Here is a 72,089-nt window from a genome sequence, read left to right as displayed (position 1 = left end):
ACCCTTATCCCACTTGCAGCAAAAATGTTCAAGAACAAGTGGCAGACTGATTTTCTTAAGAGTGAATCATTGGAAAAACGAGTTGTGTGTTGGTATAGAATCGTCGTGATATTCTCTGCATGAGGCAAAGTTCCACTGCACAACTACAGGGCTCCACGGGAAAATGTGGCACACTAACATAAAGGTCAGTATGGAGTTACGGGGTTCCGCCATTAATTTCCTAGACAACAACTTGCAGATAGAAAGTAGCAACCATAAAATTACCGAAAAGACTCCTTGACTGATACATTCATCGCAGCTTCCTCGTAAACTTTCTACAGCCTACAAACAAGCAGTATTCCACTACATGATCCACCATTACCTCTTTCTATTCCCATATCCCAAGGAAACTATGAGCAAGCACTCAATGCAATAAAAATAATGAATTTCATTCCAACATAATTAACAAACTTCTCAATAAAAAATCGGAGAAGCAAGACAGATCGCTATTGTACAACGTAGATAGAAAAAGAAATGGTGCAATTTACTTTTTATAGGTAAAACTTCAAATAGGACAAGCTACATTTTAAAGGCAAATGGTTTCTATGTGCTTCTCTATGTCCGACAGACAGCAGGTATATGTTTCTTCAGTTCAAAAGCTAAACAACTAGCCATCATAGACATGGCCTTTGCAAGATCATCTGCCGAAGTTTCGGTCTCGATATATCGGACAGACTCCGCACTAGGCTCAGAAGACTGGAGATTTAGGAAGGCAGACTCAGCCTTTGCTGAACATTGCTTCGATGAAAAACACAAATACATAACAGATGTCGAAGTTGTACACATCGAGGAAAAGGGTACAAAACTGACTCAGTTATAAATATTAGAAATTAAGAAACAGATGCATGTATCCCACATTTATTATTGAATCAGCAGGTTCAGTTCAATTATTCACCCCTTTTAGAAAGGTTACATCCGCTATATATAAGAGGAGAAACTTGGAGTCTTCATTCATGAGTATATAAAGATAAAATTCCATTCCTGCGCATAGCTCTACTCCATTGTATGTTTAATCATAGTTATTACAAATGTTGTCCTAATTAATCCCGTAAAGCCGTATGTAACTGTGCCAAAAGTGTCAACAGAGATAACTTTTATACTTTAAGCAATAATCGACAGCTTAAGACCTGTTTATCCTTGCTTGGTTCTCATTTTTGGGATCAGTTATGTACTATGAAATGGGCATACAACCGAGAACATGGGTCGTACAGCAATAATGAAGTTTGCAAAACAAGACTGAAAAAAATATTTCATTTAGTCAGTACAATAAACGGTGTAATTTTTCCTGCTATAGCTATTACTGTTTTCATTATTTTTACCATATGTATTTCTTAGTGTTTGATTCCATGCTAGACGTAAAACCTCAAATAACATGTGTGTTATTATCATTCACATCGACATCACCACCCATTTACAGCCGTCTGAGATCTATCGCTAGATAATGGACTGCTCTACACTTTTCGTGCACCTCGTTCTTCAGCTGTACACAAACACGTCACTCCTGGATGTTTTCTAATGTCATTACCCATCTTCCATTAGGTGGTCATAATGAATGTGAACCAAAATAGGAAAAACGTTAGACATAAGAGAGGGACTTAGCGCCCTAATCTTACCAGGATAAATAAACAAATCTGAGAGCCCCTACTCACACGAAACTTAGAAATTAGTATCCCACCAGTTAATAGTATGTGGAAAAGGAAACAACTGGGTAACAGCTTAATTCAATATAAATAATTAGTGTGAGCTATGCAGAGCTAAAGTATATCTGAGCACAGCTCCAGTTCAGATTTTGTCAGAAAACACGAATAAATTGGAACCATTCTAACCTACTGCCAAGTGCATTATTGGTTGTGCGAAATACCGCATGAAATTTGCCTTCATTTTGAGTTTGAACGAGTTGTATCTTCTATGGTGTATGAAGAACTGTTCCACGTACTTTATTAGTGACGGGATCTGTCGCTAAACGGTTTTTTATGTACTTATTTTCTTACATTCTCTGTTCTGGCCTTAAGGTTTCCTCTAGGTGCTCGTGATTTTAGTGACTATAGGTTAGTCCAGATGGCTCAGGACAGTGAGAAATATGCACGATGGAATTTCCCGTGAAGAAATAACATGTACCGTGTCAGGCATTCTGCATATGGTAGAAGCATGTCTCTCCTTCTGGTGTGGGAACCTACTGGATAACAACATTCATTACATCTTTAGGGGGCAATGCAGTGTTTCATTGTGTAGCTGGTAATGTATTTCCTCTTCTGTGCCATTCTCTTCATTTCAGAGTAACACATCAAATGCTCTCAGTGACTTGTTATATACAGGTGTAAAAGATAACTGTTTCCAACGTACCACAACGATGTAGGTGAAGTCGAAACGAACCATTTGATATGGGACACTTGTGGTCTATGAAGCCGAGAAACAGCCTCAAATCGCCATACAACAGCCACCCAAATTGAAGGGCATGTGCGCCACACGAGATTGTGGCTAAAAAGTCCATCAAATTAAAAAAGCCCCAGTTATTCCACTTACAAAATAAAACGCTGACGTTTGTGTAAATTTAACTTTAAAACATTGAAAATTTTAACAGAATAACTCGTTTTGTTTGCCTGGCCTTTTTATTACAAAAACCTGTGCTTCTGAGGATTAGTATTATATTGAACTGTAAACGCAATTAATTTTTGAATAATTTTTAAAAAGTTTTCTTTCATTACCCTTAAGGAAATGTTTAAATTAGTAATGTTGACCAAATAGCCAACTAAGTTTGAGACAAGATAGCGAGAGGATGTTGCAAATATCCCGCAGCGCGCTAGCGATGTAGCTTGGGCGGCCTTTGTAGGCCAATATGAGGCTGTTTCCCAGCTGGATAGACCACAAGTGTCCTACTATATCAAACTGTTCGCCCCGGCGTCTGCTACATCATGGTGGTCTGTCAACAGTTATCGTTTATACCCTGTACATTCCACAATCTGTTCTCTGCCCTTACAATGTTTTCTCCTTTGTGACGCTCTCTAGCAACACGTAAGCTAGTTTTTGCCTCAACACACGTCCTGTCATCCTAGCACTTCTTGTAGTTAGTATTTTCCACATTTCTTTGAAAGAATAACCTAATAGCTAAATGCATTTCATTTGTGTTCATTTTAATTTAATGATAAATACCGTCCACATGTAGTAAATATCTTCTTCTTCTCCTGCACTTCAAGGTTTAGGCACTGGTATCTGTCACATCTTCTTTCTTCACTGTCACATCGCTCCGGGTCTTCCTATGTCCCTCCTTCTTCTTTGCTGGTGAAACATGGTCTGACACGTGACTCTCTCTACATTCTTTTTCTGTCGGTGATGTTTCCATAACGTTTTATTTGCTTCAATCTTTTCATTGATATTATAGATATCTAGATGACTCCTAATATCTTCATTTCTTTTGTGGTCTTCTCTGATAGCAACTTTCACTTTTCTGAGAAATCTCATTTCTGCTGTTTGTAGTTTACTTTTATAACTTTCACTAGGGATTCATGACTCACTTCCATACACCGACTGGAGGCGTAGCTATGAGTTTAGAAAATTAATTTTTTTTTGCTTCTGTATTTTGTTTTGGAATGTTTTATCATTCCACATGCTGAATGAGATTTGTTAGCCCTTTTTCTTTGTCCTCATTCATATCATAGCTTGTTTTGAATCCCAAAAAGAAAGTGAGGCTCTAGTGCAATATTATCTGTTATTACTTTTGAGTAAAGAGGTATTTCCCATCATCAAGCATGATTTTAGTTTTCGTTATTGATATACTGAAGTTATTTTCTCTTCTCCCTAACTGATGTAACTTATACACTGATTTTTGCAGCCCATCTTCGCCTTCTTCCAAAATTGTTGCATCATCTGCATAAATAAGGATATTAACATATTTATTTATATCAATCTGCATGCCGGTATTTGCTTTCTGTCTCCAGTTATTAACCAAATCATTTATATACACATTAGATAAGCCTTGTTCAAGTGACGGCCGGAGTGGCCGAGCGGTTCTAGGAGCTACAGTCTGGAACCGCGCGACCGTTACGGTCGCAGGTTCGAATCCTGCCTCGGGCATGGGTGTGTGTGATGCCCTTAGGTTAGTTATGTTTAAGTAGTTCTCAGTTCCAGGGGACTGATGACCTCAGAAGTTGAGTCCCATAGTGCTCAGAGCCATTTGAACCTTGTTTAAGTCCCTCATTGGTAGCAATTTCCTCAATTTTACTATTGTCAACTTTTATTATTATTTTGGTGTCCTTGTATAAGCTTTTTATAGTTTCAATAAGGCGTGTGGGAACTGTAGTCGTTATCTGCCACAGTTTGTTTCTGTTCACACTTTCAAAAGCTTTTTCGAAGTCAGTAAAAGGTACTTGCCCATGTGGCTCTAAACTGACTGATAAATATACTATGACTACATAAACAGCCTTTCCCGAATCCACTTTCTTCTTCTAATAGGAGTAGCTCTGTTATGGTTTTTATATGATTGTTAATTATTTCTGCAGATATCTTATAGACAGAGCTTAGGAGGCTAATTCCTCTATAGTTTTTACAGTTGTTTCTTTGATATTTAATAAAAATTGATATCACTTGCAAATTTTCGAAGTCTTTGGTATTTTTCATCAATTTCAAGGAACTTTAAATAGATGTAATAATCTAAAGGGACCGGCATATTTTAAAATTTCCACATTATTACCATCTGTCCCACATGTTTTCCTGATTTTCATGCTTTTTAAGACTACTTGCAGTTCTTCTATTGTTATGTAATGTAGTCCCTTCTTCCTTAAATTCCGAATCTTCTATTTATCAAATTTTTTATCAAATTCTTTCCACTGATCTTCGTTAATTACGTTTAGTTCTACAGTATCTTTCTTTGCTCTATTAAGTGATTCGTTAGCGTATAGGCAGAAGTTTGCCTTCCATGACTATCATGTTCTACTTTAATTATGAAATGATCCCACGACTTTTGGTGTGCTAACCTACTTGTTTGCTCTGTGCGGTTCCGTTTTTGCTTGTACTACTCTTCAGTTTCAGCTGCTTATTCTGCAGGAGTTTGCTGTGGGCTCTGCCTTTTTCTTCAACGACCCTAACCATAATTTCATTCCAAACACTTAATCCTTCCTTTTTACTTAACTTGTTGTTCTTTTCCAGTGCCTCCTTCTATGCATTGTTCACTCTATTGGCATTCTTTCTCTATATCCTGAACAGTTGCAGTGCCCAGCAAATACTTCTGTACTCGACTTTGAAACATTTTTTAAAATGCTGTTTTGTTCCAGAATGTTACAATAAAGATATCTTCACGCTTTGTCCGTCTTCTTGGCATAAGTTTCTTACACTTAGCTATCATTATGTTCTTCTTCTGTAGTGGTCAATCCAAGGATTGGTTTGTAACTGCTACAATGGCAGCTTGTCTCCATTCTGTGCGTCTTTCAGCTTTTCTCTTCATTTCTTTATAAGTGTTACGTCCTTCATCATTCACGATTTGTTCTATGTACCTCAGCCGTGGTCTTCCTCTTGGTCTTTTTCCCTCGACATCATTATATCATTCGCCGTCCGCGGTGGTCTAGCGGTCCAGGCGCTCAGTCAGGAACCGCGCGACTGCTACGGTCGCAGGTTCGAGTCCTGCCTCGGGCATGGATGTGTGTGATGTCCTTAGGTTAGTTAGGTTTAAGTAGTTCTAAGTTCTAGGGGACTGATGACCACAGATGTTAAGTCCCATAGTGCTCAGAGCCATTTGACCCATTATATCATTATAACTATTTTATCATTATAACTATTGCAATATCTAAATAGTGACGTGAACAGGAATTGTTTCCTCGGTGTGCGTGTAGTACGTCCTGAACCTGATTACCTATCCTCTCGCTGACGATAAGGTGGTGTGTTAAAGATCTATGACCCATAGCACACCATGTAATCTTACGTGTCTGGTCTTTTTCTGAAAGAATGTGTAACTGATGTTTAGTTGGTAAGTAAATATTAAATTCTTTATTAATTTCGTGTCATCTTGTCAATGTGATAGGATTCCATTTCTCTAGAAAGTAAATTCAACGGATCAAATCTTTAAATCTTTTCTTAACTATCTGACTCTTTATAAATGTTTGTTGTCTTCATGATTATAATAAGAAGAGTTTCTGTAAGAAAACTGTAATGCCTGTGGCTATTATTCTCGTAGTGGATTAATGAAACACAGTTCTGAACAGCTAAAAGAGACTGAAAAGTAAAGGTAAGCAACGGCGCCCGTGTTTTCTAATTGTTTAGCAGCTAATTATTACCTCGGTGCTGTATTTTTTTAAATGGTTCACAGACCCAGAACACCAACGGCAGTGACTGCTAAATGGTTTGACACATAACGAAAGTCAGATATTGAAAACATATATCAGACACACATATATGAGAGACAGAGTGATTAATTAAATACGTAGTGCATTTCGTGTTTATATTGCACGAGCATAAAATAAAAGTTGTTTTTATATGAGAAACAAGTTAGGTAAAATGGTTTGTGCTATCAGCGCACCTGCGAGCCCGAGTCCCCGCGAAAGGCCGGCGACCTGGTGAGCGGCGGCATGCGGTGGGCGGCGTTCCTGGAAGGTGCGCGCGCCTCTTCCGGTGCGACGGGACCTGCAACAGCGACAGAGTGGTAGGCGTGTCTGCTGAGTGGTGTACTGTGCCGCCGCTCTGCAGGTACACACAGCGCCACTAATTTTCAACATTTGTTTACATAAGTGACTGCAATACAGGGTGGTCCATTCACAGTGACCGGGCCAAATATCTCACAAAATAAGCATCAATCGAAAAAACTACAAAGAACGAAACTTGTCTAGCTTGAAGGGGCAAACCAGATGGCGCTATGGTTGGCCCGCTAGATGGCGCTGCCATAGGTCAAACGGATATCAACTACGTTTTTTTTAAAATAGGAACCCCCATATTTTATTACATATCAGTGTAGTACGTAAAGAAATATGAATGTTTTAGTTGGACCACATTTTTCGCTTTGTGATAGATGGCCCTGTAATAGTCACAAACGTCTAAGTACGTGGTATCACGTAACATTCCGCCAGTGCGGACGGTATTTGCTTCGTGACACATTACCCGTGTTAAAATGGACCGTTTACCAATTGTGGAAAAAGTCGATATCGTGTTGGCGTATGGCTATTGCGATCAAAAGGTCCAACGGGCGTGTGCTATGTATGCTGATCGGTATCCTGGACGACATCATCCTAGAGTCCGGACCGTTCACCGGATAGTTACGTTATTTAAGGAAACGGGAAGTGTTGTTCAGCCACATTTGAAACGTCATCCACGACCTGCAACAAATGATGGTGCCCAAGTAGGTGTTTTAGCTCCTGTCGCGGCTAATCCGCACCTCAGTAGCAGACAAACTGCGCGAGAATCGGGAATCTCAAAAACGTCGCTGTTGAGAATGCTACATCAACATCGATTGCACCCGTACCATATTTCTATGCACCAGGAATTGCATGGCGACGACTTCGAACGTCGTGTACAGCTCTGCCACTTGGCACAAGAGAAATTACGGGACGATGACAGATTTTTTTGCACGCGTTCTATTTAGCGACGAAACGTTATTCACCAACAGCGGTAACGTAAACTGGCTTAATATGCACTATTGGGCAACGGAAAATCCACGATGGCTGCGACAAGTGGAACATCAGCGACCTTGGCGGGTTAATGTGTGCTGCGGCATTATGGGAGGAAGGATAATTGGCCCCCATTTGATCGATGGCAATCTAAATGATGCAACGTATGCTGATTTCCTACGTAATGTTCTATCGATGATACTACAAGATGTTTCACTGCATGACAGAATGGCGATGTACTTCCAACATGATGGATGTCCGGCACATAGCTCGCGTGCGGTTGAAGCGGTATTGAATAGCATATTTCATGACAGGTGGATTGGTCGTCGAAGCACCATACCGTGGCCCGCACGTTCACCGGATCTGATGTACCCGGATTTCTTTCTGTGTGGAAAGTTGAAGGATATTTGCTATCGTGATCCAGCGACAACGCCTGACAACATGCGTCAGCGCTTTGTCAATGCATGTGCGAACATTACGGAAGGCGAACTACTCGCTTTTCGGAGGAATGTCGTTACACGTATTGCCAAATGCATTGAGATTGACGGACATCATTTTGAGCACTTATTGCATTAATGTAGTATTTACAGGTAATCATGCTGTAACAACATGCGTTCTCAGAAATGATAAGTTCACAAAGGTACATGTATCACATTGGAACAACCGAAGGAAAATATTCAAACGTATCTACGTTCTGTATTTTAATTTAAAAAACATACCTGTTAACAACTGTTCGTCTAAAATTGTGAGCCATACGTTTGTGACTATTACAGCGCCATCTATCACAAAGTGAAAAAAGTGGTCCAACTAAAACATTCATATTTCTTTACATACTAGACGAATATGTAATAAAAATGGGGGTTCCTATTTTAAAAAAACGCAGTTGATATCCGTTTGACCTATGACAGCGCCATCTAGAGGGGCAAACATTGCGCCATCTGCTTTCCCCCTACAAGCTAGACAAGTTTCGTTCTTTGTAGTTCTTTTCGTTTGACGCTTATTTCGTGAGATATTTGGCTCGGTCACGATCATTGGAGCACCCTGTATATTGTCGATGTGGACAAGTTTTACAATCGTAAAACACTTCAACAAGAGACTGAAGGCTTCTTCGGTGTTCTACATTCACTTACGCCACCCTGTTGTAATATTTCATTCCGTATCGGTTCCACAGTAGTCAACTGTTGGCTGTGTTCCGTGACGCAATAAACTACGCTGCATAACAAAATTGAAGTGTCACTTTCGAAACCCCGCCATTGTCTGCCTTTGCGACGCAGACGTTCGTAATCTGGCTCAGAGGGGCCCACAGCCTTCCTCTGTGATGGTTCAGAAGCGTGGCGCCGTCCGACCTCACTCTCCAGCTCAGCGGAGTTTCAAACAGCAGCGTGTCGCCACGTGCGAAAATAATGGCACAGCTCTTGCGTTCGCGTGAGGTGTGAGTTGGTTTAATAATATTATGTCAGCAGCAGAGTTCACCACAATTCTGCTCAGCGTCACCTCGGACATGTTACACCACGAGGAGGTCGCCACACCGCCTCTTTCCAACATCTCACTCCTCCCCTTGACGCCTCTGCCGCGACGGTGCGATGACCACGTTAAAATCACACTGTTTTCTGAATGAGATATTCACTCTGCAGCGGAGTGTGCACTGATATGAAACTACCTGGCAGATTAAAACTGTGTGCCGGACCGAGACTCGAACTCAGCACCTTTGCCTTTCGAGGGCAAGTGCCCTACCAACTGAACTACCCAAGCACGACTCACGCCCCGTCCTCACAGCTTTACTTCTGCCAGTATCTCGTCTCCTACCTTCCTAACTTTACAGAAGCTCTCCTGCCAACCCCGCAGAACTAGCACTCCTGAAAGAAAGGATATTGCGGAGACATGGCTTAGCCACAGCCAGTTTCATATCAGCGCACACTCCGCTGCAGAGTGAAAATCTCATTCTGGAAACATCCCCCAGGCTGTGGCTAAGCCATGTCTCCGCAATATCCTTTCTTTCAGGAGTGCTAGTACTGCAGGGTTCGCAGGAGAGCTTCTGTAAAGTTTGGAAGGTAGGAGACGAGATACTGGCAGAAGTAAAGCTGTGAGGACAGGGCGTGAGTCGTGCTTGGGTAGCTCAATTGGTAGAACACTTGCCCGCGAAAGGCAAAGGTCCCGAGCTCGAGTCTCGGTCCTGCACACAGTTTTAATCTGCCAGGAGGTTTCACATTGTTTTGTGCTGGGTAGCGAGGAAAACAGTCCGGAAACACCGCAATTCACAGTCGACACCAAAAGGTCACAGGTGGTGTGACAAAGGGCGTGAATAAAACCATTGCTTCCCTTCAGGTGCACATTTTCACACATTTCGCTACCGAAAACGACATTTTGCAGTGCGGTGTGCAGCAGGGCGATGTTCTTGGCGGCCCCGGACACTGACAACACCCCCCCCCCCCCCCGCCTCCCCTGAACGATTCAGCCCTTGTCTGTGGACATCGCGCCAGTCTGCAACCCCACTGAACATGGCCTGACCCCTTTGCAGTGTATCGTGACAGCAGTTTTCTCTCTGGTGTAAGCGGTGGCTCCATCAGGGATCGTTCAAAACCATACAACGAAAACTGACTACGATCCAAAGCCAGAAACGGTGTCTACGCTCTTTCATATCTCCTTTTTCGCACTTTGCTGTGACGTGTACACAGACGGGTACGGTACTGACGCAGACATGAATGAAACAGCAAAGGGACGCTCTAAAACTTCCTACTTCGCCAACGAACTTTGTGCTAACGCGCCCCTTTGTTGGGCACTTGAACAATGTCTCCGTACAGAGACACCAGTTCACCGATCCTAACCTGCCGGCGGCGCCGACCACCGTGGTGACAGTAGCGCCGACTCGCCGCATGCGAGGTATCAGATGTTTCGAAAGGGCTGCCTATCTCAACGGCGGGTAACTATCGGTGGACGGGCGTTTCTCTGTAGGGGCATTCTGAAAGTGTCCAACAAAGGTACGCAAGTAGCTCCGGAGACATTGCAGAATTGTTTTCCTCGGCCACCCGTAAGAAAGCCACGTGTTGAAACACTGGCCGTAGCAGTTCTGACCGCCGTCACAGAGGCTCCAAGAAGAGGGCGTGCGATGTTGGAAAGAGGTGTGCGACCACCTCCTCGTCGTGTGACGCGTCCGCGGCTACTTGAGCATAACTGCGGCGTAATTGGGTGCCAACGTGACGTCATTAATCCATCTCACACCCCACATGAACCTCTGGGCTCTGTTCATATTTTTGCGCTTTCGGTACCTTTCCGTTCAAATCGTTGCCGAGCCAGAGGGTGACGCTCTTGCACCGTTACAGAGCAATGCTGTAGGCCAATTGCGCCAAATTTATAACTTTTGCATCGCAGTAGGAGAAAATGACGGGCTATCAAAAAAGTAACCCTTTCATTTCGTTGCGCAGTGTATTTTGACACGAGTTTCTTCTTGTCGGGGACCTTACGGACTGTTGCGCTTTCCACAGTTCGAACACTGAAGATGCCCGTTTCGCACGCCGCCTTCCTGTACGTTCCTGGGTCACTGATCGACCTGCGTTCTCCTAATGTGGCTGTTTCGTCAACTATGATGTACTGGACACCAAATCTTGTTCTGACTCCCTAGTTTTCGACATGCCACAGATATGTGTCTCCATCTGCACGTCACAAATAATCCGTTTCCATGCCGTTTGTCATATTCTCGGTTAATATTGCGATATACCAAAATTCCGCGCTATATGTTGCACTTACTCCTACCGCAGTTTAATACATCTGTGCTGTCGTGTTCTTTCTTACTTTGGATGACCACAACGTAGAATTCAGACTTCTAATTGCTTCCTTGGAGAGGAGACTCTCTTCCACAAGTGAGTTTCACGTTTCCCATCTGCTGCCAGAACAAAGACAAGGTGCCGTTATTCTTCGTTGCTTCTCGTCGTTTGTCCCTCGATATGCAAATATACCGATGGCTCAACGGCTGCTACATATTTAAATTTTGTCATATTTTCTCTTTCTTCCCAAAGCAGTCTTTAGCTTGCGTAACATGAATGAAATATGTTCATCCTCATTTGCTGTCACAGTCTAATTCCCTACTTCCATTTTCATTCTTGAACACTCTGTTATTCACTTCCGTAATATTAGCTGAAGGCAAACGTTCAAAGGCTGGGGGAGTGACAACAATCCTGTGTTATTCCTTTGGCGTGTGGAGAAAAGTTTAGGAATATTCATCCCCGTTTGGCATTGTGTGCTGCATAAGAAAGCGTATGCCGTTATCTGTATGAAATAAAAGACACTATTATAAATATGCGTTCACAAGAAAATATATGTTATTACTAATTGTACAATTACCTAATAGTTAACCCAGTCGCCGCTATTATACATTTAAAATTGTGGCGTGCACTTTCTTGTGGAACTGAATGTATCTTCTAGACGAGAACAGCTGAAATAGCTAGCTCGGAATCTTGAAATAGATTTCCCGGCTCTTTTAAAAGAATTAAAGGTTGAAACTTCCTCCAGAGTAAAGTGTGTGTGTGTGTGTGTGTGTGTGTGTGTGTGTGTGTGTGTGTGTGTGTGTCGGACCTGGAACCTTGCTTTTCGCGGGTGCACAGTTTCAATCTACCGGAAAGTTTCGAAACAGCCCATACTCCGCTACATAGTGAAACTATTTACAGGTAATGGCCTATTCTTTTGTCCGGCTTTAGACCAACCGTGCGAGTGGTCCGACGTTATGGTAGTGCATCAGTGGGTTGTTTAGCTTGCTTTTCTCTGCCCTACCTGTATTAAGAAGGGCCACTGCTTCGTAGGACTCTTATTACTCTATGCCACTACACAAATACTGTAAAGACACAAACTACGGGAATAAGTATTGGAAACTTTGTCATATCAGTCTCGTGAATCCATCGGTTTCTTTATTATAAGACTGATAACTGATCGATTGATTCAGGCTAAAATTCTTTGACTTCCCAACATAAATTTGTACATAAAGTAACTGTACACATTTCGTAGGTGCAATGTATGGACCTAAATAAAAAGTAAAATGTTAAGTAAAGTTTTGTCTGAACTGATTTATTTCCGAGTTATGATACATAATGTCATTTGTGGTAGGCATTACATCACGGGCCAGTACAGGTTTTTGGCGTGTAGTGTTCGCCAGTATGTCAACAGGTGTTGCCATGCCGACGGTGCCCCTGCGCATTTCAGTCGTCAGGCAAGAGAGTATCTTAGTGCTGCTTATCACGATAAGTGCAAGACCAGTTGCTTGGGCCGCCAGATCTCTGGATCTCAACCCGTGGAGACCGTCCCATGGCGTTCGTGTATGGTGTTGCAGTTGAGAATATGGCACAACTACAGCAGCGAACTGAAAATATATGAGCGACTGTGCAGAATGAGATGGGCGGAGCTTGCGACATTCCGAGAGCGCTAAGAAGTCGAGCACGTCACTGTTTTCGACCACATAGACATAATTCTGAACATGTTATGGGCTAAACGCACAGTACATACTTGAGTTGAATTTCGGGTCCCTTCATGTCGCTGCTTTCCCAGAAGAATTAATTTTGTGTTGTTTCTGTTGCACTTCTGATCCCTACTCTACTGCATAGTTCCGGAATAAAATAATTTCAGACTAAACTCTATTTAACATTTTACTTCTATTTCGATGCATACATTACACCCACGAATTGTGTACAGTTACTTTTGGGTCACTGTACAATAAAAGCTGGTTCTGAAGTAGAGTGGATTTTGTATTTGGTTACAAAATATTATGACCTGTAGTTTCTTGACTGTTTCAATACCGAATATTTCATACATATGAACTCAAACATAAAATTACTCGTAATTAAAAATTTTAAAACCATAACCAAAGTATTAATATAAATTGGCACTCAAAACCATCCGAGCTACTTCCGTCCAGGCAAGACGTCAAAATACCTCGATTCAGGCACCTAGATTCCCACTTTTTTTTTTTTTTTTTGTCATCAGTCTACTGACTGGTTTGATGCGGCCCGCCACGAATTCCTTTCCTGTGCTAACCTCTTCATCTCAGAGTAGCACTTGCAACCTACGTCCTCAATTACTTGCTTGACGTATTCCAATCTCTGTCTTCCTCTACAGTTTTTGCCCTCTACAGCTCCCTCTAGTACCATGGAAGTCATTCCCTCATGTCTTAGCAGATGTCCTATCATCCTGTCCCTTCTCCTTATCAGTGTTTTCCACATATTCCTTTCCTCTCCGATTCTGCGTAGAACCTCCTCATTCCTTACCTTATCAGTCCACCTAATTTTCAACATTCGTCTATAGCACCACATCTCAAATGCTTCGATTCTCTTCTGTTCTGGTTTTCCCACAGTCCATGTTTCACTACCATACAATGCTGTACTCCAGACGTACATCCTCAGAAATTTCTTCCTCAAATTAAGGCCGGTATTTGATATTAGTAGACTTCTCTTGGCCAGAAATGCCTTTTTTGCCGTAGCGAGTCTGCTTTTGATGTCTTCCTTGCTGCGTCCGTCATTGCTTATTTTACTGCCTAGGTAGCAGAATTCCTTAACTTCATTGACTTCGTGACCACCAATCCTGATGTTAAGTTTCTCGCTGTTATCATTTCTACTACTTCTCATTACCTTCGTCTTTCTCCGATTTACTCTCAAACCATACTGTGTACTCATTAGACTGTTCATTCCGTTCAGCAGATCATTTAATTCTTCTTCACTTTCACTCAGGATAGCAATGTCATCAGCGAATCGTATCATTTATATCCTTTCACCTTGTATATTAATTCCACTCCTGAACCTTTCTTTTATTTCCATCATTGCTTCCTCGATGTACAGATTGAAGAGTAGGGGCGAAAGGCTACAGCCTTGTCTTACACCCTTCTTAATACGAGCACTTCGTTCTTGATCGTCCACTCTTATTATTCCCTCTTGGTTGTTGTACATATTGTATATGACCCGTCTCTCCCTATAGCTTACCCCTACTTTTTTCAGAATCTCGAACAGCTTGTACCATTTTATATTGTCGAACGCTTTTTCCAGATCGACAAATCCTATGAAAGTGTCTTGATTTTTCTTTAGCCTTGCTTCCATTATTAGCCGTAACGTCAGAATTGCCTCTCTCGTCCCTTTAGTTTTCCTAAAGCCAAACTGATCGTCACCTAGCGCATTCTCAATTTTCTTTTCCATTCTTCTGTATATTATTCTTGTAAGCAGCTTCGATGCATGGGCTGTTAACCTGATTGTGCTATAATTCTTGCACTTGTCAGCTCTTGCCGTCTTCGGAATTGTGTGGATGATGCTTTTCCAAAAGTCAGATGGTATGTCGCCAGACTCATATATTCTACACACCAACGTGAATAGTCGTTTTGTTGTCACTTCCCCCAATGATTTTAGAGATTCTGTTGGAATATTATCTATCCCTTCTGCCTTATTTGACCGTAAGTCCTCCAAAGCTCTTTTAAATTCCGATTCTAATACTGGATCCCCTATCTCTTCTAAATCGACTCCTGTTTCTTCTTCTATCACATCAGACAAATCTTCACCCTCATAGAGGCTTTCAATGTATTCTTTCCACCTATCTGCTCTCTCCTCTGCATTTAACAGTGGAATTCCCGTTGCACTCTTAATGTTACTAGCGTTGCTTTTAATGTCACCAAAGGTTGTTTTGACTTTCCTGTATGCTGAGTCTGTTCTTCCAACAATCATATCTTTTTCGATGTCTTCACATTTTTCCTGTAGCCATTTCGTCTTAGCTTCCCTGCACTTCCTATTTATTTCATTCCTCAGCGACTTGTATTTCTGTATTCCTGATTTCCCCGGAACATGTTTGTACTTCCTCCTTTCATCAATCAACTGAAGTATTTCTTCTGTTACCCATGGTTTCTTCGCAGCTACCTTCTTTGTACCTATGTTTTCCTTCCCAACCTCTGCGATGGCCCTTTTTAGAGATGTCCATTCCTCTTCAACTGTACTGCCTACTGCGCTATTCCTTATTGCTGTATCTTAGGCGTTAGAGAACTTCAAATGTATCTCGTCATTCCTTAGTTCTTCCGTATCCCACTTCTTTGCGTATTGATTCTTCCTGACTAATGTCTTTAACTTCAGCCTATTCTTCATCACTACTATATTGTGATCTGAGTCTATATATGCTCCTGGGTACGCCTTACAATCCAGTATCTGATTTCGGAATCCCTGTCTGACCATGATGTAATCTAATTGAAATCTTCCCGTATCTCCCGGCCTTTTCCAAGTATACCTCCTCCTCTTGTGATTCTTGAACAGGGTATTCGCTATTACTAGCTGAAACTTGTTACAGAACTCAATTAGTCTTTCTCCTCTTTCAATTCTTGTCCCAAGCCCATATTCTCCTGTAACCTTTTCTTCTACTTCTTCCCCTACAACTGCATTCCAGTCGCATATGACTATTAGATTTTCGTCCCCCTTTACATAGGATATTTTAATATCAATCAATTAAAATAAGGATGCGACAAAAATGACTGCTTTTCATATGCACTGCCCGAGGATAGCATAGAATCACATTTTCAGATCAAATGCTGCCGTTTGATATGGTTGACAATAACATTCCATTTCGTTTTTATCTTGATAATTTTATGGGAAATATTTTTTTGTAATTATAGCAGTATCACCCGCAAGTTAACCACTTATATACACAATTTGAATAAAAAAGAATCGTCACTTCTTTTGCTATTGTTACGCACTGAATTATACAGTTACCTGGTCTTGAACCCGAAGAAACAAAATTTTAAGTATTTCAAATGAGTGTTTCACTTTGTAGGGAAGTGTGCACTGATTTCGGAAATTCCCGTTCATATTAAGCAGTGATTGACGAAAATGTCGTGCCAGTATAACATATAACTCACTTGAGGCTCGAACAATGAGGTCGTGAAACATACTCGCAAAAAAAAACTGCTGTCGTGTTTGCTCATTATGTATTATAATTTTAGTTATATTGTTCCATGAAACAGAAGCAAAGTCACTGCTTTTCGGAATAATGTTCCCAGCTCTGTATTGTATAATATTTTGTAGGCCGCAGTGCCAGATATATACCATAATACGAAAGCCAAGGAGGCTGCTGCAGTGGTAATTCTACGACTGCAGCATTAGTGGCGATCCTATCTTTGGAATGACAACTTGCATAGATCTGTCCTTCTAGATAAGTGGCATCTGTACGTTCGGAGGCCGAGTTGCAACACCTCATGTCGTAGTTGGCATGGATACATTACAGACTTACCCTGTATTGTTGATACAACCAAGTAATTGAATAACTTACGTACGGTGTGGTCATAAACATTCTGAAAAGCTTGTAAGGTGTTGAAGGGTAGGTTGTGCTGAGAAATAATTGTCAAAACGTTGTTGGTACGTCGAGCCGCTTCCGAGTTAATTAACATTGAAATTACTCGTATTTAATGAGGTCTTTATGCGCGCAGATTCAAGCGACCCGCCAGATACGGAATCGCCAGTCTTGTTCTTCGTTCGATTTTCTAAAATCGAACGAGAAAGCGATACAAAAACGGACATGAGAACAACTGATACTAATAGTATCTGAGGCCGTTTGAAATTGCGTGCGCAACGGCCTGTTGGGGCTGAATTCAACGCTAATTAACTCGGAAACGTGCAACGTGTCGAATTTATCTTCTAACAATGATAATTCGGCACAACCTACCCTGCATGACTCTTACAAGTTTTTCAAACTGCTTCTGACCACCCTGTTAATGACTACTAGGAAACGATATTCTGATCATTGGCAAGCATCGTAAGATTAGTGCTTCCACGGAGACACATCTCCTAGTCATGCCGCGTGGTAAAGCAGAGGTAATATTTTTCGAATGTCTTATTCTCTTGCAGTTACTCCCAGATTCTTTATTCATGGTTTATCAACAAAATATTGTGCTATAGGTTCGTACACTTCCATTGCCAGTGACAATCTGAATGAAATTATGTTGGGTGCTAGGCTGCTGTATTACGAAAAAAAAGACGTTTCGACTTTCTGTGCAGCGGTCCCAGTCAGAGCGATTAACTGCTGGGTACTGACGATAGTCTTCCCCTATACATTGTCTTATTTTGGTTGTCAGGTGGACACCGACGTCACATTTGTGATGGCACTGGACAATTCGAAATTCAGATTTCTATGGAGAGGTGAGATGGGAAGACCGATTAGCAGCTCGCATGTCGGACTGTGTGACTGAGAGAACGCAAGCGATCTGTAGCTGAACACCGCCAGGACTGTGGTCGATCCGTTAATTTTCAAGAACCTCTCGTGCTCGCTAGGTAGCCGTGGGTGCAGCAGCGAAAAATGCGGGGGCTATCTAAATAATTAAATGACCCAGTAGCGTGAACAGGGAGGATGGCTACAAGTTGCCGGCAGCCTGTCCATCTGGCCGCGCGTGTTCGTCAGCCAGCAGCGCTTCATCACACAGGTTCAACAGTGCAACGGTGTAAACAAGCGGCCGTAAGAGAACTGCCGTGCGACATCAGCATCTCTGTGCAGGGAAACGCTACCCCTGGCTACAATCTGGTGATTTGCTACTGCCCACCAGTCACCTGCCGGAGTGACACAAGGAATAACCTACCGCACAGCCTCACAGCCATACCAATCTTGACTTTGATTGTCCGGTGGCATCCCAGAGGGTGACACCGGTATCCCTCTGACAACCGAATTAAGACAGTATGTAGGGGAAGAGCATCAGCAGAATTCAGTGTGGTATCGACGTTCGATGCCACACTTGTAAGTGGTTGCAGTTATCTACCGCGGTCCGTATTAGTATCGTTGGACCCGCGAGTCGCGACCAGCGCCGCTAGCGCCGCTCGGCGGCTTGTATCAAGTTTCTAGCGAGCTCTCGTCCACTCATGCTCGGGACGTCAAGTAGTAAAGTAGCATAGCCTTCAGCTGATAGGAAGCAACCTCTAACAAGGCGCTTAGTAACCTAAGTGAGGCCTCAATAGCTGTTTGTTTATAATTATATGTATGCAGCCAAGAAGAATCCTGTACAACCATTTAAGTACAATATATATTATTTTTTTACCAACGACTTTTAATTATCTTAGTCGTTGCAGATCCAGACCATGCAGCCAGCACCATATCTATGTTACTGACAAACCTGCTGTGATTTATATGTTTCTATTTGGCATTGGCCACCAGTCAACACTGGCGACGACTCGTTCGTCGTCATCATGACATTCAGCAGTTAGGTGACCTGAAGAGGACCGCTGCAAAGACGGTCGAGACTTAGGTATTTCACTTGTTTTTAGTGTGTCGTAATGACGCGGCCTGGTACCCAGAGTGATTTTATAAAAATGTTGCAATAGTTCGTTACTATTTCGATCAAGATAAAGACGCGTACAGCATAAGAGATGAAATAAAATGGTTTAGCACTTCAGCTTCTAATGCACCAGCCACTGTATATTTCAAACCGCTCTTCAAGCTGTTTGTTTTGCGAAACTCTGTTAGTGGACAGGTGTAACAGAAACACGAAGTTGTCACGTTGTCAGTGTAGGAGAGGTTTCCCATCTGCACAGCTGGGTCCGGAAGGGCGGAATACCTGGAGGAGGAGACTGCGTGGGCGACGGAGCGAGGTGTATGGGCAGCAGCTGCGGCCGCGCGCGCAGCTGCGACGGAGTCAGCACGCGGGGCGCCTGCGGGGGCGGCGACAGCTGCGGCGGCGGCGGGGGCGGCTGCTGCGGCTGCGGGGGCGGCCACGAGTGGTTCAGCCTTCCGGGAGGGTCCGAAGCCGCCAGCGGCCACAGACCGCCACCTGTGCAACAGCGACACCACGCACGGGCGGCTGGAGACTGCGTACAGTGTTTTCAGAGTTAAAGGTAAAAAAAACTTCTGTAATCTTACTCAGTTGTATGTTGCCGTACACGCAACCTGCGAGAGAAACTACTGCCGCATACACTGACGTGACAAAAGTCACGAGATACCTGCAGAAATACTGAGTACGCTGCCTCTATAGCAATCCATAATTGCGGAAGTGTTCCCGGTGCAGAATTCGGTGTACAAAGTGATCCCTCCCTGATCTCCCCTATATGTTCAATGGGACTCAAATTGGGCGATCTGGGTGGCCAAATCAGTCGCTCGAACTGTCCAGAATGTTCTTCGAACCAATAGCAAACAACTGTGGCCCGGTGACATGACATCGTCATTTGGGACATGATGTTGATGAATGGCTGCAAGTGGTCTCCAAGTAGCCGAACATAACCGTTTATAGTCAATGAGCGGTTCAGTTGGAGCAGAGGACCCAGTAAATTCCATTTAAACAGAATCCACACCATTATGCAGCCACCACCAGCTTGCCCTGTGTCTCGTTGAAGACTTGGGCCCATGGCTTCGTGGGATCTGCGCCACGCTCGAACCCTAACATCAGCTCTTACCAACTGAAATCTGGACTCATCTGACCAGGCCATGATATTCCAGTCGTCCAGTGCCCAACCGATACGTTCACGAGAGTACGAGAGGCTCTGCAGGCTATGTCATGCTGTTGGCAAAGGCAACCACGTCGGTCATCTGCTGCCATAGCCCACTAACGCCACATTTCGCCGCAACGATACTTACAGCTACGTTGGTCGTACGTCCCACATTGATTTTTGCGGTTATTTCACGCAGTTTTGCTTGTCTGTTAGCACTGACAACTCTATGCAATCGCTATAGCTCTCGGTCATTAAGTGAAGGCTTTTGGCCACTGCGTTGGCAGCAGTGAGAGGTAATACCTGAAATTTGGTATTGTCACGCTCTTGAGACTGTGGATCTCACAACATTCAATACCCTAGCGATTTTCGAAATGAAATGTCCCATGTGTGTAGCTCCAACTACGATTCTGCATTCAAAGTCTGTCAGTTCCCATCGTGCGGCCATAATCACGCCCGAAACCTTTTCATATGGACCACCTGAGTACAAATGACAACTCCGCCGATGCGCTTCCCATTCATATCTTGTGTACAGCCATCTGTATGTGTTCATATCGCTGTCCTATGACTTTTGTCACCTCAGTGTATACAGTGAATCCAAACTTCACCGACAAAATTTGGAAAGTTTTTAAGTATTTGATACGAGGGTTATTCGGAAAGTAAGGAACGATCGGCCACGAAATGGAAAATACAGTGAAAATCTGATGAAGCTTTGCACAGATGCGTTTTGCACTGTGTCTAGTATGCACGTCGACTGCTTCATGTCGCTCTTTTCAGTTCTGACTTCTCATGAGAACGTAAAGATGGCTAGAAATTAGCGTCTCCGGCCAAGTATGAGGGCCTGGCGAAAGATTTCGCCTGGAGCTATGCAATCCACGTAACAGAGCTGTCACACGGTTCATTCTACACGACAATTCTCGGCCGCACTCTGCAGGGGCAATGAAGATGCTCCTGCAGCGTTTCCGATGGGGAAGTGTTTGATCACCCACAATACAGCCCGTAATTGGCTACCCCTGAGGTTCGTCTCTGCTCAAATGAACCGCTGGCTATGAAGACAATATTTTGACGCAGACAACGAGCTGTAGTCCAGAGTAGAAAATTATTGATAAGCACTGGCGCCTGTCATCTATAACGAGGGAATTGAAAAGTTGGCACAACGCTACGACAGATGTCTAAGTGTGAGCGGCTACTGTGTAGAGAAGTAGCTGGCAGATGTAGCTAACCGTTGCGAATAAAACAGTTTTGATTTTCACTGTGGTTTCCATTTCGTGACCTGTCGTTCCTTACTTTCCGAATAGCCCTCGTATAAAGGACTCGTGCCTTTTGTGACTCCCCACACAGTGGTACATTGGCTGACCGACAAGTGAATCATGCAGAACGCATGGTCAGAAGTCACTGTAACATCGTAAGCACACGTACACAGCAGCGATAGGTGCGTAAATCATCCGAGTTGCAATTCTCTGTGAGAGGTAGAAGGGCAGTCAGAGTGCGTCAGTATTTAGTGCTTTTACAAGGCCTCTTGGGGTATATAAAGGGTGTGAACAGCGAAAGGTGTTGAACGATCACTGTGAAGGCCGCGAAGCCGCGTACTTGAAAGGGGCCTGATGTCTGCTATTGGCTAGGTGGTCGAATCGTGCAGCGTCCACATGTATGGGCGATGCTGGACTGCCTGGGAACGTGAGGGCAGACATACCGGTCGTCGAGGTTCTGTTGGGCCACGTCTGACCACCACAGGGCAGAACTGCAGTACTCTGCAGCGAACACTCCTTAGCCCGGTCTGGGAAGGGCTGCAGCCGGGCTAGCGAGCTGCCGGCATATGCGCAGGCTGCTGTCGACGCCGCGACAGGGACAGCTGCGACTGGAGTGCTGCCGTGACCGCGAAGGATCATACGCTGTCGGTGAACGGCGTCGCATTGAGTTCAGCGGCGGTTCGATGTTCTGCACTGCCGTGTGTGTCCACATCCAGCGAACGTGGAGGTGAGCTGGCGAGGGGTCCCTTTCTGAAGATGATGACCAGTGGATTCCTACTGTCGCGTACTTCCAACGTTTGGGTCAGTTTTGTAATCACTGAAATGACGTCACACGCACTCTCAACACATGAAGCTTCATTTCGTTGCCTCCTCCTTCTCGTACTTCACTTTTTTGTTAGGCAGTGTAATTTGATTATCATTTACACGGTAACTTCCCTCAATTACCTCTCAGCAGAAATACCTTCACAACAATGTAAAACTCTGTAGTTTTTCTGTCACCAAAACGTACTACTAAAAAAAAAAAAAAAAAATAAAGCACTGAGTAATGCAGCAGTCATACGAAACACGTAGAATTTGACAACAGTGTGTTCATTCTCTGCCGTAAGTGTAGGGCACAAGACGACAAATGGAGAACTGTTGCCTTGCAGCTATTGCTCAAAATTTCAGCCAATATTATCACGGCAGCGTGTATACTGTAGCATCGTACCACTGACTGTCTTAGAGACCTGGGAGTTGGGCGATCTACTTCCTTGGCGGCAATCCTGGTAGCTAAACCCATGTGAATATCGACTGGACTTAGCTAGGCCCTTCGCACACCGCCAGAAGAATAAGCCCATTGGTGTCACGTCTGGTGACGAAACTTCCCATGAAACAGGAGCACCACGACAAATGCGTTATTCTAGAAACAAAATACAATTATTCTGTAACTCTGGTTCAAAACATGCAGATAAAATATCTCATAAATTCCAAAATTATGTCAGAGAAGTTAGTGCTGCAATTTGCACAAATACTGATGCATATTACTCTACTAGTCAATACGTGTGAGATTATAGTTAAGCCCACTAATGAAGCTTTATTGAAGAAGGCGCTGATGCGAACACTTGGATGACTGAAGAAGGGATCATTATCATATTTACATGTTAGATAATAACAGAGTGGACAAAACTCTGATGTCAAGAGGTAAAGGAAAACTCTTTAATGTGTAATTTCTCCGAGTGTGGATCCACAGCCATTTTAACCATTGTAGGCTGTCAGATTTTTTCCTTTAATGCGCAATGCGTATAAAATGACATTACAGTCTAGGTTCGGCCTTATCAACTGTGTGATACCGGCGATGCGTTTGTCACACCTCAAAATGTTTGTTGCGCGTTATGGGGCGACAGACCCGTTCCCACTTATACAGGGTGGTCTATTGATCGTGACCAGGCCAAATATCTCACGTAATAAGCGTCAAACGAAAAAACTACAAAGAACGAAACTTGTCTAGCTTGAAGGGTGTGGTGTGCGTACTGTTAAGACCTTCGGTACACACACTATCAGATTATTTGACTTGTCACTCTAACGAAGTAGGCGAGTGTCAGCAATACGTCTAGTGGTCTTATCTTGGCATGTTTATCTTTTGCCGTTAGGTCAGACGATAAAAATGCCACTTGCACGCTTAAAGTAGCAGATTGACAGTGACCAACTTTAAACAGAACTTGATTAATTTTCACACACATTTATTAAAAGAATAAAAATCATAGATCTTACGTAACTTGATTCTGGATGCTGTTTACAATTGACAATCTGAAGTTCCTTTGGTTTTGGTACGTTAATCTTATTCTCACATATCTCTGATACTTGACAAAGTGTCTATACATTTCTCTTCATGGCTGAGTATAGGAATATGGTAATCTTATTAGGCACAGACTGAAACTTGACTACAGATTAAGGCAGACTAAGGCAGACTGACTAATCGGAGGTCTGTACTCTCGTTGTAATACCTCGCGCGTTCGGGTATCACTGCGTGATTGTGAGCCGCGAGGAGAAAAGATTCTACGTTAGCAGTAATCTCATTAGCTGCGTGACATATTAATATTCGGATCGGCGGAAGCAGAATTTGGTCCGTCTCTAAGACAGCGCCATCTCGTAGTGCGGAGACGGACGAGCGCTGCGCCTGCGCTGTTGTGCTTAGCGGGGCGCGCTCTATTGGGAAAGTTGTGTACGCGCTGACTACGCGGAACTATGTACACAACAAAGGGGGAAACCAGATGGCGCTATGGTTGGCCCACTAGATGGCGCTGCCATAGGTCAAACGGATATCAACCGCGTTTTTTTAAAATAGGAACCCCCATTTTTTATTACATATTCGTGTAGTACGTAAAGAGATATGAATGTTTTAGTTGGACCACTTGTTTCGCTTTGTGATGGATGGCGCTGTAATAGTCACAAACGTATGGCTCACAATTTTAGACGAACAGTTGTTAACAGGTAGGTTTTTTTAAATTAAAATACAGAACGTAGGTACGTTTGAACATTTTATTTCGGTTGTTCCAATGTGATACATGTACCTTTGTGAGGTTATCATTTCTGAGAACGCATGCTCTTACAGCGTGATTACCTGTAAATACCACATTAATGCAATAAATGCTCAAAATGATGTCCGTCAACCTCAATGCATTTGGCAATACATATAACGACATTCCTCTCAACAGCGAGTAGTTCGACTTTCGTAATGTTCACACATGCATTGACAAAGCGCTGACGCATATTGTGCCGGCCGACGTGGCCGTGCGGTTCTAGGCGCTTCAGGTTCGAATCCTGCCTCGGGCATGGATGTGTGTGTTGTCCTTAGGTTAGTAAGGTTTAAGTAGTTCTAAGTTCTAGGGGACTGATGACCTCAGAAGTTAAGTCCCATAGTGCTCAGAGCCATTTGAACCATTTGAACCAATGCAAGTTGTCAGGCGTTGTCGGTGGATCACGATAGCAAATATCCTTCAGCTTTCCCCACAGAAAGAAATCCGAAGTCAGATCCGGTGAACGTGCGGGCCGAGGTATGGTGCTACGACGACCAATCCACCTGTCATGAAATATGCTATGTGCCGGACATCCATCATGTTCGAACTACATCGCCATTGTGTCATGCAGTGAAACATCTTGTAGTAACATTTGTAGAACATTACGTAGGAAATCAGGAGTAGGGGAGCCATCATTAAGAAGGCACAAGTCATGGTCTGCAAAAAACTGGTCTATGAGAAGACCCCAAGTAGATGGAAATGCATTGCCCCATAAGGGATAGCCATCGATAAAATGGGGGCCAATTATTCTTCCTCCCATAATGCCGCACCATACATTAACCCGCCAAGGTCGCTGATGTTCCACTTGTCGCAGCCATAGTGGATTTTTCGTTGCCCAATAGTGCATATTATGCCGGTTTACGTTACCGCTGTTGGTGAATGACGCTTCGTCGCTAAATAGAACGCGTGAAAAAAATCTGTCATCGCACGCGGAGTGCAAGCTGAGCTTAATATCTGCAGCATAGTGCCCAGAGTCGATCGCGGTCCTCTGGTTTGGAGCCGTGTGGAGGGTCTAAACCAGAGGCTCAGACGACTCTGCGACTATAATGGTTGCAAATTCATCGACCTCCGTTATTGGGTGGAGAACTGTAGGGCCCCCCTAGACAGGTCAGGCGTGCACTACACACCGGAAGCAGCTACTAGGGTAGCAGAGTACGTGTGGCGTGCACACGGGGGTTTTTTAGGTTAGAGGGACCCCCCCTTGGGCGAAACGATAAAATACCTGACGGCTTACCAGAGAGGACATTATCATCGTTGATAAAGAACGTCCGTCCTCAGAGACCAAAAACAGGAAAAGTTAACGTAATATTGGTAAACTGCAGGAGTATCCAGGGCAAGGTTCCTGAATTAGTATCTCTTATTGAAGGAAATAGTGCGCATATAGTATTAGGAACGGAAAGTTGGTTAAAACCGGAAGTGAACAGTAACGAAATCCTAGACACAGAATGGAATATATACCGCAAGGATAGGATAAACGCCAATGGTGGAGGAGTATTTATAGCAGTAAAGAATTCAATAATATCCAGTGAAGTTATTAGCGAATGCGAATGTGAAATAATCTGGGTTAAGTTAAGTATCAAAGGTGGGTCAGATATGATAGTCGGATGCTTCTATAGACCACCTGCATCAGCAACCGTAGTAGTTGAGCGCCTCAGAGAGAACCTGCAGAACGTCGTGAAGAAGTTTCGTGATCATACTATTGTAATAGGGGGAGACTTCAATCTACCAGGTATAGAATGGGATAGTCACACAATCAGAACTGGAGCCAGGGACAGAGACTCTTGTGACATTATCCTGACTGCCTTGTCCGAGAATTACTTCGAGCAGATAGTTAGAGAACCAACTCGTGAAGCTAACGTCTTAGACCTCATAGCAACAAATAGACCGGAACTTTTCGACTCCGTGAATGTAGAAGAGGGTATCAGTGATCATAAGTCAGTGGTTGCATCAATGACTACAAGTGTAATAAGAAATGCCAAGAAAGGAAGGAAAATATATTTGCTTAACAAGAGTGATAGGGCACAAATCGCAGAATATCTGAGTGACCACCATCAAACAAAAATGGAAAAAATTCAGAAACATCGTCCAGTACGCCTTAGATAAGTTCGTACCGACTAAGGTCCAAAGCGAGGGGAAAGATCCACCGTGGTATAACAATCATGTACGAAAGGTACTACGGAAACAAAGAAAGCTTCATCATAGGTTTAAGAGTAGTCGAATCATAGCTGATAAGGAAAAGCTGAACGAAGCGAAAAAGAGCGTAAAGAGAACAATGAGAGAAGCATTCAACGAATTCGAACATAAAACATTGGCAAACAATCTAAACAAGAACCCTAAAAAGTTTTGGTCATATGTAAAATCGGTAAGCGGATCTAAATCCCCTATTCAGTCACTCGTTGACCACGCTGGCACCGAAACAGAGGACGACCGAAGAAAGGCAGAAATACTGAATTCAGTGTTCCGAAACTGTTTCACTGCGGAAAATCGTAACACGGTCCCTGACTTCAGCCGTCGCACGGACGCCAAAATGGAAAATATTGAAATAAACGATATCGGAATTGAAAAACAACTGCTATCACTTAGTAGCGGAAAAGCATCCGGACCAGACGAGATACCCTTAAGATTCTACAGTGATTATGCTAAAGAACTTGCCCCCTTTCTATCAGCAATTTATCGTAGATCGCTGGAAGAACGTAAAGTACCTAGCGACTGGAAGAAAGCGCAGGTCGTTCCCATTTTCAAGAAGGGTCATAAATCAGATGCGAATAATTATAGGCCTATTTCGCTTACGTCAATCTGTTGTAGAATAATGGAACATGTTTTGTGTTCTCGTATTATGACGTTCTTAGATAATACAAATCTCCTTCATCATAACCAACATGGATTCCGCAAACAGAGATCATGTGAAACTCAGCTCGCCCTATTTGCCCAAGAAATTCACAGTGCCGTAGACACTGGCGAGCAGATTGATGCCGTATTCCTGGACTTCAGGAAGGCATTTGATACGGTTCCGCACTTACGTTTAGTGAAAAAAATACGAGCTTACGGAATATCGGACCAGGTTTGTGATTGGATTCAGGATTTCCTAGAAGAAAGAACACAACATGTCATTCTTAACGGTTCAAAATCTGCAGATGTAGAGGTAATTTCGGGAGTACCGCAGGGAAGCGTGATAGGACCTTTATTGTTTACAATATACATAAATGACTTAGTTGACAACATCGGTAGCTCCGTGAGGCTATTTGCAGATGACACGGTTGTCTACAAGAAAGTAGCAACATCAGAAGACTCGTACGTACTCCAGGAGGACCTGCAGAGGATTAATGCATGGTGCGACAGCTGGCAGCTTTCCCTAAACGTAGATAAATGTAATATAATGCGCATATATAGGGGCAGAAATCCATTCCAGTACGATTATGCCATAGGTGGTAAATCATTGGAAGCGGTAACGACCGTAAAATACTTAGGAGTTACTATCCGGAGCGATCTGAAGTGGAATGATCACATAAAACAAATAGTGGGAAAAGCAGGCGCCAGGTTGAGATTCATAGGAAGAATTCTAAGAAAATGTGACTCATCGACGAAAGAAGTAGCTTACAAAACGCTTGTTCGTCCGATTCTTGAGTATTGCTCATCAGTATGGGACCCTTACCAGGTTGGATTAATAGAAGAGATAGACATGATCCAGCGAAAAGCAGCGCGATTCGTCATGGGGACATTTAGTCAGCGCGAGAGCGTTACGGAGATGCTGAACAAGCTCCAGTGGCGGACACTTCAAGAAAGGCGTTACGCAATACGGAGAGGTTTATTATCGAAATTACGAGAGAGCACATTCCGGGAAGAGATGGGCAACATATTACTACCGCCCACAATATCTCGCGTAATGATCACAACGAAAAGATCCGAGAAATTAGAGCAAATACGGAGACTTACAAGCAGTCGTTCTTCCCACGCACAATTCGTGAATGGAACAGGGAAGGGGGGATCAGATAGTGGTACAATAAGTACCCTCCGCCACACACCGTAAGGTGGCTCGCGGAGTATAGATGTAGATGTAGATGTTTCTCTTGTGCCCAGTGGCAGAACTGTACACGACGTTCAAAGTCGTCGCCATGCAATTCCTGGTACGTAGAATAATGGTACGGGTGCAGTCGATGTTGATGTAGCATTCTCAACACCGACGTTTTTGAGATTCCCGATTCTCGCGCAATTTGTCTGCTACTGATGTGCGGATTAGCCGCGACAGGAGCTAAAACATCTACTTGGGCTTCATCATTTGTTGCAGGTCGTGGTTGACGTTTCACATGTGGCTGAACACTTCCTGTCTCCTTAAATAATGTAACTATCCGGCGAACGGTCCGGACACTTGGATGATGTCGTCCAGGATACCGAGCAGCATACATAGCACACGCCCGTTGGGCATTTTGATCACAATAGCCATACATCAACACGATATCGACCTTTTCCGCAATTGGTAAACGGTCCATTTTAACACGGGTAATGTATCACGAAGCAAATACCGTCCGCACTGACGGAATGTTACGTGATACCATGTACTTATACGTTTGTGATTATTACAGCGCCATCGATCACAAAGAGAAAAAAAAATGGTCCAACTAAAACATTCATATTTCTTTACATACTACACGAATATGTAATAAAAATGGGAGTTCCTATTTAAAAAAAACACAACTGATATCCGTTTGACCTATGGCAGCGCCATCTAGCGGGCTAACCATAGCGCCGTCTGGTTTCCCCCTTCAAGCTAGGCTAGTTTCGTTCTTTGTAGTTTTTTCGTTTGATGCTTATTTCGTGAGATATTTGGCCTGGTCACTATCAATGGACCGCCCTGTATACATCTCGAGTGTTACAGATACACTCTTGCAAAAAACGTTCAGATGTGTGTGAATTCCTAAGGGACCAAACTGCTGAGGTCATCGGTCCGTAGGCTTACACACTATTTAAGCTAACTTATGCTAAGAATAAAACACACAGCCATGCCCGAGGAAGGACTCGAACCTCTGGCGGGAGGGTCCGCGCAACACTCTTGCACAAATCCGTCAACGTACAGGAACAACTTTAATGTAGGCAAAAACTTTACTAACAGCGGGCTTACTGGACAGTAAAGGTGCGGGATATGTGTGTGGAGTTACGGTCCGTCCGTACATAATATGCAAGACACATTTTTAAATGCGACACACATATCACCGATATCACACATTTGATAATGGCCTAACGCCAAAACTGGCCACTGGTTTAATTTATATGTATGGTGCATTAAAGTAATAAAACTGACAGCCTACAGTGGTTAAAATGGTTCCCTAATGTATGACAAATGATGATAATGGTAAACAAAAATGCTCTGAAAGAGACTACTGTGACCGTCAAAATATTTTTACCTAGCTGACTGCCTTCAGTAAAAATTTAAGATGTCGTTTCTCTGGTCGTCAACCAGACGCCTATTTTTAAACCTTTCTCTGCCCGGTCCCATCAAGTGACGATATTTCCACCCATACATGTTACAGTACACAATTACTTCTGGCTGTTTTAGTGCATATTCGGTTAGGCAATCGCTCCTCGAGAGATTTCTTCCCCTTCATGTTTTTCTTCTTCATTTCTAACGATATCTCGTCACTTTATTTTAGGATCTCGGACAACGCACGCTTTTATTTTCATAAAAATGGCTCTGAGCACTATGGGACTCAACTGCTGAGGTCATTAGTCCCCTAGAACTTAGAACTAGTTAAACCTAACTAACCTAAGGACATCACAAACAGCCATGCCCAAGGCAGGATTCGAACCTGCGACCGTAGCGGTCTTGCGGTTCCAGACTGCAGCGCCTTTAACCGCACGGCCACTTCGGCCGCCTTTATTTTCATAATTGATGTTTCTGAAACCGGGCAGAAAACTCGAGGAGAAGCACAAGTCCGCAGCTCGTGGTCGTGCGGTAGCGTTCTCGCTTCCCACGCCCGGGTTCCCGGGTTCGATTCCCGGCGGGGTCAGGGATTTTCTCTGCCTCGTGATGACTGGGTGTTGTGTGATGTCCTTAGGTTAGTTAGGTTTAAGTAGTTCTAAGTTCTAGGGGACTGATGACTATAGATGCTAAGTCCCATAGTGCTCAGAGCCATTTTTTGAGAAGCACAACTCATTAAAAACTGCGATTAAATTTAATTTAATGAGACAAATTCTTGTCCAAATACTGTGAAAAGTGACAAACAATTTGATAATGACGTACGTATATTAGTTTAATTGATTTAGTAAGAAGTTACCCGGGGAAAAATGTTATGATAACGGGAAAGAGACTATAAAAAAGACACGAAACAGGAGAAAAGACCTGTATATTGGTGAGAGGAAAAGTGAGGAAAACGTCAATTCCGTCATTGCCGAGAAACGAGACCTGGATGCTTCGACTACACTCGAAGGGAGCCTGCGCCATTGACAGCGGACATACCTTGTACGTGTGGTTCTCTTCAAGACAGCTTGGTTTTGCATTTTACGTGCATTACGGGGAAACTTATTTGGTTGGTGAATGGCTGCAGTGTCATAACACACACAGACACACACACACACACACACACACACACACACACACACACACACACACACACACACACACACGCACTCATATTATGAAATAGTCAGATCTCTACTGAGATGTAGCAGTTGGAATACTGTTAGTATTACGACTCGAACGCAACGTATTTTTTATTAAGAGATAACCAGTTTCAGATGCTTCATCAGATAAGCAGGTCACACTGACGTGCTGTTCGTAACCAGGCGTTTTATGTCAGCTGATGGCGCATAAGTCATCGAAAAGGTCAACATTTTAGTTTTTGCGATAGAGATGGAAATGTGTGTGTCTGTGTGTAAGTAAAAGCTTTCATTTCGAAATATCTAAGCTGTATTTTTCCTCACTGACAGCGAATCGGTATCTCTGTCCTAAAGTCTACACTCTCCCAGTTATTCACGCCCCTACCTCTTTACCTTTGTTTTTTCTTCTATCTCAAATGCTTTTCCGTATCTCCTCCTCTGAATAGTCACTATTGTTTACCGCTCCTATCGGGACCGTTAGCTTATTCTCCAATTTGTTTCTATCGCTACAGCTGACACGCGTAATTTTCATGATTTATTATTCCCATTTGATAAGAACACTAGATACGTGAAACAGACTAATCATTACCATTAATGTTATTGTTATTATTTCTTAACTAATTTTCGTCCGGTCTCCAATAACTGTAAGAGAATCTCTATGGCTTCCTGCTTAGTTCTAAGAAAGATCCTGAAGGAACTAAAATAAACAGATAAAATAAATGTCTAAAATTATTAATTTAGGAATAAAATAAGTCATTTATCTGTCAACATGTACTGCCTTTGGCCACGAACGGACAACGGGATGGAACTCAACTAATGTTACCTGGAATTAACGAGTATTTTTTTCCGGAACCGCAACGTTCTGTTTAGTCACTTCAAGGAGAATGACACTCAGTCGATAGAAATGATATTTTACGATGTAGGGGTCGTTGCACTGCGGTTTATTGAACCCGGTGCCTGCGTTCACCGCCCTGTGGTCAATACCGTTCTGAGGACGCGCGCGGGCTGCTAGCGAAGGACAAGCTTCCAGCACAGCTCACTAGTACGGACGGGCATCCATCGCCGCACATTTAGCTTTTAGGGAATACAGAAAAAAATGTCACCATCCGTACAATTCACCATGTCTTTTAGGCCATGACACAGTCGCTGCTCACTAACTGTGGATTTGTGCTCGGCTGCCGGCCGAAGTGGTCGAGCGGCTCTAGGCAATACAGTCTGGAACCGCGCGACCGCTACGGTCGCAGGTTCGAATCGTGCCTCGGGCATGGATGTGTGTGATGTCCTTAGTTTAGTTAGGTTTAAGTAGTTGTAAGTTCTAGGGGACTGATGACCTCGGAAGTTAAGTCCCATAGTGCTCAGAGCCATTTGAATTTGTGCTCGGCTTGGGTGGACTTGTGATCTATGCGTCTCTTATGCAGCACTTGTGGGTTGTCTCTTTTCATGAGAAGGGACAAATACGACGCCGATGGCGCATTTGCATAGATCGACCATTTTATTTCAGACCAGTGTCATTTACAATACTGGGATGGCAGTGCAGAAGAAACATGTAGCAGTAAGTAAGAGGATATCGATTAGCTTGAACAGAAACGGCAATATATCGCAATCTATTGAGCTATTAAAAAAAAGCTAGTGTGACATGAGGTGCACAGTAGTTGTGCTATGTATTCATTCTATTAAATGTAAGTGGGGAAATATATAAATTCTTCTGAGCAGTAATAATACTGTCAGCTCTTTATAATGAAAATTCCCTCAGTCATGTTGTATAAGGCTAATAAAATTGTAATTTTTTGTATAGAAAATGAATAGTTAAATATTGTAAAAATAGTATCACTACGTAAATAAATTACCCGGTTTTGAAACATCAGGTGTTGTGTATGATGGCGTATTTTTGTATTGACAACAGGGCGTACTTTTTGAATTGTTGAAATTGAGTCGACTGTGTGGTAATAATGGTGATAGCTGTTTATTTTTATTTTTATATACATGGAGTGAGAAAAGTTTAAAATACTTTCATAAGAACAGGTCTGAGGTCTTTTAAGTTACCATTGTAATACGACTGCAGCCGCGTGGGAGAGCCGCGCGGTCTAGGCGCCTTGCCACGGTTCGCAAGGTCGGAGCTTCGAGTCCTCCCTCGGGCATGGGTGTGCCTGTTGCTCTTAGCGTAAGTTAGTTTAAGTTAGACTAAGTAGCGTGTAAGCCTAGTGACCGATGACCTCAGCTGTTTGATCCCTTAGGAACTTAACACTTAAAAGCAACTGCAGAGCTATGGTTTGAGGGTTTAAAAATAGGCGTCCGGTTGACGACCAGAGAAACGACATCTGAAACCTTTAGTGAAGGCAATCAGCTAGGTAAAATGATTCTGACAGTCATAGTACCTAATTAACACATTCCTGTTGTAGGTTTTACTTCTTGCCGCTGTGTATTAAAAGCCAACCTCACGCCTAACGCCTCAGCATGGCCGCAGTCGTAATCGCCATCCCTGAAAGTTGTGTCGCATCTCGTATAACTGTTCGTAATTAGATTACATATACCATTTACTGTTACTACGGGCGCACTGCGTATGTAAAAACTTAACAACCAGCAGCCTATACGAGCCCTTCTGAGTTCCACCAGGCTTCATTTAGAAGATGAGAAAAACTCGCATACAGGTAGCGCAGAGGATGTTGTGATGACACGAATAATTTGAGCGAAACATCCCTAACCATCCATTTGTACAGAAACCAGACGGCAGTTATAAGAGTCGAGGGACATGAAAGGGAAGCAATGGTTGGGAAGGGAGTGAGACAGGGCTGTAGCCTATCCCCGATTTTATTCAATCTGTATATTGAGTAAGCAGTAAAGGAAACAAAAGGAAAATTCGGAGTAGGTATTAAGATCCATGGAGAATAAATAAAAATTTTGATGTTCGCCGATGACATTGTAATTCTGTCAGAGACAGCAAAGGACTTGGAAGAGCAGTTGAACGGAACGGACAGTGTCTTGAAAGGAGGATATAAGATGAACATCAACAGAAGCAAAACGAGGATAATGGAATGTAGTCGAATTAAGTCGGGTGATGCTGAGGGAATTAGGAAACGCGACAAATGTTCAATTGTGTGTGAAATCTTATGGGACTCAACTGCTAAGGTCATCAGTCCCTAAGTTTACATACTACTTAACCTAAATTATCCTAAGGACAAACACACACACCCATGCCCGAGGAAGGACTCGAACCTCCGCCGGGATCAGCCGCACAGTCCATGACTGTAGCGCCTTAGACCGCTCGGCTAATTACGCGCGGCTGGAAATGAGACACTTAGAGTAGTAAAGGAGTTATGGTATTTGGGGAGCAAAATTATGATGGTCGAAGTAGAGAAGATATAAAATGTAGACTGGTAATGGCAAGGAAAGCGTTTCTGAAGAAGAGAAATTTGTTAACATCGAGTATAAGTTTAAGTGTCATGAAGTCGTTTCTGAAAGTATTTGTATGGAGTGTAGCCATGTACGGAAGTGAAAAATGGACGACAAATAGTTTGGACAAGAAGAGAATAGAAGCTTTCGAAATGTGGTGCTACAGAAGAATGCTGAAGATTAGATGGGTAGATCACATAACTAATGAGGAGGTATTGAATGGAATTGGGGAGAAGAAAAATTTGTGGCACAACTTGACTAGAAGAAGGAATCGGTTGGTAGGACATGTTCTGAGACATCAAGGGATCACCAATTTAGTACTGGAGGGCAGCGTGGAGGGTAAAAATCGTAGAGGGAGACCAAGAGATGAATACACTAAGCAGATTCAGAAGGATGTAGGTTGTAGTAGGTACTGTGAGATGAAGAAGCTTGCACAGGATAGAATAGCATGGAGAGCTGCATCAAACCAGTCTCACGACTGAAGACCACAACAACAACAACATCCCTAACGCAGCTTTAAACAGCCGTCCAAACGAAATCATTCTGCAAATCAAGTCGACAGCTGACTTGACACTATCGTACAACAACAACAAGCAATTTCTGTCTTGTTAGATGCCAACAACAGGTTGCTAAGTACGATCGCCAACAGTAAGATTGAGTCCGTTACAAGCTTCTACTTGTCTCTTGACACGAAACGACAACTAGGCTGCCGTCTTCTGAGTTAACGTCAGCTTCTAAAATGGCAACGACTTAACGAACACTGGATTTCCTACGGTTCGGTGAAGTCATTGCTTCCACACGCATCGCTTCGCAACTCCATAGCTGATAATATTCTTCTCGGGTATGCAGCCGGATCATAACGTCTTCATGACACAATATTTCCGCGGTCCATCTGGCCGCCATCTTGAGGTGAGAGTGCTGGTGCACGAACTCGCCGGATCATAACGTCTTCATGACACAATATTTCCGCGGTCCATCTGGCCGCCATCTTGAGGTGAGAGTGCTGGTGCACGAACTCGCAGGATCATAACGTCTTCATGACACAATATTTCCGCGGTCCATCTGGCCGCCATCTTGAGGTGAGAGTGCTGGTGCACGAACTCGCCGGATCATAACGTCTTCATGACACAATATTTCTGCGGTCCATCTGGCCGCCATCTTGAGGTGAGAGTGCTGGTGCACGAACTCGCCGGATCATAACGTCTTCATGACACAATATTTCCGCGGTCCATCTGGCCGCCATCTTGAGGTGAGAGTGCTGGTGCACGAACTCGCCGGATCATAACGTCTTCATGACACAATATTTCCGCGGTCCATCTGGCCGCCATCTTGAGGTGAGAGTGCTGGTGCACGAACTCGCCGGATCATAACGTCTTCATGACACAATATTTCCGCGGTCCATCTGGCCGCCATCTTGAGGTGAGAGTGCTGGTGCACGAACTCGCCGGAACTGCGAACTCGCCGGAACTGCGAACTCGCCGGAACTGCGAGTTCGTGCACCAGCACTCTCACCTCAAGATGGCGGCCAGATGGACCGCGGAAATATTGTGTCATGAAGACGTTATGATCCGGCTGCATACCCGAGAAGAATATTATCAATTATTACGCCGGGAAAGCCTTCGAAGCAACTCCATAGCTGTCCAGTACCGTTTACACCCGTAGCTTCAAGAACGTTTACAGCTCGGGCAGTACCGTGCACGTACACATAAACCCGTTCGTCCGCCTTCGTAACCGAGCGGTCAGCGCAGATGGCTGCCATGCGGAGGACTCGGACTGGGTTCCCGGCACTGGCAGGGGTTTTTCCTCGGTGGGGGAACAGCACGGGCTACACTCAGCCCCGTGGTGCCAGCTGAGGAGCTGCTTAACAAGAGGCGGCTCCGTGCTCTGGAAAGCCGGCTGACCACGTACCCCTCCACACAGCGTCCGCGTGACAGCACAGGGTGACAGGGTGGCCGGTCGACATCCCTTGGACGTTCGGCACCTGGACGAGGAACTCTCCGATAAACGCTCCTACTTTAGACAAACCTCACTCTACCCACACATCTTGTTTCCATATTTGTAGTGTCTTGTCACGGTTCGCGCGGATCCTTCTGTCGGAGGCTCGAGTCCTCCTTGGGGCTTGGGTGTGTGTGTGTTGCCCTTAGCGTAAGTTCGTTTAAGTTACATTAAGTAGTGTGTAAGCCTAGGGACCGATGACCTCAGCAGCTTATTCCCGTAGTACATTACCACAAATTTCCAAAAATATTTGTAGTACTAAATGGGAACATATGAGACATTTCAAGGACTAAAAGGTTCGAATTTAAAACTGCTTTGCCTGGCGACTCCTGCACGTATGAATCAAACATTACCCTTCCACACTGTCCTGTTGGAAAATAGTTTCTCCTCAATTTTGTGACCACACTTACCACGTTCCTGTTTGTAAATTAACCGAAAAAATATTATATTAGATGGGAAAGCAAAAGAATATAATCTTAAACAGCCTTTTGGTTGAAATGCACTGCTGTTAACTGTGGTATGAAGCATACCTGCATGTTTGACGTCAGGGGGTGTGTTGCTGATCCTCAAGTACAGCGGCCGCAGCTGACCTGTCAGAACAGAGATGTACAGAGGTCATCAGACAGTCGAAGTATCGCTCACAAAGAATGGCGGCGTCATCACGATTCTTTTATAGTATTCGATGACGTCTCCATTTCTTCCTATCCCCGCCGTAATAACAAATAAATTGCAGTTGTAACCTGTACATGCTACGTCTTACCATCCAATTCATCAGATGTACTGCTTCCCCTAATGACTGATTATTATCCATGTATGCTTGCCTGAGAAATACTGTTCTACAGATCTGTCCCTGCTTCTGATAATGGTTTTCCATAGATGGCTTTCCTCGCCTTCTGATAATTCCTCACTTTTTTGTCATTTTGACTTCTCTCTGTAGTTCACCGTTTCATACACTTTTAGGTATTTCCATCTTTTATTTTCTCACTGTACAGTTCCACTTTCGTTCAGTAGCGAGGCCCACATGTAAACATTTACAAGCTCCTTACTTAGAATTTTTCCGGACTAGGGTACGTAGTCCGTACAAGGTTTTGAAGTAAAGCCATTGTTCCTATATTTAGTTGTAATAATTATCTGTAACAATTATAAGCCCTACACAATCAGATGGTTTTTGGCAACAATAGTCATTAATTAACACGTGACCCAATTATACGTGCCTTTTCACGCAACTGAGTGGGCTACACACGCGTAATATTGTACTCCATAATTCATCGACAGAAGCGAGCTATTGTTTTTAAATCATTTGGCCTCATTGCTTGAACACGTGTTTGACAAGGGTGTTTTACTATTTCACCAGTGCACTCTGCACTAGATTCTTCGAATAAATTTCACGGGCTAGTTAATAGGTGCCTATTTATGAAGTTTCTTCGACAAGATCAAACACTATTTACTAAAATTAAGCCTCTTATTCAAGGCGAAAAATTTGTTCTTTTTATAGTGAGGCCTTTCCGAAACTCTTCTCTGTAAATACTTTCAGCTTTACAGTCACAAAATTGTGCTCAACTATATATTAAATTCAGTGGGCGAGCATTTGCTTGTGGTTACTAATGGGAAATAGGCACATACAACTATGTGTCCCACTATGTGTTTGAGCACCTCATTTCCCGTCAAGAAAGTGACCAGCGTTGATACGTAATTCGTTCTCCTCATCTGAATCTTTAGGCTTAAGGAGAAAGTTGTCTGCACTGTGTAGAAATCACCACGAACATGCATTTATCATAATTAATACCGTCTTTTCTCCATTTTTAAATTTTTTTATCCATTGTTGTCAGTAGTTTTTCCGTGACTATATTATTTCGTAAAATAAAAAACTAATCGCCTTCAGTCACAAATCGTAATTTATATTTCAGTGCACGATGCATTTAGAGCAATGGGGGCTCTTAAATGATAGAGAAGTGTAACGTTATTATTTATGTATAGATATCATTTGTAGAATATTAGTTTGTGTACGTATCAGATGTGACCCTTTGTTATGGTTGTAAGTATTAAATACTTATTTCTGTAGGAAAAATAAACTTTCAAAATTGCCGAAAAACTGTAACTGTTAAGCTATATTCATTTAACATGTCTTGAGAAAGTATTCCTTTGTGTAGCAGTATTTCTAACTGTTCTGGCATATAAGGTCTACTACCTTTATTTACTGTGTGGAGTACATTTAGGCTGTTGCGAATATCACTTTGTCTTTTTTTTTAAGGTACGTATGGTTAGCTATCTACTCGTATGATTTGATTTGTGTGCCATTTCAATCCTACCACGCACACACTTCCACACCAGAGACAAACACAACTGGTTGCTCTGTATTTATTCATTCGGTCATGTTTCAGTTAATCGTTAAGGGATGCGGAACTATGTTACTCTACCAAGAAGCGTCGGAAACATTAGTTAATATGATGCAAAGTATATGGAGTAACTTTAAAGACAGAAAAAAGTATTTTGCATATAGAGAAATTAGGTATTGTGTGTCAATAGAGCGTTTCACGTTGAGATAAGAGTGCTTCCGTGCGGCAGTAGCGTACACCATACAGTGACGCAGAAAGCAGAGCAGACAGGCCACGTACCGTGTTGGTAGGAAGTGTTGTCGCTGCCCCACGGTGGGGAACCTCTGGGCCGCTGATCATCCTGAAACAGGGGTTGTTAAAAGTCATTTTTTATACAGCGTATTTCCGTTCCAATGATGGCAGGCGCTGACAGATGTGACTATTACCGAACTACCAGCGAAATAAGTCATGCTTGCAAAATACTGTCACTAATTATTTACAGAAGAATGGAAAAAACTGGTAGGAGCAGAGATGGTGATGATGAGTTTGGGTTCCGAAGAAAAGTAGGAACTAACCCTACGACTTATCTCTGAAGAAAGGCTAGAGGATGTCAGACCTACGTTTATAGTATTTGCAGACTTACAGAAGGCTTTTGACAATGTTGACTGGAATGGAAGTCTTTGAAATTCTGAAGGTAGCAGGATTAAAACACTAAAATAAGGGGACAGAAAGATTATTTACAGATGTACAGAAACCAGTCGAAGGGCATGACGGTGAAGTGGTAGTTGAGAATGGAGTGAGATACGGTTGTAGCAGAGTTTTAGTTGCCACTTCATCTAACTGGGGTGAAATTACTTTAGGTGTTACACAGGTTTCAGTCATGCGTCCACTTCTGTTCTTGATATATGTGAACGTCCTTCCTTCCTATCTGAAACAGGAAGCTGAACTGACACTGTTTGCTGATGATACAAGCATCATTATTAATCCAGTAAAAGAAACTCCAATTGAAAATGATACAAATAAGGTTTTTGGAAAAGTCATTAATTGGTTTTCTGCAAATGGGCTTGCTCTAAACTTTGAAAAAACACAGTACATCCAATTTTCTGCTGCAAAATGTACAGTTTCTTCAATAAATATAACACAACAATAGAAGTCAGTTGACAGGGTAGAGCATCCTAAGTTTTCGGGTGCACATATAGATGAGAATCTTAATTGGATCTTCTAAAGCGACTAGGTTCAGCAACTTTTGCAATCAGAATAATTGCCAATTTTTAGGATACAGAAATTAGTAAGGTAACATACTTTGCATACTTTCACTCTCTAATGTCATACGGAATAATATTTTGGGGTAAATGAAGATTTAGGCAAAAAGTATTCACTGCTCAGAAGAAAGTGGTTAGAATAATGTGTGGGCTTCATAGTCGCACACCTTGTAGGCATCTTTTTAACATACTTTGCATACTTTCACTCTCCAATGTCATACGGAATAATATTTTGGGGTAAATGAAGATTTAGGCAAAAAGTATTCACTGCTCAAAAGATAGTGGTTAGAATAATGTGTGGGCTTCATAGTCGCACATCTTGTAGGCATCTTTTTAAAAGATTGGGAATTCTTACAACAGCCTCACAGTACATTTACTCACAAATGAAATTTGTTCTCAACAACATGGACGAGTTTAAAAACAACAGTGCCATTCATGATTATAATACCAGAAAAATGAAAGACTTACACTATCCTTTACTCAACCTATCTTTGGCAGAGAAAGAGGAAAAATATGCTGCTATAAAAACTTTCGACGAATTACCAGATGAAATAAAATGTCTGACAGACAACAGTAATAGCTTCAGAAATAAACTGAAATTATATCTCCTTGACAATTCCTTCTATACCATAGATGAATTCTTGAATAGGAATAAATAAACCTATAAATGTAGTATATGCATTTTATGCCATTTAAGGGAATGGGGAAATTAATAGAAATATTAATCTTTAACTCTGTATTGTATATATAAAATCTTGTTTCATATGTGCATTGCTACCGCACTTGACACATTCCACATCATAGCCGCTACCGTTACCGTACCGTGCGATTGATCAGTGGAACACGCAACTAACTAACTAGTAAAGGACAGGATACAGGATCGGTTGGTAGGACACATTCTGAGACCTCAAGGAATCTTCAGTTTTGCACTGGAGGGAAGTGTGGGAGGTAAAAATTGCACATGTAGACCGAGGCACGAATGCAAATTCCAATGAATGTAGGTTGGAGTAAATGAAAAGGCTCGCACAGGACAGAGTAGCATAGAGAATTGCTTCAAAACCAGTCTTTGGTCTGAAGACCACAACAACGACAACAGTATAAGAAAAATGCAGCGTGATCATTCGTGGATCCTTAGTGAAATGTTTTGGAATATTTGTGCTTCTGTATTAGCAAAATTTGACAGTCGAAATGAGAATTTGTTCATAGAAAGCCTTTTTCTGGTGACGCTGAATATACACTATTGGCCATTAAAATTGCTACACCAAGAAGAAATGTAGATGATAAACGGGTATTCATTGGTCAAATATATTATACTAGAACTGACATGTGATTACATTTTCACGCCATTTGGGTGCATATATCCTGAGAAATCAGTACCCAGAACAACCATCTCTGGCCGTAATAACGGCGTTGATACGCCTGGGCATGAGTCAAACAGAGCTTGGATAGCCTATGCAGCTTCAACACGATACCACAGTTCATCAAGAGTAGTGACTGGCGTATTGTGACGAGCCAGTTGTTCGGCCACCATTGACCAGACGTTTTCAACTGGTGAGAGATCTGGAGAATGTGCTGGCCAGGGCAGCAGTCGAACATTTTCTGTATCCAGAAAGGCCCGTACAGGACCTGTAACATGCGGAAGTGCATTATCCTGCTGAAATGTAGGTTTTCACAGGGATCGAATGAAGGGTAGAGCCACGGGTCGTAACTCATCTGATATGTAAAGTCCACTGTTCAAAGTGCCGTCAATGCGAACAAGAGGTGACCGAGACGCAGGCGCTCCTGTCTGTGATGCAGCGTCAAGGGTAACCGCAGTCGTGGTCTCCGAGCTGATCTTCCATGCTGCTGCAAACGTCGTCGAACTGTTCGTGCAGGTGGTTGTTGTCTTGCAAACGTCCACATCTGTTGACTCAGGGATCGAGACGTGACTGCGCGATCCGTTAGAGCCATGCGGGTAAGATGCCTGTCATCTCGACTGCTAGTGATACGAGGCCGTTGGGATCCAGCACGGCGTTCCGTATTACCCTCCTGAACCCACCGGTTCAATATTCTGCTAACAGTCATTGGATCTCGAACAACGCGAGCAGCAGTGTCGCGATTCGATAAACCGCAATCGCGTTAGGCTACAATCCGACCTTTATCAAAGTCGGAAACGTGATGGTACGCATTTCTCCTCCTTACACGAGGCATCACAACAACGTTTGAGCAGGCAACGCCGGTCAACTGCTGTTTGTGTACGAGAAATCGGTTGGAAGCGTTCCTCGTGTCAGCACGTTGTAGGTTTCGCCACCGGCGAATGCTCTGAGAAGCTATTCATTTGCATATCACAGCATGTTCTTCCTCACGTTTAAATTTCACGTCTGTGGCACGTCATCTACGTGGTGTAGCAATTTTAATGGCCAGTAGTGTAGTAACATATGTTTGAGTATACACGCTGTGTGGTGAGATACGTTTGCTACACATCGCTGTGGGACGGACCCGTGACGCGGCCCAGATTCGTGGCGCCATAAAATGCAAAAGTGCGCCGCGGCGCCGCGCTGCGGTCGATACGCGGACGAAGAGCTGGTGGCGCGTGGAGCGGTCGCAGGCGGTCCCAGCCGCCAAGAGTGATTCCTCCAATCTGATCAGAGGTGGGCAGTGCCAGAGACGTACCGGTTTCAGTAACTGCGGAGGATACTTTTCGCTCTGATTGTGTGTGCCAAATTTTAGCTGATGAAAGGTGTCCGGACGGCGCTGTGTAATGCGAAGCTGACCTTCATCTACATCTACATGGATACTCTGCAAATCACATTTAAGTGCCTGACAGAGGGTTAATCAAACTACCTGCACAATTCTCTGTCATTCCAATCTCGTATAGCGCGCGGAAAGAATGAACACCTATATCTTTCCGTAAGAACTCTGATTTCCCTTATTTTATTGGTTCTGGTTCTGAGCTCTATAGGACTTAACTTCTAAGGTCATCAGTCCGCTTAGAACTATTTAAACCTAACTAATCTAAGGAAATCACAGACATCCATGCCCGAGGCAGGATTCGAACCTGCGACCGTAGCGGTCACGCGGTTCCAGACTGTAGCGCCTAGAACCGCACGGCCACCCCGGCCGGCCCTTATTTTATTGTAGTGATCGTTCTTCCCTATGTAGGTCGGTGTCAACAAAATATTTTCACATTCGGAGGAGAAAGTTGGTGGTTGGAATTTCGTGAGAAGATTCCGTCGCAACGAAAAATGCCTTTATTTTAATGATGTCCAGCCGAAATCCTGTATCATGTCTGTGACACTCTCTCCCACATTTCTCGATATTACAAAACGTGCTGCCTTTCTTTGAACTTTTTCGATGTACTCCGTCAGTCCTATCTGGAAAGGTTCCCACACCGCGCAGCAGTACTCTAAAAGAGGACGGACAAGCGTAGTGTAGGCAGTCTCCTTAGTAGGTCTGTTACATTTTCTAAGCGTCCTGTCAATAAAACGCAGTCTTTGCTTAGGCTTCCCCACTACATTTTCTGTGTGTTCCTTCCAATTTAAGTTGTTCGTAATTGCAATACCTAGGTATGTAGTTGAATTTACAGTTTTAGACTGATTTATCGTGTAACCGAATTTTAACGAGTTCCATTTAGCACTCATGTGGATGACCTCACACTTTTCGTAATTTAGGGTCAACTGCCACCTTTCGCACCATTCAGATATTTTTTCTAAATCGTTTAGCAGTTTGTTTTGGTCTTCTGATGAAATTATTAGTCGATAAACGACAGTGTCTTCTGCAAACAACCGAAGACGACTGCTCAGATTGTCTCCCAAATCGTTTATATAGATAAGGAACAGCAAAGGGCCTCTAACACTACCTTGGGGACCACCAGAAATCACTTCTGTTTTACTCGATGACTTTCCGTCAGTTTCTACCAACTGTGACCTCTCTGACAGGAAATCACAGGTACACTCACATAACTGAGTCGATATTCCATAAGCACGCAATTTCACTACGAGCCGCTTGTGTGGTACAATGTCAAAAGCCTTCCGGAAATCCAGAAATACGGAATCGATCTGAAATCCCTTGTCAATAGCACTCAGAACTTCATGTGAATAAAGTGCTAGTTGTGTTTCACAAGAACGATGTTTTCTAAACCCATGTTGACTGTGTGTCAATAGACCGGTTTCTTCGAGGTAATTCATAATGTTCGAACACAATATATGTTCTAAAATCCTGCTGCATATCGACGTTAACGGTATGGGCCTGTAATTTAGTGGATTACTCCTACTACCTTTCTTGAATATTGGTGTGACCTGTGCAACTTTCCAGTCGTTGGGTACGGATCTTTCGTCGGGCGAACGGTTGTATATGATTGTTAAGTATGGAGCTAATGCATCAGCATACTCCGAAAGGAACCTAATTGGAATAGGTCTGGACCAGAAGACTTGCTTTTATTAAGTGATTTAAGTTGCTTCACTACTCCGAGGACATTTACTTCTACGTTAGTCATGTTGGCAGCTGTTCTCGATTCGAATTCTGGAATATTTACTTCGTTTTTTTTTGTGAAGGCATTTCGGAAGGCTGTGTCTAGTAACTCTGCTTTGGCGGCACTGTCTTCGATAGTATCTCCATTGCTATCGTGCAGAGAATGCATTGATTGTTTCTTGCCGCTAACATGCTTCACATACGAGCAAAATCTCTTTGGATTTTCTGCCAGGTTTCGAGACAAAGTTTCGTTGTGGAAACTGTTATAGGCATCTCGCATTGAAGTCAGCGCTAAATTTCGAGCTTCTGTAAAAGATCGTCAATCAGTACAAATCGGATCGTCAATCAGTACAAAAGGTGTAGTAGGAGGCGGGCAGTGTTGTGTTGTCGGCAGCGAAGCAGGTGGGCATCGGGAATCATCTGAGTAACAAATCAATCGGGGATATCTTAAGCCTTATAAATCTGGAACAGTCGCGGGTCGGTATCATGAGTCTGAGGTGCAAACACGGAGTATGAGCGACTTCTAACCAGAGATCAGGCGTTCCCCGTGTTCTGACGGACAGGGATCGTCCAACTTTGCGGGAGGCGGCTGTACCAGCAGCCAAGGTACCACAGTGACTGTGCGTAGGGGGTTATGACGAACGGGGCCGATGGTCCAACAGTTCCTCAAAGCCCTCACATGGCATGAGGTGCTGTAAGGAGCGGCATGACCGGGCAGCGGATGACCGGAAACTACTGGTTTGGAGTGATTAATTATGCCATAGCTTGTGGCAATCCGATGGAAGTGTTTGAGTTTTCGAAAGCCTGGATGAAGTCACCTGCAATCACCTGTAGTACCGACATTGAAATACGGATGGGGTAGTATTGCCGTATGTCGGTAATTTTCGTGGTCGGATTGTGGTCCCCTTACTGCACTCAAGGAAACGCTAAATGCGGAAGGATATGAAGGCACGTTTCACAGCTCTGCGTTCCGCGATCAGTAGTGGGACCGTTAGGAGACGGCGACTGTCTCATCATGACAACACACCCTGTCATAAAGCAGCATCTTTTATGCTGTGGTTTCTGGAGAATATATTCCCGAAATGGACTGGCCTGCCCATTGACCCGAACTGAACCCAACGAGACACCGCTGAGATGATTTAGAACCTCGACTTCACTCTAGACACCGACGTGGAACTGATCACCACCACCCGGCTGTTGAGGCAGAATAGGCTGCCCCATTCTTCCACAGGCAACCAGACACCTCAATGGAAGTATCCCTCGCAGGCGTCGTGAAGGGGAACCGTGGGCCCATCCCACATTAAAATCCCCTAAATATTCGACTGGATTAGCGTCAAATGATGTGGGGTGTGAAGTTAAGAGTCGTACGTTCACTGGAGTTTTCGTCAAAGCACTGGCGCACAACCAAAGAGCAGTGGCGTGTCGAATTGCCTCTTTTAAACAAATAATCTCCATTATGGAGCTCTACAGCGTCCGACACACACGAGAGATGCATCGCTGTTCATACTTCCCTGCAATCGGTCGGTATATCCGAATCCGCTACACACGAACGATCGGTATTACAAGCATTCTGTGTCGTGAAGATCTGCTATGGAAAATGAATTGTTATGTTTAGCAGCAGTGGTAGTTGCTCTCCGTATCTCCACTAATACTTTTAAAATAAGTAAATAAATGAAAATAAAAAACTGGAATTGCAATTTATTAAACTTGTTTTCCTTGGGAGCTGTCGATTGCATTCCAGAATACATTCCGTTTTTCATTGACGCGAGGTGAGTTGTGTATATCTTTTCAGCGTGATAAGACTTTTCATTTATTAATCTTCAGTGTCATTTCACTATAATTTAACTAAGTATTTAAACAATGCTTTGCAATCTCGTTGTGTATATGAAAATGTTACCAGTAGTTGCACTGCTAATTTCCGTAACTGTTAATTTAAATTGTTTGAGGGAAAGGTTGATTACGTGAAATGACAAGGGACTTGAGCAGAGCTGTAGAATAATAACATTTAAGATAAAAGTATACTTAATATTACGTCATTCTGTTTAGAAGTTAAAACTTTTAGTAATGCGTGTATTTGTTTGATAAATAACTTTAAATCCCCAGACTGAGCCCACTACATCCTGACCATTACTGTTAATTTGTCATGAATTTCTACATCTACAGCACAAGTGTCATAGTGCTAATCAGGGCAAAATCTGAGGGCGTCCATGTTTTTATGCATGTTGTCTTCTCTGTTTTTCGGCCCTTTTTCCGCAGTCACTTTTATACAAGTTACATTGGTTAAATGCCGTCTTTTGCGACTGTAGTAAATTCTAATTAAGACCAACGCGTTTTGCTCTATATTAAAGCATCTAGCAGTCGTCATCTTTTTTTTCTTATGTCATTCCTCTACAAACATGTGGTAGATATTAGCACACAGCACTTTCACCTACAAAAACGTGAATATATTTAGTGTTAGAAAAGTGCTGTGTGCTAAAATTTGCCACATATGTGTGGAAGAATGAAACAAGAAACAAAAAAACGAAAAAAAAAATGACCACTAAAGATGCTTTAGGATAAAGCGAACCGCATTTGGTCTTCATTAGACTTTATTACACTCTGAAAAGGTGGTATTTAACCGATATAAGATGTTCTTGCACTTGTATTCCTTGGTATGTAAGTGGCAACTCCGGCTTCATCTTCGCTTCTTAGTGCTCCCTAAATAGCAACAAATTCTAACGTGAAGTTGTTACTCAATGTAAGCAAAACGAAACGAAAGAAAAATACACATGAAATTTGTTGTAATCCAAAAGCACGAAAAGAGGAGAATCATAATAATGTCAAACTGTTGTGCTTCAAATGGTTCAAATGGCTCTGAGCGCTATGGGACTCAACTGCTGTGGTCATAAGTCCCCTAGAACTTAGAACTACTTTAACCTAACTAACCTAAGGACATCACACACATTCATGCCCGAGGCAGGATTCGAACCTGCGACCGTAGCGGTCGTGCGGTTCCAGACTGTAGCGCCTTTAACCGCTCGGCCACTCCGGCCGGCTGTTGTGCTGCACAATAAACCAAAGGCTCCCACAGAATGAGCATATAAAATATCTGACTGGTAGAGTTGTACATGTGATTTTTCTGCTATGTACGCTAACCGTTTATTTGTTACAACGGCTCATTTCAGTCACAGGATAAGTTTATGAGAAAATTCACCATATGGTAGAAAAAAGTTGTTACTACAGAATCGTGTACGAAACATTTCAGTCAGCTCCGAATGACGAGGCTCTCAGGACCATATGGACTGCTAACTCTAGAAAGGGAACAAGTTGACCTTTAGTAATTTTACAGGAGAGCAGAAAACTGCTTCATGCAAAAACTCAGAATCAAAATTATTGTAGACTCTTTTCTAAAAATATGTGGTTGTGCGGTGCTTTGAATTACGTAAATTTTACCCATTTTTGTGTTACAGGTGGGTTAACTTTTTACCTTTCTTTTTGCAGCTAATCATATTCCCCTTTTGCAGTAAAGCGGCGATGAGACGTATTTCGACCAAACACACTTCTTGTCGTATCTGTAGAACTAGTCACTGGCTCGCTTTCAGCATTTAACGAACAACTCGATGCGTTCCACAAATTCTTGTACCATTTTTCCTGCAAAATAGTCGCATGTTCAGGAACGACCACGGAGCTGGATAACGATTCCACATACTTCTCTACAAAAGTAGGTCAGAAAGCCTCATTAGGATTCAAAGGCGACACTTCATCCCCGTGCTCACAGAAGCACTCCTGGACTATACGAGCTGTGTGAACAGGGGCCTTGTTGTTTTGGAACACAGCATAACTCCTGGGAAACAAACTTTTCACCACGGGATGGATTTGATGACCCAAAATGGTCAGATAATGTGGGCAGTAATGCGACTTTGCAAAGTAAACGTGGGGCCCGTGCATTACCACCATATGCCTGCCCAAATAGTCAGCGAAATCCCGCCATGTTTCACTCTTTGGACGTAAACTCGGCCAAAAGTTGGAAATAATATACAACAAGACTCATCGGACCAAATGAATTTCTTCAGTTGCTCCATAGTGCAGGTTTTATGGCCTCTGCACCAGGTTTCCCTCTTACAGGCATCTGCATCATTGGTGAGTGGTTTTGGAATTCCACCTCGTCCTCCATTCCCAGCTTATGGAGCTCCCTCAGTATCGTTTTGGTGCTGACAGAGTTCGCGAGTGCGACATTCAGTTGAGCACTGATTTTTGCAGCTCTCGTCCTCTTATTTTTCGTCACAATTATCTTCAACGACCATCCGTCACGATCACTCAGCACAAACTTTCGTTCGCGTTGTGACTTAGCGGATGATGTTTCTCTGCTTTCCCTGTATGCGGTGTAAATCTAGTGCCTCTGTTGTCTGTACGGTGCCTCTTGAAACCACAAACACTTCGGCTACCTTGGTTGCGGATGTACCCACCACACGACCACCAACAATTTTCCCAAGTTAGAACGCACTTAGCTTTCACAACTATGCAGAACGCTGCTCTTATCACGACTGACACATCCAACGTATTGGGGACATTCCACAGGTGTCGCTCGAAGTAAAAAAAAAAAAATGCATTTCTGACAGTGTTTCCACACTTTTGTCCTATCCCTGTTCTCTACCCGTTGAGATATCCATTCATACTAACTCTCAATCAAGTGAATCGATTCTACTGGTCTTTCTATTAGCGTGCCATGTTCGCCATCCGGCTCCAGTTTGATTGCTTTCAGAAAGCGTCATGAGATGTAGATACGTTAATGACCCACCTGAACCTTAACCTTAGGCAGTAAACTGCATCAATCACACAATCACTTTCCATTTTGTGAACATCTACACATAAGGTTACCCTCCATTCAGAGGCTGTTGAACGCAGAGACCGTTATTTTGATTTGTAAATAATAGATTTCAGCGATCAGTCGTCCTTTGGAATTTTTATTGGCAGATCTATATTTCAGCTAGAATACACTCCTGGAAATTGAAATAAGAACACCGTGAATTCATTGTCCCAGGAAGGGGAAACTTTATTGACACATTCCTGGGGTCAGATACATCACATGATCACACTGACAGAACCACAGGCACATAGACACAGGCAACAGAGCATGCACAATGTCGGCACTAGTACAGTGTATATCCACCTTTCGCAGCAATGCAGGCTGCTATTCTCCCATGGAGACGATCGTAGAGATGCTGGATGTAGTCCTGTGGAACGGCTTGCCATGCCATTTCCACCTGGCGCCTCAGTTGGACCAGCGTTCGTGCTGGACGTGCAGACCGCGTGAGACGACGCTTCATCCAGTCCCAAACATGCTCAATGGGGGACAGATCCGGAGATCTTGCTGGCCAGGGTAGTTGACTTACACCTTCTAGAGCACGTTGGGTGGCACGGGATACATGCGGACGTGCATTGTCCTGTTGGAACAGCAAGTTCCCTTGCCGGTCTAGGAATGGTAGAACGATGGGTTCGATGACGGTTTGGATGTACCGTGCACTATTCAGTGTCCCCTCGACGATCACCAGTGGTGTACGGCCAGTGTAGGAGATCGCTCCCCACACCATGATGCCGGGTGTTGGCCCTGTGTGCCTCGGTCGTATGCAGTCCTGATTGTGGCGCTCACCTGCACGGCGCCAAACACGCATACGACCATCATTGGCACCAAGGCAGAAGCGACTCTCATCGCTGAAGACGACACGTCTCCATTCGTCCCTCCATTCACGCCTGCCGCGACACCACTGGAGGCGGGCTGCACGATGTTGGGGCGTGAGCGGAAGACGGCCTAACGGTGTGCGGGACCGTAGCCCAGCTTCATGGAGACGGTTGCGAATGGTCCTCGCCGATACCCCAGGAGCAACAGTGTCCCTAATTTGCTGGAAAGTGGCGGTGCGGTCCCCTACGGCACTGCGTAGGATCCTACGGTCTTGGCGTGCATCCGTGCGTCGCTGCGGTCCGGTCCCAGGTCGACGGGCACGTGCACCTTCCGCCGACCACTGGCGACAACATCGATGTATTGTGGAGACCTCACGCCCCACGTGTTGAGCAATTCGGCGGTACGTCCACCCGGCCTCCCGCATGCCCACTATACGTCCTCGCTCAAAGTCCGTCAACTGCACATACGGTTCACGTCCACGCTGTCGCGGCATGCTACCAGTGTTAAAGACTGCGATGGAGCTCTGTATGCCATGGCAAACTGGCTGACACTGACGGCGGCGGTGCACAAATGCTGCGCAGCTAGCGCCATTCGACGGCCAACACCGCGGTTCCTGGTGTGTCCGCTGTGCCGTGCGTGTGATCATTGCTTGTACAGCCCTCTCGCAGTGTCCGGAGCAAGTATGGTGGGTCTGACACACCGGTGTCAATGTGTTCTTTTTTCCATTTCCAGGAGTGTATATTCAATGAACTGTGGACAAAGGCCGACCAACAGGCATTACATGCATTGACCAAAAATGATAGTGCATTGTGAATGGCTAGTTTGTAGCTGAAATCTAGATCTGCCAATAAAAACTCCAAAGGACGACTGATAGCTGAAATCTATTATTTACAAATCTACACATAATGTTTGTACGTGTTAGATGTTTGTACAACCTGTCACCCTTTTTTGACGGAGTCATGAGAATTTTAATCATCAAAAACTCAATAACAGTGCGAAGTACTTCGAACCTTTAGACACATCCATATGAATACTAGGCTATAAATCAAAGTTCAAGACACTGTAGCGACAAAATAATTATCCACTAAAATGTCAAATACTCTGGCCGCAGATAGTTTTTTTTTGGTCGCTGCACAGCGTCGTAGCAAGTTTTGTGGCGTATTTCCTGTGCCATCACATTTTTACCGCTGACAGTTCTCAAACCAATGATGAACAAAAGCCGCTCACAGCGGAAGTTGTGGGAGGCCGCGTCGTACACAGAAATAGCCGGCGGTTTGACCTTTAGCACGCAGAGAGTCCTTGTTTGGCAGTGGACGTTAGGGAGCAATCAATTCTGCGCGCGCTCCGTCTAGCTGCGCTAACAACTCTCAATTGATTTTCTGTCTCGCTAAACTTTATCATCCGACATTTCGAACAAAAATGCCGTGAATCTTGTGTGTAAATGAAACTATAAGTAACGCTGCAGAAGTATTAGGCTGAGACACAAACGACAACCATCATTGTACACATACAAATGTATGAAGATTAGCCGTTATTCGAATGTCAGTGATGACGAGAAAAAGATAGAATTTTCACTCAAGATCAAATTGTTCATGTGTCCGTTAACACTGGCCAACAGCACTGAGGATTTAAAAATTGGATCCAGGTACCAAAATGTGTCAGAAACACGTAGAAAAATTTAAAAAGTATTTGTGTTCAGAGCTCCGTGCAGTTACAACCGCCAACAATTCAAAGTGCTAAGGCGTTCTTAAGCGTAGTCAAGTCAGCCTACAGACCTGTAGGTACGGAGATACCCGTGTTCTTCATCGGGATTCCACATGGTCAGTCATCTACTTTGAATCTCATTCCATATTTGAACACAAAAAACGAGAATTCACGAAGTTTTTTGGTCACCAGGGATATTTGACCGTAAGGGGTGTGAAAAATACTAGAACAGCTGAGTGACGCTTGCTCAAGAAGGCTGTGTACAGAGTCAAATGTCGCTTTCTGACACTGTTCAGACTGAACTTATATTTGACGTTCCATTCTTGTATACCTCTGAGTCAATAATTAACATTAATAAACCTTGTCCTGTCCATGGGAAAAAGTTGTTTATATGTCCTCCAAAACCCGAACAGAAACACACCCACTGCTTTTCTAGAGAATTAAAATCATAAACCGTCTTGCGAAGTACATATGACATATGAACTGAAATTAGCGACCGGCTACAAACATAAAAGTGACTCCTTACAAGAAAACAATTTTATTCATCCTTAAATAAAGTCAGAATCACAGTTCTTAAATACTACGCTAAATTCCCCCAGTAAACTGCGTATCGTGACAAAGGTTGAAGATGGCGGTTTACATATACATGGCAGCTGTAATCGTAGTGTGCTAACGACGACACTACAACACGGGCCGTGAGTGTTCATCACAGTTTCATCACGTTTTTTCACACATCAAAAAAAGGTTTGCATCACCCCGGTTCCCAGAACTCCTGAAGATAGATATTGAGTGTGGATATTGTATGACTGACACAGTCCCTTTGACTGTTCAGACATGTCACTAAACCCGCCAAAGATTTAAACACCCATGCATGAGCAGCGCATATTAGACGGACGGGATCCGACAGCCGATCAGTTCCAGTCATTCCACCAGGGAGGAGGTGCAGGGCTCGGTTTGCCTGCAGTTCAACCATGCCTAGACGGTCACCACCGCGGTTCGATCGTGTCCGCAATGTTACTTTGTGCCAGGAAGGGCTCCCTACAAGGGAGGTGTCCAGGCGTCTCCGAGTGAACCAAAGCGATGTTGTTCTGACATGGAGGAGGTACAGGGAGACAGGAGCTGTTGATGACATGCCTCGCTCAGGCCGCCCAAGGGCTACTACTGCAGTGGATGACCGCTGCCTACGGATTATTGGCTCAATAACAAGAAAGACAAGATAAGCCTGCTCCTAAAGAGACATAAAATCGATTCGGTCTTCAGGGCTCTAGCCATAATTCGACAACTCTTGAGGCCTGTGAAAGATGACGTAGGCCTCAGAACGCTAGGAGTATATAAAACACCATGTGGGTGTGGACAGTTCTATATCGGACAGACTGTGCGTACCATTGAACAACGCTGTGTAGAACACGAGAGATGTTTCCGTCTACGGTACCCAGAGAAATCAGCGGTAGCAGAGCATGCATTAGGAAACGGTCATCGTATTCCATTCGACGAACATCTATTATCACACGGATTAACAGTTTTTGGGATAGCATAATAAAATAAGCGATCGAAATAAAACTTTGTGACAACACGCTCAATAAAGACGGCGGCCTGCAGCTAAGGACAGCGTGGGACTCGGTCATCGGAAGGTTGAAGCGGGCGCGGCGGCCGCACAACGCAGTCAGGTCACGGAAGGCAGCGCGGCTGTATAAGGACGGCAGCAGCAACCAGAAGTCAGTCACCACTTGACAATGGCCGAGGAGTACTCGGCCGAAAGCTAGTGGATTTTAAACCACTTGACGCGGCTGGAAGCCCGAGAAACCTTTATTAGTAGATAACATTGTGAAACAATGCACTCCTGTAGATTTGTTATGTATGTAAACACAGTTCAAGCATTTCGTACGTATGTTGCCGCTCCTTAATCGTTAAACTGATTATGATTATCTTCTTTGTGCCTAAGGTCGCAGAGACGTACCTCAGACACGAAGACGATTACCATATATCTTAGTATTTAAAATGCCAGAGATAGCATCTCTTTATTGTATCCTGCGCACTGCACAAACTTGACTCCAAGAAACCCATCATTTCCCCAATTATTTCCAAGCTCTGGGCGCTGCTGCTGCTACACTGATCGTACAGGATTGATACTCTCCACATCTTCCGCGTATTCCTTCAGCTGAGCCTCAGTGCAGCATAGGAAAAATCCTATCATATGTTCCTTTCAGGGTTCCCCCTTTTTATAACCTCGGATTGGCCTCCATCTTATATAGACCTGCCGCAAATCCCACGTTTTTAATGCACCAACCGCCCCATAATTCATTGAACCCCACATCGCAACACACCTACTCCACTGCTACCCCATATTTTACACCATGAAATAACCATTCAGTCTTCTGTCTCCAAACAGATCTTCCCCCACTAATTGTTCCCCCTGTCAGTGCAGTGAAGCGTTGGTGTTTCAGCATATTCAGTGCCGCGACAACTGTTATAATAGACAACACGCTCTCGCCCATGCGTGGAGTGGGAAAACAAAGAGCCTTCACGCAATTTCGAAAATAAAAAAAATGGCTCTGAGCACTATGGGACTTAACATCGTGTAAGGTGTCAGGCAAATCCAACACCTTCCATGAAAACTCTGACATGATAAGCAAATCCGGCAGTATGTCACATAGCTCCGAATAAATCCTGACATTAAATTAACCACAGTAATACTATCAACGAGTGAGCAAATGGAATACCACAGACTAACACAATAATGCCTAAATGCATGTCATACCTTCCCACCGTGAAACAGACGCGGTTCGGAGGGAAGAAACGAGAACAGAAGCCGAGAGCAGAAAAGCTAGAAGGCCCTACGATAAGCGACGGACACCCACGTCGCTAGCCAACCACCAGGACCACCCCCAGCCTATGTTAAAAGATAGAGCCCTCCAGAAGAACAGTATAGCTCTTACGATAACACTAAAAGGGCCACACCAGCTACAAGTTTTAGCGTGAGACTTTTTCGCGTCTCTGTTACGTTGCAAACGTTAAAAACATTGCCCCACCACGAAAAGTATAACGTTTCTCATTGGATAGACAGAATTTTTGTAGGCGGAGCTTAAGGCTAACATTGAGACCCTGATTGGTCAGATGAAAACACAGCCAGATAGTTTTTTTTTTAAACCAACTTCGGTAAATTGTAGTAAGGAGAAGTTAGAGGGGAGTTGCTTCCGAGACGGCGAGGTGCGTGGAGATGTGCCGCTCGCCGCCCCCTGACGAACACCGACAAGGTAATGAACGCACGCAATGCCGCATTTTTGAGTGCATAAGGCTTCACTCAGAACTGCAGAAGTCTCATCTATTACATCCCCTTTTTACGTAATACTAGTGTCGATCGTCAATTGAAGCTCATGGTATTCACATTTGCTACGTAAGTTAAAATCTGAAATGTGATGATTTTTCTGTTATATAATTATTGAGAAGCCACATCAGCCACTGTAAAAAAAACGGTTCAAATGGCTCTGAGCACTAGGCGACTTAACTTCTGAGGTCATCAGTCGCCTAGAACTTAGAACTAATTAAACCTAACTAACCTAAGGACATCACACACATCCATGCCCGAGGCAGGATTCGAACCTGCGACCGTAGCGGTCACGCGGTTCCAGACTGAAGCGCCTTTAACCGCACGGCCACACCGGCCGGCTCAGTCACTGTAATTTACGACAAGTTAGATAAGTAATTGAAGATAATTGAGGGTCACTGTAGACCATTTTGATAGTTTTCTCTTTTGTGAAACTTAATGTAAACCTAGGTTATAGATGTGATATGGCATAGGCCATCCTTCGATCCATTGTAGAACTTGGAAACCCACTCAGGGAATATTCGTTCACATTTTTGTTGAACGCAGTTGGTTTTTATCATCCTGTATTAAAATATTTCCTTTTATCAATAGTGCAACTTATAAACAATTTTTTGTGAGTAGAATAAAATTTCCAGTGGTAAACTTAACTGCTTTTTCGACGTTATTTTACCAGCTATCTAAAAATAGGAAAGCCTTGAACCCCTTCCACTAAATTTAGTTAGTATTAAGATTCTTTTACAGGGAGTGCAGTGGAGCTGACGCTGAAATCATTACGTATTTGGTTATAGCATCGGTAGTCTCACTGAACCCTTCTGAACCCTACATGTCATGTGTGGTCTGGCGTCTCCTTACCAGCAACAGGTCCCAGGTTCAAACTAGTCAATTCCCTAAAAAACACGCTCAGAGCGTCGTTGCGCGAAAGTGGTAGGGAGACACGACTTAGAACAAACAGACACCACGCAGATTGTTAGAATCTGAGGTCACCATCCCCCAGAAATAAGAACTACTTAAACCTAACTAACCTAAGGACATCACACACATCCATACCCAAGGCAGGATTCGAACGTGCGACCGTAGCGTTAGCGCGGTTCCAGACTGTAGCGCCTAGTACCGCTCGGCCACACTGGCCGGCCTCGAAAATCATATCGCAATATTACGTGCATAAGATAACAGCTTGTAAGTTGACAACATTCATTGTTCGAAGCAGCGATGTTCTGTCTAAACATAAGGCTTAAGGTTGTAGGTACCAGGTGTTTGTAAGGGGTTGTACAAAGCCGGCCGGTGTGGCCGAGTGATTGCGGGCACGGTAGCTCAGCGTGTTCGGTCAGAGGGTTAGCTCCCTCTGAAATAAAAAAAAATAAAAAAACTGAGTTAATCGATCGACAACGAACTTAAAAACGGATGTCTTACGACGTCCGCCCCGAGCAGATGCAACGAACAAAATCGAACAAAAAAATTGAGCTGATTGGCCTCTGTAATAAAAAAACTGAGCGGAAGGATCAACAAATCGAACTTTAACGGATGTCATGTGGCGTCCGCAACGACCAAATACAACGATAAAAAAAATGGTGGTTCTAGGCGCTTCGGTCTGGAACCGCGCGACCGCTACGGTCGCAGGTTCGAATCCTGCCTCGGGCATGGATGTGTGTGATGTCCTTAGGTTAGTTAGGTTTAAATAGTTCAAAGTTCTAGGGGACTGATGACCTCAGATGTTGAGCCCCATAGTGCTCAGAGCCACTTTTAAGTTGTACAAATTTTCGTAGGCATTTGAATATAACACATTCAGAAAAATAGATCAGTTTTATAAAGATACATGTGTCGTATCTGAGTGATGAACACTTATCACTTCTACATTACGCGATCTACGAGGGCGTGCTGGAAAGTACTGTCTCCCAATATTTTACTCTGTTTTCGATATCGGTTGAGGAATTACGCATCATGCATATTACTCGATGACGCGAATTGTAGGGCGTTGGTTGCTTGCTTGGTTGGTTGGTTGGTTGACTGAGTTGGGGAAAGGAGACCAAACAGCGAGGTCATGGATCCCATCGGATTAGCGAAGGAAGTCCGCTGTGCCCTTTCAAAGTAGCCATCGTGGCATTTGCCTAAAGTGATTTAGGGAAATCACGGAAAACCTAATTCAGGATGGCCGGACGCGGTTTTGAACCGTCGTCCTCCCGGATGCGAGTCCAGTGTGCTGGCCACTGTAGGGTGTAAATGGCGCTGTGGGACGTAACTGTGTCGGCGCGTGAGGTACAGAGTTCGTCCACACATGGATAATCCTCTGCCTCAAGATGACAATGCCAGGCCACACACGAGCGCTGCGACAACTCTAACAATACGACGCTTTTGGTTCACTATAATCCATTATCTGCCAAGCTGTCGTTACTTGGGCCCATACGACCTTCCTCCGTTTCCAAAACTTAAAAACACCTTCGAGGACTTCACTTTGATAGTAATGGAAATTAGCGTTTGGCGTCATTGGCCGGGAGGCCTTTTGCGGGGCAGGTCAGGCCGCCTTGGTGCAGGTCTTATTACGTTGGACGCCGCATTGGGCGACCTGCGCTCCGGATGGGGATGAAATGATGAAGAAGATCGCACAACACCTAGTCCCTGAGCGAATAAAATCCCCGACACAGCCGGGAATGGAACCCGGGTTACATTCGACGCCACATTGGGAGACCTGCGCTCCGGATGGGGATGAAATGATGATGAATGCAGCACAACACCCAGCCCCTGAGCGGAGAAAATCCCCGATCCAGCCGGGAATCGAACCCAGGCCTGTAGGACGGCAATCCGTCACGCTGACCACTCAGCTATAGGGGCGGACTACTTTGATGGTAATGAAGCTGTCCAACCAGAGGTGCGGTTGTAGCTCGTCAACAAAGTCAAGGATTCTACAGTGACGGTATCAACAGACTGGTGTCTCGTTGGGAGAAGTATGTTCGTCGCTAGAGTGACTAAGTTGAGAAAAAAAAATGTATTGATGAAGAATATAGATGTGTAATGTTACTAACGTTTGTTAGTAAAATTCGGAGGCATTGTTTTTCAATAAGCCCTGGTGTTTATCTGTGAATTTGTATTCCTGGAACCACTCCGTAACAGTTCTGGACGTGTGGGGTGTCGCATCGTCCTGCTGGAATTGCCCATATTTGTCGGAATGCACAATGGACATGAATGGATGCTGGTGATCAGGCAGGATGCTTACGTACGTGTCGCCTGTCAGAGTCGTAACTAGACATATCAGGGGTCCCATGTCCCTCTCACTGCACACTCCCCACATCATTACAGAGCCTCCATCGGCTTGAACTGTCTCCTGCTGACATGCAGGGTCCACTGATTCATGAGGTTGTCTCCATACCCGAACGCGTCCATCCGTTCGACACAATTTGAAACGAGACTCGTCCGATCAGGCAACATGATTCCAGTCACCAACAGTCCAATGTCTTTGTTGACGGGCACAGGCGAGCCCTAAAGCTTTGTGTCGTGCAGTCATCAAGGATACACGAGTGGTACTTCGGCTTCGAAAGCCCACATCGATCAAGTTTCTTTGAATGGTTCGCACCCTGACACTTGTTGGTGGCCCAGAATTAAAATCTGCAGCAATTTGCGGAAGGGTTCCACTTCTGTCAATTGAACGATTCTCTTCAGTCCTCGTTGAACGCATTCTTCCAGGATCTTCTTCCAGTCGCAGCGATGTCTCCGATTTGATGTTTAACCGGATTCCTGATATTTAGGGTACACTCGTGAAATGGTCGCACGGGAAAATCCCCACTTCATCGCTACCTCGGAGATGGTGTGTCCCATGGCTTGTGCACCGACTATAACACTACGCTCAAATTCACTTAAGTCTCGATAAGCTGCCATTGTAGCAGCAGTAACCTATCTGCCAATTGCGGTAGACACTTGTTGTCTTATATAGGCGTTTCCGACCGCAGCGCCGTATTCTGTCTGTTTACATATCGCTGTGTTTGAATACGCATGCCTATACCTGTTTCTTTGGCGCTTCGGCGTATTAATACAGTTATTCCTTTTCCTTTCAGAAACTCAATTCTTTTTTTACGAAACAAATTGTCGATGTCATAGGAGAATCGTGTATTGGGATATCATCATCTATGGAAGAAGAATAAGACACTCATCCTAGTTTCAGTTTACTAATGTTCTGTAGTTTTTTGCAGTTTCACTGGACTGGGTAGTCTACTGATTTTTGTCCACGCAGCCCACTCTTGTCAGAGTTCATAAAATGTTTTTGGCCATAAAAAAAAAAATCAGGAAAGCAAGAAGTGACTTACTTATTCTCTGACAGTATTACTGCACGGGCGCAAAAAGGGACGGAAAACGCAACATTTCTATAGTCGGGAGAATAAAATAATTTTGGTGAGATAAATTTGTGATATGTTTTTATTGAACTATCATTTAAATTTTAACACTTTTTAAGAGGAATTGCAGTTGCCGCCAACATCCAGAGGATTTGTAACAGCCAGCTAATAAGAACGGAAGGTGTAGTTTTTAACCATAAATTGAAATGGATAAACATATTGTACTGTACAATCGAATTTGCAACACTAAAGTAAATTTCGAACATGAATATCAAGCGTTAGAGCACAAAGGTTTGCATGACATGTAGAACCAAATTCATCGGTTATTAATCGCAAAACCAGGTACTCTTAATATTTGTCGATTACAACGCCATCTAATACGAAAGGAAAATAATGGTTTGAGTAAACTGTACGTATTTAGAATCCGAATGTACAGTAAAAATGGTTGGTTCCCGTTTGAAAATACATAGTTGACCTCGCCTACGCAGATGGGGCTGTTAGGATTTGGCCAACTGTAGCACAGACCCTTTACTATTACTGACTTCTCACGCAGATAATTTCTTTTCGTACGATGCACCGTTTTCGAGATACTTATCTGTCTCAATTTAAAACAAACACCCCGTATACAGAGTGTCCGGGCCAGAGGTATATACAAAAAAAAAATGTTTACAACGAAAGAACTCGACATTTCATGTTTCTGGGTAAACACGCAGTCGATGAGAGGCACTCTCCAAGATGTGATCCGCACCATTTCATGAAGAGCGCTGAGTCGTACGGCGCATGCGCGCAGATACTTGTAAGTATATTTACTGTGCAGCAGGCAGACGCACTCCTGACGCTCAGCACGTGGACCCCACAACGAAAGGTGCAGTGTGCACTATTCTTAGCAGAGTTAAAATCTGTAACATGTGTTCAGCGGGGTAAAAGAAGAGAATGGAATTTGGATCCTTCCACACGTAAATCTACTTGTCAGTGGGACAGAACTCTTCGAGAAACATCCTAGAACACATGTGAATCAAGAGACCGTGGAACGTGAGCGCGAAGCATTGTCTAGAAGCCCACCTATCCATTAGAGAAGCTAGTAAGGAACTAGTCATCCGCTATTAGAGGGCGGGGCCTACGAGATAGACATGCCCCGGTGCGTACGTCACGAAGGTAGGTCTGCGCTCACCCGCTCGCTCAACTCGACAGACAAACTACGTTTCTACACCTGTTAACTAAGTGTGTACGTACAAACTAGAATTTCATCTTCTACTCGAATCCGCTATAATTGAGTCTTACGGTTATTGGTACTAAAATGATCGGAAGAACACAGCATGTCATTCTCAATGGAGAGAAGTCTTCCGAAGTAAGAGTGATTTCAGGTGGGCCGCAGGGGAGTGTCCTAGGACCGCTGCGATTCAAAATATACATAAATGACCTTGTAGAAAACATCGGAAGTTCACTGAGGCTTTTTGCGGATGATGCTGTGGTATATCGAGAGGTTGTAACAATGGAAAATTGTACTGAAATGCAGGAGGATCTGCAGCGAATTGACGCATGGTGCAGGGAATGGCAATTGAATCTCAATGTAGACAAGTGTAATGTGCTGCGAATACACAGGAAGAAAGATCCCCTATCATTTAGCTACAATATAGCAGGTCAGCAACTGGAAGTAGTTAATTCCTAAATTATCTGGGAGTACGCATTAAGAGTGATTTAAAATGGAATGATCATACAAAGTTGATCGTCGCTAAAACAGATGCCAGACTGAGATTCATTGGAAGAATCCTAAGCAAATGCAATCCGAAAACAAAGGAAGTAGGTTACAGCACACTTGTTCGCCCACTGCTTGAATACTGCTCACCAGTGTGGGATCCATACCAGATATGGTTGACAGAAGACATAGAAAAGATCCAACGGAGAGCAGCGCTCTTCGTTACAGGATCATTTAGTAATCGCGAAAGCGTTACGGAGATGATAGATAAACTCCAGTGGAAGACTCTGCAGGAGAGACGCTCAGTAGCTCGGTACGGGCTTTTGTTGAAGTTTCGAGAACATACCTTCACCGAGGTGTCAAGCAGTATATTGCTCCCTCCTACGTATATCTCGCGAAGAGACCATGAGGATAAAATCAGAGAGATTAGAGCCCACACAGAGGAGTACCGACAATCCTTCTTTCCACAAACAATACGAGACTGGAATAGAAGGGAGAACCGATAGAGGTACTCAAGGTACCCTCCGCCACACACCGTCAGGTGGCTTGCGGAGTATGGATGTAGATGTAGAAGTTCATAGCTCTACTTATAATTTGTTACGGTTGTACTGGCGTACAATAAAATTAAAACCTACCAGAATCATTATCTGTTGCATAAGGCACCACTTCTTGTATGAAATGAGTACTGTCAAGAAGAAGAGACTAACTGCTATAAGCAAGCCGTTATACCATTTATATCGAGTATTGATCTTAAATTAAATTTTGTTGTAGTACCGTTAATCAGTAAGACTCCATAATAGCAGATTCCAGTAGAAGATGCAATTCTCTTTATTACGCACACGCCCAACTGCGAGTTAACAGGTTTAGAAACGCATTTGTCTGCTGAGCTGAGCGAGCGAGTTCAGGCCTACATTCGAGACGTAAGCGCCGCGGCCTATCTCGTGGGCCTCGTTAGACGGTGGATGACGTTGTGCAGAAACTTCTCCGGTTGCGTGCTTACAATCTTCAACTTTTGCATCACGTTATGCCTGAGGATCAGTGCAGACGATATGAATTTGCTGTTGAAATGTTGCATCGTACAGACGAAAACAACGACTACGTCCCTGTAGTGATGTTCAATGATGAATTCGCCCTCCACGTTTGTGGCAGAGTAATAAGCGGAGGATAGACTCCAAGAGAAGCGACTGAGTACGAAAGGACACACCAAAAGTTAATGTGTGGGTGGGATTACATAAATATGGCGTGAATGGTCCACAAATGGCTCAAATGGCTCTGACCACTATGGGACTCAACATCTTAGGTCATAAGTCCCCTAGAACTTAGAACTACTTAAACCTAACTAACCTAAGGACATCACACACATACATGCCCGAGGCAGGATTCGAACCTGCGACCGTAGCAGTCCCGCGGTTCCGGACTGCAGCGCCAGAACCGCACGGCCACCGCGGCCGGCAATGGTCCACATTTCACGGCGTCTATAGTGGCGAGCCACACGTATCCAATGAAACTTCCTGGCAGATTAAAACTGTGTGTCAGACCGAGACTCGAACTCTGGACCTTTGCCTTTCGCGGGCAAGTGCTCTACCATCTGAGCTACCCAAGCACGACTCACGCCCCGTCCTCACATCCTTACTTCTGCCAGTACCTCGTCTCCTACCTTCCAAACGTTACAGAAGCTCTCCTGCGAACCTTGAAGAACTAGCACAACTGAAAGAAAGGATATTACGGAGATATGGCTTAGCCACAGCCTGGGGGACGTTTCCAGAATGAGATTTTCACTCTGCAGTAAAGTGTGCGCTGATATGAAACTTTCGGGCAAGAAGTTTCATATCAGCGCACACTCCGCTGCAGAGTGAAAATCTCATTCTGGGAACACGTATCCAATTCCACAGATGCAAAATAACTGATGATGCTCGGAGTAGAGAGGTTATAACACGTAGACTGGCGATGGCAAGGAAAGCGTTTCTGAAGAAGAGAAATTTGTTAAAACTGAATACAGATTTAAGTGTCAGGAAGTCTTTTCTCTAAGTATTTGTACGGAGTGTAGCCATGTATGGAAGTGAAATATAGACGATAAACAGTTTAAACAAGAAAAGAATAGAAGCTTTCGAAATGTGGTGTTAGAGAAGAATGCTGAAGATTAGACGGGTAGATTGCGTAACTAATGAGGAGGTACTAAATAGAATTGGCGAGAAAAGAATTTTGTGGCACAACCTGACCAGAAGAAGGGATCGGTTGGTAAGACGCATTTTGAGGCATCAAGGTATCACCAATTTAGTACTGGAGGGAAGCGTTGAGGGTAAAAATTGTAGAGGGAGACGAAGAGATGAATACAGTAAGCAGATTCAGAAGGATGTAGGTTGCAGTAGTTCCTCAGAGAGCCAGCCGGAGTGGCCGAGCGGTTCTAGACGCTACAGTCTGGAACCACGCGACCTCTACGGTCGCAGGTTCGAATCCTGCCTTGGGCATAGATGTGTGTGGTGTCCTTAGGTTATTTAGGTTTAAGTAGTTCTAAGTTCTGGGGGACTGATGACCTCAGAAGTTAAGTCCCATAGTGTTCAGAGCCAGTTCCTCAGAGATGAAGAGTCTTGCACAGGATAGAGTAGTACGGAGAGCTGCATCAAACCAGTCATTGGACAGAAGATCACAACAACGACAACATCTGCAATTCCTTTTTTTTTTTTTTTTTTTTGCTATTTACACAGCTGGAGTAATCCCACACGAATATTGCTCGTCACGTCTTTCATGCGACGTCCAGTGGCGACGGAAAGCGTCGTTTTGTTTCCCGATACAAACAAAATGATTTTTATAGGGGAATTTTATGTGCCCATTTGACAGAGCGGTCGCAAATTAGACTACTGCGATAATCGCTTTATCTATGTATCTTAACGGGGAGAGCACTACGGTATCAGGGTAGTTCAAAAGCCATGGCTGACAGGACAAAGAGGCTGAACCAAACTTCCATCGACGAACTTTCAGAGGTGGTAGTATCAACCAAAATAAGGAATAAATGTACAGTAAATATGGGCTCTAAAAAGCCTACCTTACGAGCGAGCACCGCCATCGTTACGGTAATGAAAACGTCTTCTACAGCAATTTATTTTGAGATTTGGTAGTCTGGACCGAAACAAGGAAAAAATGTTCAGTAAACATGCATTCTAGAATGCACACGTTACGAGCTGTGCGGATGTGTTAATCTTCGCTACTGTGAAACACATCTAGTGAGCAAAGTTTTTTTTTTCCGGCAGGGTTCCGGTTTACGCTGTTTGACCTACGGGGCATGACTTTTCAATCACCCTGTACACTAGGTAGGAGAAGTAACATCGTCTGTTAAGAAAAATCGAAAGGCTGTTGCACCGAATGTGACGAGCCAGAGTCGTTAGCTGGTGCGTTTATGTGAAGCCGCGTGCAAGTGTTTGCGCGGCGGTCGCCGGCTGCTGGGTCCCCGGACTCACCCGCAGTGTGGCGAGCAGCACGGGCCGGTAGGCGACGATGCGGCACAGCAACATAGCGGCGGCGGCGGGGCGGGCGCAAGCACTGCCCGCCACAAGCATCGCCACCACCACCGCACGCGGCGCGCCGTCGATGGCTGCGCGGGCGGCGCCACGGCGCATGCGCCGCCGCCACCGCCGGTGCCTGACACGGCTGCCGTCGTGCCGGCCGTGGCGAGCGGCAATAAACGCGCGGTCAGCTCCGGGGCCTTCCAGTAAATATCGAGGCTATGGCCAGCAGGTGCCTCGCACTGGCACTTGGCGGGGAAAACACAGGGCGTCTCAAAAGATTCTACACCTGCATCACCTTGGGAACGGAGGCCATGGAGAGGTGCAGCCCTAACCGGCAGAGTGGGCACTTTGTATCGGGCAACGGGACGCTTTCCCAGCTGTTCCACGGCGTCGAGCCGGCGCCGACCAGTCTCCTACCGCGCACACCCGAGCATCGGCTGCGGAACTTTGCGACGCATTTCTACACTACCGGCCATTAGAACTGCTACACCAAGAAGAAATGCAGATGATAAACGGGTATTCATTGGACAAATATGTTATACTAGAACTGACATATGATTACATTTTCACGCAATTTGGATGAATAGATCCTGAGAAATCAGTACCCAGAACAAACACCTCTGGCCGTAATACCGGCCTTGATACGCCTGGGCATTGAGTCAAACAGAGCTTGGATGGCGTGTACAGGTACAGCTGCCCATGCAGCTTCAACACGATACCAAAGTTCATCAGGAGTAGTGACTGGCCACCTTTGACCAGACGTTTTCAACTGGTGAGAGATCTGGAGAGTGTGCTGGCCAGGACAGCAATCGAACATTTTCTGTATCCAGAAAGGCCTCTACAGGACCTGCAACATGCGGTCGTGCATTACCCTGCTGAAATGTAGGGTTTCGCAAGGATCGAATGAAGGGTAGAGCCACGGGTCGTAACACATCTGAAATGTAGCGTCCACTGTTCAAAGTGCCGTCAATGCGAACAAGAGGTGATCGAGACGTGTAACCAATGCCACCCCATACCATCACGCCGGACGATGCGCCAGTATGGCGATGACGAATACACGCTTCCAATGTGCGTTCACCGCGATGTCGCCAAACACGGATGCGACCATCATGATGCTGTAAACAGAACCTGGATTCATCTGATAAAATGACGTTTTGCCATTCGTGCACCCAGGTTCGTCGTTGAGTACACCATCGCAGGCGCTCCTGTCTGTGATGCAGCGTCAATGGTAATTGCAGCCATGGTCTCCGAGCTGATAGTCCATACTGCTGCAAAAGTCGTCGAACTATTCGTTCATATGGTTATTGTCTTGCAAACGTCCCCATTTGTTGACTCAGGGATCGAGACGTGGCTGCACGATCCGTTACAGCCATGCGAATAAGATGCCTGTCATCTCGACTGGTAGTGATACGAGGCCGTTGGGATCCAGCACGGCGTTCCGTATTACCCTCCTGAAACCACCGATTCCATATTCTGCTAACAGTCATTGGATCTCGACCAACGCGAGCAGCAATGTCGCGATACGATTAACATCAATCGCGATAGGCTACAATCCGACCTTTATCAAAGTCGGAAACGTGATGGTACGCATTTCTCCTCCTTAGACGAGGCATCAAAACAACGTTTCACCAGGCAACGGCGGTCAACTGCTGTTTGTGTACGAGAAATCGGTTGGAAACTTTCGTCATGTCAGCTCGTTGTAGGTGTCGCCACCGGCGCCAACCTTGTGTGAATGCTCTGAAAAGCTAATCATTTGCATATCACAGCATCTTCCTCCTGTCAGTTAAATTTCGCGTCTGTAGCACGTCATCTTCCTGGTGTAGCAATTTTAATGGCCAGTGGTGTATGTTCACAAAACAGTCATCGTCACGAGAAGCTGGCGCCACACAATCGGGTAAGAAACAATCTTTCCCTTTCTGTGTGGGAAAATTCCATTAGCTAGTCTCAAAATTTCATCTGGAGGTGGAGTAGCTACACAACTCTGATTGGCTGAGGCAAGAAAATGCACATTTTTCCTCACGGAGACGCCAAGTAGAGCTCCGAACTAAGTTAGGAGGATCAAGAGAGAAGTGCTCTGGCTATAGATTCGCTCGGGAGCAGACCACCATTTCCTGGTGACAGGCCCCGTGGAGGGCAGAGACCCGCACTCTGGTGCTAGCAGACTTCTTTTATTTGGTAAGCTTTGCAAAAATGGTTCAAATGGTTCTAAGCACTATGGGGCTTATCATGTGAGGGCATCAGTCCCCTAGAGTTACAACTACTTAAACCTGACTGACCTAAGGACATCACACACATCCATGCCCGAGGCAGGATTCGAACCTGCGACCGTAGCAGCAGTGCGGTTCCAGACTGACGCGCCTAGAACCGCTCGGCCACAGCGGCCGGCGGTAAGCTTTGCATCGCTCCACAGCGAGCAAGGCCTCGCAGAACTTATAGAACCCTACGGAACTTCTAGGAAAAGCGTACTTTACTTAATTCTGTCAGTTGCCTTGCTTTGACTGGTGTGTGAATGAAAGGTTCGCGAACCGGATTCGCACAGGGCGCGCAGTTTGCTCAACCAGTGCTGAGGATGTGTAGCTAACCCGCAGCTTTAGGTCAATATGATCCATGCATTTGCTTTTGTACCATCGCGCCTCGTAACTTTTGGTTTAATTTATATCAAGCAATGTCTATCGTTGCGTCCTACTAGCTTTTCCTTGCGGCCAACCCACCTATATACTAAGTCCATTCCTAGTAGATCTTCAATTTGCTTGTTGATATCCGATGTCCTTCCTGACATATTAGTAACTTGTAGAATTCTGGCTTCTTCTGTGCAAATTATGAAGAGTATGAAACAATCGAATACACCTGAACATAGTTTCCATCCCGTAGTCAGATTGAGCACCCAGCCCCCTTTCAACATTTCTGCAATTTACAACCAAGTGCTTGCACAGGAGGTTAAGAGAAGCACTCTCAGACTATTACCCGATCGTTAAACCCTCGAACAGTATCTGTCACCAGCGCTGTGACACATTTGAATTGTGAAATGGCCTCACTAAACGTATAGTCTCTTTTGATACCTATAGGGGTCTACAAACTACATAGAAATCGATATCGACTACGCTTTTTGAGATGCGCCAGAATCGTACGAATTCACGGCGTTTCACTCTTCACAACCCTGTAAGAGACTATTTACAGTAGATAGAACATTTAGAAATTAGCATACATCTGTTTTGAAGATGAAACCGATTTCTGCCTTATGCGGAAGTTGGTAGTTTTACAGACAAATAAGGAAATACAGGGGGTAGACAAAAATAGGGAACACCTTATCAAACGTAGTGACGCGTAGGGAAACGTTTGACATTTAAAATAACGTCCAGTCCTTTCGGAGTGGATGAATTCAGGTCTTCTATGGTTTTGCAGGGAGTCTTACACCAGTCTTCCTGCAAAACAGTGGTAGGTTTAGGTAACGGTGATAGAGGTGGACATTGACCACGCACCCTTCTCTCCAACATGTAACACAGAGGCTCAGCAAAACTACGATCTGGTGACTCCTCGCCGCCTACATCACTCGACGCCGCTCGCCGCCATCTGCCACCGTCGATCTTCACACCAGATCAAAAATCTACACCTTCCCACATTCTGGTCCCACTGTCACCACACGGAACACCTGTTCCCACCGACCACCCTACATCCGACCTCCTTTACCTACAACTTCCTCTCCAGTCGCAATCGCCACCAGAAATTATAATTGCTACTACCTCGAAGTTTTGTTGTTTATGTTAGCCTCATAGCCAATATGAGGCTAACATACACAACAAAACTTCGAGTCCATTTCTAAGACAGTATCTGGAGGCAATATAATATACCTGACAGAAAAAAATTGTAACACCAAAAAATACACTACTGGGCATTAAAATTGCTACACCAAGAAGAAATGCAGATGATAAACGGGTATTCATTGGACAGATATATTATACTAGAACTAACATGTTATTACAGTTTCACGCAATTTAGGTTCATAGATCCTGAGAAATCAATATACAGAACAACCACCTCTGGCCGTAATAACGGCCTTGATACGCATTGAGTCAAACAGAGCTTGGATGGCGTTTACAGGTACAGCTGCCCATGCGGCTTCAACACGATACCACAGTTCATCAAGAGTAGTGACTGGCGTATTGTGACGAGCCAGTTGCTCGGTCACCATTGACCAGACGTTTTTAATTGGTGAGAGATCTGGAGAATGTGCTGGCCAGGACAGCAGTCGAACATTTTCCGTATCCAGAAAGGCCCGTACAGGACCTGCAACACACGGTCGTGCATTATCCTGCTGAAATGTAGGGTTTCGCAGGGATCGAATGAAGGGTAGAGCCACGGGTCGTAACACATCTGAAATGTAACGTCCACTGTTCAAAGTGCCGTCAATGCGAACAAGAGGTGACGGAGACGTGTAACCAATGGCACCCCATACCATCACGCCGGATGATACGCCAGTATGGCGATGACGAATACACGCTTCTAATGTGCGTTCATCGCGATGTCGCCAAACACGGATGCGACCATCATGATGCTGTAAACAGAACCTGGATTCATCCGAAAAAATGACGTTTTGCCATTCGTGCACCCAGGTTCGTCGTAGAGTACACCATCGCAGGCGCTCCTGCCTGTGATGCAGCGCCAAGGGTAACCGCAGCCATGGTCTCCGAGCTGATAGTCCCTGCTGCTGCGAACGTCGTCGAACTGTTCGTGCAGGTGGTTGTTGTCTTGCAAAAGTCCCCATCTTTTGACTCAGGGATCGATACTTGGCTGCACGATCCGTTACAGCCATGCGAATAAGATGCCTGTCATCTCGACTGCTAGTGATACGAGGTCGTTGGGATCCAGCAATGCGTTCCGTATTACCCTCCTGAACCCACCGAGTCCATATTCTGCTAACAGTCATTGGATCTCGACCAACGCGAGCAGCAATGTTGCGATACGATAACCGCAATAGCGATAGGCTACAATCCGACCTTTATCAAAGTCGGAAACGTGATGGTATGCATTCCTCCTCCTTACACGAGGCATCACAACAACATTTCACCAGGCAACGCCGGTTACCTGCTGTTTGTGTACGAGAAATCGGTTGGAAACTCTCCTCATGTCAGCACGTTGTAGGTGTCGCCACCGCCACCATCCTTGTGTGAATGCTCTGAAAAGCTAATCATTTGCATATCACAGCATCTTTCTCCTTTCGGTTAAATTTCGCGTCCGTAGCACGTCATCTTCGTGGTGTAGCAGTTTTAATGGCCAGTACTGTAATTAATGTTTTTCTTTGTGTTAATTTTTATTAACACAAAGAAAACAAAAGTATTGGCACTATGAGGATATAAAGAAATAAAAATTATGCTGAATGAAGAAATACTAGAACAGGGGCAAAATTTTAAGTATCTTCGAAGGAGGATAGACACCGACTGGAAGTGTACCACAGAAGTTAAAAGAAGGATAGCAATGGCAAAAGAGGCATTTTATAAGAAAAGATGAATTTTCTGCATCGGTGTGGACAGAGAACAGGAAAAGACTCATAAAATATCTTGTATGGAGTGCTATATGGTGCTAAAACATGGACTTTGAGGAAGAAAGACAGAGAAAGGCTGGAGGCTTTTGAGATGTGGACATGGCGGAGGATGGAAAGAATAAGTTGGATGGACAGAGTAAAAAATGAAGAGGTACTGAGAAGAGCGGGAGAGAAAAGACAGTTTCTAGATGTAATAAAAAGAAGAAAAAGAAATTAGATTGGGCATATGTTAAGAAAGAATGACGGGCTGATAAAAACAGTTTTAGAAGGTTATGTAGAAGGGAAAAGGAAGCGAGGAAGGAAGAGGTTTCAGATACTGGATGACGTGACGGACGGTACAACATACAGCAGCCTTAAGAAGGAAGCAATGCATCGCAGAAAATGGAGAGCCAAAGGACCTGCTAATAAGGTAGAAAACTGATGATGACGATGAATTAAATTTAGAGAATATGTTTCTCTAGGTAACATATTTAAGTGATTAACATTGAAACATCACAGGTTAATGTAAGTGCGAGATAAGACATTACAATGTGAAATGCTAGTACAGTAAAAACCGATGATACGGCCGAAATGTTGAATGCAAGCATGCAGACGTGCATACATAGTGTTGTACACGTGCCAGATGTCGGTTTGTGGGATGCTGTTCTATGCCTGTTGAACTTGGTCGGCTAATACAGAGGAAGTTGATGCTGTTTATGGATGGCGCCGACAGGCTGGTTGAGGTCCTCAATTGGGCTCACTCTGAACAACTTACGACCATCACTGGCACCGAGGCAGAACCAGCTTTCATCAGCAAACACAATAGACCTCCACCCTGCCTTCCAATGAGCTCTCGCTTGACACACATGGAAGTCGTAAATGGAGGTAGTTTGGGGGTCAATGGAATGCACGCTACAGGTCGTCTGGCTCGGAGCTATCCTTGAAGTAACAGTCCGTTGTGTCACTGTGGTGCCACCCGCTGGCCAGACTGCTGCTGCAGATGCAGTACGATTCGGCAGAGCCATACGCCGTACACGATGGTCCACTATGATCTTCCCTATAGGTAGCGGTACGTGGCCGCCCGCGGCTTGGTCTTCTTGCGACCGCACGCTCTAATGACCACCACTTCCAGCAGTTATGTACAATAGCTGCATTCCTGCCAAATCTTTCTGCAATATCACATAACGAACATCCAGCTTTTCATAGCCCAAGTACACAATCTCGTTCAAACTCAGTGAGGTGCTGATAGTGGCGTCTTTGTCACTTAAGGGCATTCTTGACTAACATCAACTCACCACGTCAAATCTCAACTTATTAACGCTCACGACTGTTACAGCGTGAATTTAAAACAAACCTGATCTGCATCCTCACAGTGGCGCTACTAGCGCCTTTCTCATACTCCTGTCGCTAAATTTGAGCAGACATCATCTTTCAGATGTAGAAAGACGCCTAACAGCTCAGGTTTATGTCGCACGACTTCTTCTTGGTGTTGGGACTATTTTTCCGTCAGTGTATATTGTACCTATACGAACGCCTAGAACAGTAGGGTCTCTGTCAGAAGCACGTACTATATACCATGCTTCCACAAGTCTGCCCTATTCAAACCGCCGGCAGAGGCATGTTTTGACGACCGTGGAACTTGCTGCGATACTAGATACAGTTCATTTCTGCTCGCAGACGGCTGCATTTCTACATTTTCTACTCAGTGACTTCGTATTTGATCTAAAACCACTTAAATATTTTAGCACCAGTTTAGCATAAAACGCCTCTGTGTACAGAATTATCGTAGTCTTGGGATCGACGAGTGAAGAAGGCCATTCTGTTAATTTTGTTTGGGTGACGTCACACTGTGGGATCACTGGCAATGGGGCTGTCGGCCCTTTAGCGAAGTAAGCTGATGTACATGTAACAGAGGATACAACATGCACTCCAATTCAAGTGGCTCTAAGCACTATGGGACTTAATATCTGAGGTCATCAGTCCCCTAGACTTAGAACTACTTAAACGTAACTAACCTAAGGACATCAC

At 44.2% G+C, this 72,089-nt stretch overlaps 1 long non-coding RNA gene across 1 annotated transcript; it reads right to left on the bottom strand.

The window, feature by feature from the left end:
• Positions 1 to 19,264: 19,264 nt before the first annotated feature.
• On the bottom strand, positions 19,265 to 64,554 carry LOC124802425. The gene is made up of 4 exons (XR_007017119.1): positions 64,496 to 64,554; positions 38,927 to 38,987; positions 36,842 to 36,901; positions 19,265 to 19,377 (listed from the first exon to the last, which is right to left on the bottom strand). It is a non-coding gene; the product is annotated as an uncharacterized LOC124802425 (long non-coding RNA).
• Positions 64,555 to 72,089: the final 7,535 nt, after the last annotated feature.

This window comes from Schistocerca piceifrons, chromosome 6, assembly GCF_021461385.2.
Source record: "Schistocerca piceifrons isolate TAMUIC-IGC-003096 chromosome 6, iqSchPice1.1, whole genome shotgun sequence".
NCBI classification, from domain to species: Eukaryota; Metazoa; Arthropoda; class Insecta; order Orthoptera; family Acrididae; genus Schistocerca; species Schistocerca piceifrons.
Note: the sequence above shows the minus strand (reverse complement) of the source record. Positions and strands in the feature narration are given on the sequence as shown.